Source organism: Lactuca virosa, chromosome 9 (assembly GCF_052849685.1).
Source record: "Lactuca virosa cultivar CGN04683 chromosome 9, Lactuca_virosa_CGN04683_v6, whole genome shotgun sequence".
Lineage (NCBI taxonomy): Eukaryota > Viridiplantae > Streptophyta > Magnoliopsida > Asterales > Asteraceae > Lactuca > Lactuca virosa.
In genome coordinates, this window is record NC_136434.1 from 287372327 (window position 1) to 287444415 (window position 72089).

Here is a 72089-nt window from a genome sequence, read left to right on the forward strand (position 1 = left end):
TAGGGCAGTATTCTTCTACCATCATTGTCTTCAAGTCTCCCCAAGATAAGGAGTTGGCAGGAATGATGCCCATCGTTTTCACCTGCTCGTTCCACCATGACAGGGCTAAGTCGAGGAGGGTGCAAGTAGCAAAACGTACTCTGCTATCCTCAGCACAGTAACTGATTTGGAATACAGATTCCATTTTCTCGAACCACCTCGTTAAACCAATGTCTCCTTCATTGCCGTAAAAGTTCTTAGGCTTACAGTTCATGAAATATTTGTAAGAACAGGCCCTTCGGTTTTCATTTTAGTTTATGTTTGTACTACTCCCTGGTCTTGTTCCCGTTCCATCGATTTCTATGATGGGGGTTTCATGGTTTGTGCTCCTAGCATTTGTTGGAGCTATAAGGCTGTCTGAGATTAGTTGCTCCAATTCAGCCACTATTTGCGGAAGTCCCATCATCAGAGGTGGAGGTGGTGGAGCATCATTGATTTGATTTTCAGTTACTGGGGTTATCGAGATTTAAGGTTTTATTAGTATTTGTTTTTAAGGAAAGTTTTAACCTAGATTTTTACAAAATTTTTAACAAATCAACTATTTCGCTTAGGTTAGGTAGTGCATAAATCTGACCATAATAAAACTTAGGCGCGCAACTAGGTTTAGTTGTGGTACGACGCATGTACTAAGGAACCTAGTTGAATATTTGATTTTTAATTCCTTGTATTTTTCTTATCTTGTATTAGTGTTTTCTCATCGAGGAACCGAGTTTTTATATAACTCGATATATTGTATTTGTGTGTGTATTATAAATTACCCTTTGTTTATTTTGGGAGGTGTAATTAATAATACTTACTCTTTGTAGATTTATTGGAGTAAATCTAGGGATACACCTAAGGACCTAACTATTAAGTGTTATAGATCGATAGGGATAGACCTAAGGAGTTTACGTTTAAGAATGACTAGACCAATAAGAGTAAGCCCTTAGACTATAGTTGTGCTCTCCTAAGGAAAGTACTATTCACTATAGTCGTTTAGCTCTGATACCAATATGTCACACCCCGACCGGTGGCGGAATCACCGGAGTTGCGACGTGAAACATTGGTTCATAGTTAACAACATATATCGAATATTACAGGATTCAAATAACATTACATTCTTCCAAAGTATGAAAAAGAAGAAATACATTGTTTAGTAAATCCCAAACGACGACTAATACATAATTCAAGTTCTATAAAGCATATAACAAGTGGACCGATTACTCGGTCAATAGTTTATTTAAGGAGAAATATTATCCTTACCCTGTAGGCGTTCTTCCAACTTTTAAGTTCCTGAAGATACATACGTTTTAAAAATACGTCAACAAAAATGTTGGTGAACTTTATAGGTTTAGACTTCAATGGTTTATAATCAAAAATACATTTGTGACCTTTTAAGATTATAAATATGTATTTAATCCGCACTTGTAATCCCATACAAGTAAAATAGTTTGGTTCATTGTTCATAACCAAAAAATCATGAGTCGAGAGTATCCTATTGAAAATATTATAAATACGAATTATATAAAATAATGTTATCAACACTTATCCATTTTGTTCAAAAGTTCCTTTTTAACGATAAAACTTCTAGATTAAAATTTATGGGTTCTAGTATGAGCCTATAACCAAACTATGGACGTGCAAGCCTCTGTAAAGCAATACGGTGAGCAGATGTACTGTAACCATCACAACGCTTCATCGACGTTGAGAAATATATAAGTGACTGAACGATTACGCCCGTTTTGACTCGTCAGACGATGGTTGTAGCTAGCAACCGCAGGCGGGGCTGTGAACCCGTATAGATCTATACCAATGTTCCACGTTCCTTTCGGATTAACGGTTATAGCACAAAGGGCTTTATACTAAGTTTTTGAGTTCTTAGCGATGAAGTGTTTCTCATACAGAATATCCTTAAATTGTTAAGTCTAGGATTTTTGTCGTCATTTGTATTCCGAGCCTTAACAATATTTGCATTTCTTTGTCGTCACATTCGGATATATAGTTGTATATACACTATTATACCTATATTTTTAAGAGTATGTAAATATGTATGTATATATCATTGAAGGCATTGAAATATTACTTCAATTCTTTGTTTTCTTGAAACGTTAATAGCCTTTTCATAAGTTTTCTTTTTATATAAAATATCATTTTTATATAAAAATTATCATATTTTATAAAAACTAGTTATTTTATAAAATGTTACAAGGTCTTTTTATAAACTCCATTTTTATATAAAATAGCAATTTTATATAAAAATAATCATATTTCATAAAAACTACTTATTTTTATAAAATGTTATAAGATCCTTTTATAAACTCCATTTTTATATAAAATATCAAATTTATATAAAAATAATCATATTTTAAAAAAAAATACTTATTTTATAAAATGTTTCAAGATCCTTTTATAAACTCTATAAAACATCAATTTTACATAAAAATAATCATATTTTATAAAAACTAGTTATTTTATAAAATATTACAAGGTCTTTTTATAAACTCTATTTTTATATAAAATAACAATTTTATATAAAAATAACCATGTTTTATAACATAAATCCAATGGAACACTTATGTAACTATAAGTCTAGTTATCTCATATAATATTTACACTTTAGACCTTTTTTGTAAATAAATTAACAGAGTAGGTCCTAAGTCTATAATTTATTGGTTTATTTTATTAATGACCATTCTAACACTAATGGTTAGTTTTGATTATCAACCAAAAATACTTGCATGGACTTATGTCACGAAGATAATACCAATACATATATTTATATCTACGAATAATAACTTTATACGAATTTTTTATTACGTCATAATATAATATGAAAATTTGTTTATAATGCATGTAACCATTTCATAGATTCATTTGCATGTTAGTTCAATATAACTAAAGTGTCATGTGCTAACCCATTATAAATAATGTTAAATATGTATCATATAATGATAATAAAATTTCATATTTAGCATGCAAGACATGTATGTATCTCCCCCCAAATGTTTATAAAACATAAAGAAAATGGGGCCATAAAGACTCACTTTTGTTGCGTGATCTAAGCTCGAGATTAGTTTGTTTTTGGAAAGCTTCTCGTGACAGTCCACAAACCGATAACAAAGAAGGAAGTTGAGGCTCCTACCTCTTCTTTGTTTGCTAGAAATCGTAAGTTGAACACTTCCAAGAGAGATATTTTGGGGTTGAGTTTGAAACAAAAATTATGCAGGGAGTGAAGGAGTTTTTACGTGAGTTATGGCTGCAACAATTGAGCGAAAACCTTGGCTATTTATTTACTTTTGGAGTGTATGGGTTTGTTTCCCTCATGTGGTGTAAAAGAGTGTGCATGGGGGGTAATGATTGTACTATGTAAGGAAGGTGACGTTGGACACTACTCTTCCTTAATGGGTGTCATATTTGAGGACAAAACCCATTTTTTATATCTTCTGATTATTAGAATAGTGTTGTCATAATTCAACTATGCTTCCATGTATGATTTGACTATAGAGGGAGATGGAAACGTGTGGAATGAATAGAGGGCTGTGCACAATTCAATATTCTCATAATTGCCTTTCCTATCATTTGGATCATTTCCTTCAATTGTGGAAAGTTGTCTCGAGTCTTTTATGGAGAATAGTTATATATAGGATTAATATTATATGTATGGCACCATGTATGTTAATGAAGATAAATCATTCTAAACAAATGAAGGTGATTTAATTAAGCAAGTGGTTAGTAGCGTCACATTAGTGTTGTTTAACCCACTCAAAATTAATCCTCACTTCACGTGTCATATTACCATATTCGTTAATTTTCTAATCGTTAGACAAGATTTTTAGTAAGTTGGGATAAGTGATTATAAATTTTAGCGTCATATATATACTTTTCCATTCCATCATATTATTCCTTAGTTCATAATATAACAATTTATTGCGGTGGTTTGGTCGACATTTTTTGACCTAAAATTACCAATTGTTACATCAAGGGACCTAGATGATTCATAAAGTTGCAGACTTTATCTCATCCTATCCTTCAAAACTTCATTTATAAACCAAAACTTGCTAAGAAGACTAGATCTACAAGAAATGAATCATCAAGTTGGAAACTTGAGGACTTACAAATGGCCCAAAGAGAAATTCCAATGATAAACAAGAGTGACTTGTTGGATCCTTGCACCAACACCTTCTTCTTCTTCCTGCAAAGTGCACCAAAGACACCAAAATGAGCTTTAAACTTGCAAGGGGGATAGGGTTGCTCAAGAACACTATAGGAGGTGATGGAGGTTGAGGGTGAGGGAAACCCTAGCCACCACTTCCTTAAAATAGGTCCTTCAGCCCATAAATTTTCTATTTCTCGTCAGCCATCACCACGTCGTGGCAATCATGTTGCCACGTCGTGGCACCTTTAATGAAAACATGCATTTCCTAAAGAATGTCACACCGTGGACACCAAAAATCCTCAAAATTCAAAGTAAAATACATATCTTAAACGGGTGTTACATTAGATCTACATTATCTCAGATCTACACCTGTTTGACTGAAAACATTTGTCATCGTCACCACCTATTCGTTGGACTCACAAATCGGGAGACAAAGGTTTTCAACGGAGGTCATCGTCTCATGGTTTCAAACGTCGTTGCCTTCATCATCTTAGGGTTCCAATCTTCCGATCTGAGGGTTGACGATTCAACGTAGTCAACTGGTGGTGGTTCAAGAGGTGTTGGCGGTGATATGTGAAGGTACCCGACTTTAAAGGGGAGAGAGAGAGAGATAGATAGATAGATAGAGATAGAGAGAGAGATGTGTATGAGAGAGAAAGAGATGGATAGAAACGGTGGTTTCCGGTGGCAATAGATGGTGGCCGAAGGTGGCAGGTGGTTGGCGGCCGGAAGTAACTGTAGTTGAAGGTGGTTTATGGCCAAAGGGGTTGGAACTTGGAACCAATTTAAGGGGATGTTTTCTTTTCTGAAAATTATAATTAATAAAAAATAATAGATAAGTTCTAAACATTTGAAATATAAATGAAGAAAGAAAAAAAAAAATGCAAGATAATCATTTTATGTCTGCAAGGGACGTAACTTGCACCTTTTATGGATTTAAGGGACGGTATATAATTTACCAAAAAATTTATATCAATTTTGATGATTTAGCTAAATTTTTACTATTTGTTGAAAAGACAAACATAATTTTATTTTATTTAATAATTTTTTTACCAGAAAATTTGTATCAATTTTGATGATTTAGCTGATTTTTTACTATTTGTTGAAAAGACAAACATAATTTTATTTTAATTATTAATTTTTTTTTTTGAAATATACATTTGTGTCACCTAGTTTTATTCGTTAGGTTTTATTTGGAACTACCAACCCCGGAAGCGGGTACCCACCAATATAAACAAATACTAAATTGCGCCGCAGGTCCACTATTCTACACCGTCTTCCTCCACAACTCCGTCAACAATAACTCCAAGCCGCCCCTCCCTCCCAAACTGGTTTCTCTTCCGCATAAAATTTGGGATCTATAATCGCATCCATGTCCGACGCTGCACGATTAGTAGCAATTTCACCTCTTCAATCACTAAAATCACCATATCTTCCATCTACTCGTGTTGTATTTTCAAGTTGCGGATCGAGATTCGTTTCAGATTTATGTGATAGTTTGAAGAGACAAGGTAATGTAGATGGAGGACGTGTGAAAGCGATAACTAATTCGAGTCAACAAGGATCGATTCAAGGCCTTGATACTTCTTCCCCTGTTTCAATCGAGCTGAAACCTATCTTAAATGAAACCCAATTCGATCGCATGATTGCTGAGGCTGAACAGCTCGAAGAATCTGTCGTGATTTTATGGTATGTTTATTGCTTTGAATCGAGTTTATTTCTCTTCACTGTTCCTGTAATTGCATGAACTATTTTTTTCTTTATGATTCTGACAATCTGTACCAAATAAAATGCCAACATTTGTTTTCTGTTTCGAACTACCCAAATGAATTCAAGTTTGATAAAGTTACTTCCACCATCAATGATCATTACAAATCCAATTTCATCAACCCTTCTTAATCTCTGGAACCATTTCATTGTATTTCCAAAGATTTCTGTTCATTAACCATATTGATTGTTGAAGAAGCTTTAAGTTGAATGATTTGTAGGATGGCAAAATGGTGTAGAAAATGCATATACTTGAAACCAAAATTGGAAAAACTAGCAGCTGATTATCACCCAAGGTAAAGTACACACCTTTTTACTCAAGTATTTCTTTCTCTGAAATTTTGGCCTCATATTTCTGATATTTATGTCTTTTTGTGAAAAAAAACAGAGTAAAATTTTACTGTATTGATGTCAACAATGTCCCTTATAAGCTTGTGGTTCGTGCTGGAGTCATGGTAAGTCTAATAAAATTACCATCTTTTAGTCTCACTTAAAAATATGGAACGGGATATAAAAAGACGTAAATACCCTTATCATTAGAAATAATAAACCATAATAAACCTGACACCTGACTTGTTTGATTTCATGATGGGGCTCCTCAAAATATGTAGAAAATGCCAACAATACAGGTACATAGAATAATTTGGTATTAAATTTATAAAATTTGTGTAAAGTTAATAGATTTTTGGTATGATATTTACAGCTTTGGAAGGATAGCAAGAAACATGGAGAGGTGATTGGAGGTCACAAAGCGTATTTGGTTGTTAGTGAGGTTCGTGATATGATAGAGGGCGAGGACGAATCCTAATTTTTTTTTCTTGTTTTTTTTAATTGTTGTAGACATGTAGAATAGAAAGAAGACAATTTGTTATTTGTGGTTCTTTATATTTGTATAGGCATAGTGAATAATCAATAAAAGCGATTTTTGTCAAAAAAAAAAAAAAATCATGTTTTATCAACCAAGGTATACACCATCAATTCTAGATACAAGGATACCAGCTGACCTCCCTCTAAAAGTTTGAGGGTTTGAGTCTGTCTGGAACATAAATGGATTTAAAGAGTAGTTTAAGATTAGATTTATGAGTATATGTTTACTTTTCTAAAAAAATGATGAAAGGATAAAATTGTTATTTTATTTAAATTACGACGGTTTGTTTTACAATAAAAGATACATGCACTTTCCTAAAGCACTTTCTTGACATGTGGTTTAGGAAGTTTTCTTTATGTAACTCCATAGACCAAACAAACATAAACTATTCAACTACAGAAAAGATACATTGTATTCAACATCACTTGTATACAAAGGCACAATGGCCATTTTACTTTCATCAAATGGTTCTTTCAATCGAAAAAGGAACATTTTGTGTTCATAAAACATGTGCTACAAGTAGACATGATTTAAAAAATCATTTATCTTATATACGTCTTATGTTGTCACTTCATAAGCCACAGAAAGTATGTTTAATTAACAACCAAAGATTCATAAGAAAAAGTAAAAGACAACATACATTATTGAAATATTTTTTCAATACACCAGTTTTTTATTTAAACTACTTTTATTCAAAAATCAAGTATCTACATTATGCAACTCCAAAACCACGCAAACATATGCTTAACTAACAACTCGATATCACTTATGGTCTATAAGGTAGGAGGGAGTTGTTCCCTCCCAACCCACTGAACCCACTGTCACATCAATTTTTGTCTCTTCTTTTTCTTCATCATTCCCAACCCACAACACACGGAAATCATATCTTTCTCAACTCATTCAACCCACTCAATTAAAAAAAACAACAACTGAAGTACAAGTTTTAAAACACATGGTACAAGAGAAAATGAGAGAGAGAAAGTAGAGAGAGATGATGAAATGGGTTAGTGAAACCAATTAAAAAACCTGTTGAAGCGGGAATGGTACCGCCGGTAACTCTATTGCTAATTAAGATTTTACCTTTGATTGTTTTCTATTTTTTTTAATTGAATGGGTTGAGTGGGTTCAAAAAGATAGGGTTTCCGTGTATTGTGGGTTGGGAAAGATGAAGAAAAATAAAAGAGAAAAAGTGATGTGGCAATGGGTTCGGTGGTTGGGAGGGAATGACTCATTCCTCCCTTTTGAACCCACTCAACTCATTCAATTAAAAAAAATATAAAAGAATCAAGGTAAAATCTTAATTAGCAATAGAGTTACCGCCGGTAACACTCCCGCTTCAGCGGGTTGTTTAATTGGTTCCACTAACCCACTTCATCATCTCTCTCTACTTTCTCTCTCTCATTTTCTCTTGTACCATGTGTTTTAAAACTTGTACCTTAGTTGTTTTGTATTTTTTTTAATTGAGTGGGTTGAGTGGGTTGAGAAAGATAGGATTTCCGTATTTTTTTTAATTGAGTCATTCCCTCCCAACCCACCGAACATACTGTCACATCACTTTTTGTCTCTTCTTTTTCTTCATCCTTCCCAACCCACAACACACGAAAATCCTATCTTTCTCAACCCACTCAATTAAAAAAAATGTACAAAACAATCAAAATAAAATCTTAAATAGCAATAGAGTTACCGTCGGTACCACTCCCTCTTCAGGGGATTGTTTAATTTGGTTTCACGAACCCACTTCATCCTCTCTCTCTACTTTTTCTCTCTCATTTTTTCTTATATCATGTGTTTTAAGACTTGTACCTTAGTTGTTTTGTATTTTTTTTATCAGAGTGGGTTGAGAAATATAGAATTTTCCTATGTTGTGGGTTGGGAAAGATGAAGAAAAATGAAAGAAAAAAGCTGATGTGGCAGTGGGTTCAGTGGGTTGGGAGGGAATGACTCCCTCCTCCCTAACAATAAAATAGTAAATTACAAGAATGATCGTGTGGTATAAGTGAATCTGCAAATTAAGGTCAAATTTTGATGTTGTTGGATATTTGCATCTACGTTTGGTGTTTGTTTCAGGATTGGTCCTCGGATTAACTCTTGAGTTCATGATCTTAAGTTTGGATAATAAAGCTTTGAAGTGTGGAATTAAAATACAGAATATGATAACAATAATAATCAAAGAATAAGAAGACAATATTAAGAACAATGTTATTTCTTATAATTTGCAAAAAAAATTATAAATAAGTGTGAACTAACATAAGTTTCATGAATTTAGATAATTGACTTGTATTTCCACTAACCAAAGAATAAATAATGATATTATACTTAACCCTAAACATTTATCTATGACTTATGAAGACGAATATTTATTTAGTGATGCATGTGGTATTGGGCTTTGGTCACCACTGATCACGAAGGGTTCCGAGATTTCAGAGGCCTTGTTCAATTTTACAAAAAAAAAATGAGGCCTTAAAACTTAAAAAATCTGAAAAAGTTAAGCAAAAATAAGGGAAAATGACATAAAAGTCCTTAAGTTTTCATAAAAATATCGGTTTTACCTTTGGACGTACTTTAGGTCCAGTAAAACCGGATATTTTGTTTAATTTGTTCATTTATTATAATTATTTTAATAATAATAATAATAATAACTAGGTGGGAAACCCCCGCGTTGCGGGGTCGGATGCGACAACTTTTTCCGTTGTGTGTTCTTTGTAAATGTTAGCCGGCCACCTTTTGTAGTAGTGAACCTGCATCTTTTTTGACAAGAATGGTCCCTTATTGTCGTTTAGTTGTTTTGGTTTTGTTTTTCTACCTGGATTGTATTTGTTTAACTACTTTGAAAATAAAGAATGTAATTAAGTACATAAATAAATAAACAAATGTGAATATTCTGTGGTAAAGCTCTTTTCTTTGTAACAGAATCGATCATTTATATTGTTAATGTATAATATCATAACTAATTGATATAACCAAAGAAACAATACTGGACACTTGACATAATTAGAATTTATAGTATAAAGTCCATTCAATACTTGTCTATTGATGTTTCTTTCAGCTTCAAACAAAAGTCCCGAAACACGATGAAATACCAAATTTAAGACATCCAAAAGAAATTGCAAAAAAAAAGGAAAAAGTAGATGTAAATTCAAACTACGTTGTTATTTAGTGTATGTAACTCGTAAGAATGGGTGATGAGCCTAATGGTAATGAAGTTAGTTATTTGGAAAAAAAAATAAAAAGTAAATACAAAAAACGGAAAAAAAATGAAAGGTGAAAGTACATTACTGTTTACTGCATAACAATATTATGTTACAAATTGACTTTGGAAACCTACTTTGTTACTATGCATTGACTTTGCTCATTTACACAGCATAGTTTTCTATTTAGCATGGTATGACTTTTTCACTCACTCCTTGGTGTTGAAGATATTTTACCGGTTTCCTAATTATATGATCCAAACCTGAAAAAAAAAGAAAAAAAAAAGATCATCAATATAATTAGTAAATTAAATTAAAGTAAGCTCATATTTGACCAAACTAACCTAAAAGCCTCAAATGATTGTAGTAGTAGGCTAGTAAGCCTATAATAACACAAACATGCAAACACATATGCTCCTTATTTTGGAGAATCATAAGAATGTTTGTCCTTCCATGTACAAAATGACTATATCACCCTTTATTTAACTTTTTGATATTATTTTTATTATTTATCATGTAGTTCTATTATTATTGAAATCAGGGTAATTAAATAACAAATATTAAAAAAAGGGGTAATATCATCATTTTACTTAGAAGATAACAAAAAAAAGAACTTACAAAAACTTCAAATGAGGACCAGAATTTCAAAATACAAACTTTTTGGGACCAAAAATGCAAAGAAAGTTTTTTAAGGACCAGAAATGAAAACAAAAAATGGAACGGAAACTGCAAAAGAAAATAAAGACCAAAATTGCAAAAGAAAACCTTTAGAGACGAAATTTGCAAAAAAAAAAAAAAAAAAAAAAAAAAAAAAAGAGCTATAGTAGTAATTTTTTCGTTTTTTTTAATGTTTCATAATGATTTTGGTCCCTTAATCCCTAAAAGACCATTCTGCCCTTGAGACAAAACCGAAAGAAATTCTGCCCTTGGGACAAAACCCGAAGATATAGTGTGTCACTTGGAAAAATGGTCAATTTAAAGCTATTAACAGGCGGGTAGATTTGATTAACGATTCATGGACCAAAATTTCCAAAGCAAGGTTGGTTTCATGCCAACTTTGTTTTACTGTTTTGCTACAAACATAATTACATAATGGAAAATAGATCATCAATATTAATACAAAATAAGTATCATTTATAATCAATCTAATTTTAACAAATAAAAAAGAAAACATCACATACATCAGGTATATACTCTCATTTACAGACAATTTATGGTTACCTGAGCAAAAGGAATGCAGTTGCTCCCAGGTACATGGCCACTTCTTATTCCCTATCTAGACTCAGCTGCAACACTATCAAACTTGAAAACAAATCAAAATTCAAAAAAACACCATTAAAGTTCATAATATAAAATTTAAAATCATTAACTATGACACTTTTTACACCTGGCCTTTGACCGAGTATCTACATGTTGATGTGTTAGGTCTTCTGTGTTCTTTTTAACCTGAAACAATCAATAACAGCAAATACGTCATAAAATGGGCCCAAAAAACAAACTGAAATGAATTTAAAAAAAAAAAAAAAAAAAAAAAACCGCAACGAAATTTAATCCAACAAATCAAAAAAAAACTTTTTTGAAAACAATATAGAATGACAACATCCTTTGGATTGATAGCAAATTGAGCTCCCCTATAAATGAAATATAAAATAAAATAAATAAAATAAAAATATATCTTTTTTAAGGTAAAAAGAAGATTGAGATTTTAAGAAGACATACGCATCCATGTTTGGTTCACGTGAGTTGTAAGAAGATGAGTTTCCCACATAAGTTGATTGCCTAATCCAAAAAACAATTCAGAGAACTTAAACAAAAATTCAAAAATGTGAATTTACTAAAATGCCCTTGAAGGATAAAAAGGATAGATATATCACCTTGTTAGTTCTTCATCTTGCACAACAGGGAATGGAGCAGTTTTTGAGAAAAGCAAACTGTGGTTACTAATTCCAGCTATACCAAGAGACTCAAAAAACTTTGTGTGATCTTTAAGAGATGCATCCCTATAACAAAAGAAATTGTTTTGAAGAAATTTAATAATTCAAATCACATTAAAAAAAAACCTTATTTTGAATGAATTACATAGTACAAACATTTTGTGTTCACAATCATGCTCTTCATGCAACTGTTGTTGAGTTAAAGAAACATCAAAACCCTGTTTTGGGATACTGAAAAGCTCCCTAAAATCCTGAAATAACAAAACACAAATAAAAATATATATATATATATATATATATATATATATATATATATATATATATATATATATCATTTTCCATAATACCGAATTTGCTCTTTGTGTTCAGTAGCACTTCTGAATAAACCCCCTTTGTACATCTGCATCATAAATTTTTATTAAAAAAAATCAAATATGAAAAGAGAAAAATAACTATTGGGTGTAAAAAGACGTAGATGTCCTGGAAGATAAAATCATTTTTTTAACCTGTTTTCTATATATCTTTTCCTCAACTGTACCACAAGTCATCAAACGGTATACAATTTTATCTTTCTTTTGTCCAATTCGATATGCACGATCAGTACTACAAAAAAATATTTTGTTTCAGAATATTTATATTTATATTTTAATAATAAAAAAAGATTTGTTACAAATTAAGTATAAAAAAAAAGCCAACCTTGGATTCCAAACTGGATCAACTACTATGACCCGATCTGCTTTTGTTAAGGTGAGTCCCAAACCACCAACTTGAGAAGTTAAAAGAAATATTGGAGCTCCAATACCCTGTTGAAAATCCTGTTATTATTAATAAATTATTAATAAAAGTCATATTTTTTTCAAACTGAATAAAATAAAATAAAAAAGTCACTAACATCAACAATCTTTAATCTGTCACTGGCTTTGGTAGTACCATCGATCCTCAAGAACTGCACCGGTACTAAAAAGGCATAGAAAAATTAACGCATAAACCCTAAATACAAATTAAGTTCATATGGCCACCAAAAATCGAGAACAGTAACATAACGAACCATCTGAAGTATGAGGGGTCTACAAACGAAAAGATGATGCAGGCAGGTCGGTGGGATTTACCTGTTCGTTACGGCGGATCATCCACGCAAGTTGTGTTTGGTGATGCTAAGGGCAAGAAGGCGCTGCTTACAAAGGCGGCAGTGGATGCTCGAAGGCAGTGAGAGACGAAAATCAACGGTAATCGAAGCGGGATCTGATATGATTTTTTTGTTATCTTAAAGATGCATACAACCGATGCATACCACCGCCTTTGAATCGTCAGGATCCCGAAGGAAACTTTGGAGAAGGATCCGGATATCGAAAAATAAAAAGCTTGAAGTTGTATGTCGGCGGTAGTGGTCGGAGCGGGAGTACATCAAGGATCAGAAAGGAGAAATTGTGGAAAGCTGAGAGAGGGGAAAGCAAAAAAAAAAAAAAAAAATGAACTGTATGTGGGAAGTTAGCGGTGGAGACATCGATATCAGGTGAGCAGGCGGTGGAGAAAAGACGATTGGGATGAAACGGTAAGAGGAAGGCGGTGGGTATCTGGAGCAATGCTATTGGAACTTTAAGCCGGTGCATCGTGGCTGGAGAACACGTCACAAGCTCCACTGCCAACACCTAACTCATGTAGAAGAAGCAGCCGATAGGTGGAATAGAGAGGAAAGATAGAGTGAGCGGTGGTGGTGGTGAAAGCTTTTTCGGGCGTAATTGAGAAGAAGAATCTGGAAGCGGTGGAATAAATGAGACGAAGACGGAGACGTGGGAATGAAACGTATCGGAGCCCATCTTTATCTTTACACTGTTAAAGGGGACTAAATAGCCGATATAACAAATTTTAGTGCCAAAAATCTGAACCACTAAATATGAAAACCTTGAGGACCAGTTTTGCCAAAAGACCAGCATGTTCACTATTCATCTCTACTCATCTTTAATATAATAATAATAATAATAATAATAATGAGTAAATCCGAACATTTTTGAAAACTTAAGGATAAATCCAAATATTTTTGAAAACTCAAGGGTTTTACTTTCTGGAAACCGATTAAAAATGTATAAATGAACAAATTAAACAAAACATACAACCTTACTAGATCTAAATCACGTCCAATGGGTAAAACCGATATATTTGTGAAAACTTAAGGGCTTTTATGTCATTTTCTATTGCAAAATACATAAAATAAAGTTTCATTCAAAATAATACACAAAAAATGCTTCTACTTGCAAAAACCATCATTCGACTTGAAAACAACCATCTACACTCCAAAAAATCTAAAATCAGAAGCCCCTTAATAACTTTTACACATAATAACATCAACTATTAAGCAATCAACATCAAACATATGGAATGCCTTTCATTTCAACACTAGTAGCAATTCCATTTAACTAATAAACATATTGTACGATAAAACTTTCATATTAAGATTACTAGCAATATCATTTAAATCTCAAACATTTAGAACATAAACATTCAAGCGTCAAAATACATAGTTACAAATACTTTCATGTAGAAACCTAGTTTGCTATGTACTCATAAAATCCACATGTACTCACCTTTGAAGTTAGTGACTATTAACTTTCACTTTTCGCCAAAACCTTCTCTTGATGCCTTTAACCCAATTCATAGACACAACCTACTCGTATAACATATTAAAATCTTTAGAACATTTCTTAACACATTAAGAGCTTAATTACTATTTACTATCAAAATGATCATTCATTTAATAACCAAATTTTAAATGTGAACATTCATTATTAAAAATAATTACGCTTCATGTATATCTCTTCTAGTTGGGTTAACTCATTAAAACAAAAGCTCAATTTCCATTTTCCTAACATTTCACCATTTTAGGGTTTGAGCTCTTTAAACCCCAATTAAAGTACTCCACTATGATTAATCATGATAAACTTGGAATTATGACGAAAATACTTCCAATTACACAATATTAAACTGTCAAAGCATATAAATCGAATTCAAGGAATTCTCTTGAAGTCCACCATAAACTCTTGAAGCCATATGAAGACAAGAAGGGATACCTTAGTCTTTTGTGAAGTTTAACTGATGTGTATATAAATGCACTAGTTTTAGTCCTGCTTTTAAGATATAATTTAGACACACAAAGGCAGTGGACCTGTCAATTGGTGGTATAATTTAGTAAGCAGGGTATCGAACACTGGGAACGGCAATTAAGCTAATGACTAGAATTATCTAAAACAAGTAATAAAAGTGAAAGGTTTTCTCTAGTTTTGCAAGACTAGAAACTTAAACAATTAACTAACACGCAAATTAAGTAACTAACAACTAAAGCAAGTAAAAACCAACTAAATTCAATAATAAGAAGACTTCTGTTTAGGTTCGATTCATTTACTCCTATGGTTGATTTTATGGCAAGTGCAATGGATTAATTTATTGGCTACCGATTAAGGTGATTAGGTTCACATTCGCTATTACCAATCCTTAGAAAACAGATCAATTTAAGCAGTGATCAAGTGATTAAACTAATAAATTTCCTAGTTTATTTATTCGGGTTAAATAAGACTTGTAGTTAGCTAATCCAATTACTAATTCAATTAACCTCCTGTTGATGGTTTGTCATACAAGCGCACACATTAATTTACCCATTTTCTAGTTAACCCTAGTTTCACGTTCGCTATTCCTAGGCACATAACAATGTGTTCACATAAATCATATGAGATAAGCAATTAAGAGATGTTCATGCAGCTTAATTACTTGTTAATTAACAGAAAATAGTTGTGGTTAATGCATAAGGTTCTTTAACAAGCTTAATAAAACAAAACTCACCAATATTCAATTAATCCAACCACAAATCAAACCATGGTCATAAATTCATCTACCCTAAACAGAAGATATAAGGTCTAGCTCATGATTACAGCAGAAAGTAACTCAAAAACAAGATCTAGTAGTTCACACATGGTTCAAACAAGAGATAAAGTAAAGAGTAAACTTAGATTGCCTTTAATCTCCTTAAAATCGAAGGTTAGGGTCTTCTCCACGAATTCCAGAGCTCCAGTTGCACCTTTTGTCGCAAATTAATCCCCAAGGGTTCCAGAGAGAGGTTTTGTCTCGACAATTGGCTTCTATTTATAGACTTCAGAAAACAGGGGCTACTCGCCGAGTAGATAACCGACTCGCCGAGTCCCCTATTAAAAATCTGTGTACGGCAAGGACTTGTATTTGCTTCGCGAACATCCGTGTGGACTCGTCGACTAGACATCCAACTCGCCGAGTCCTTCAGGATTTTGATTATTTTTTCTTCTTTCTTTAATTCCCGAGTTCCCGATTGCATTTCCCGCTTCCTTTTGCTTCCGAGCACATCTTTTGGACTGAAAATACAATTTAAACATAAATAAGTACCTTTTTTCCATAAATTGCAATAAATTAGCCAAAAAGTAATAAAATTCTAATCGAAATATATAGCTAAATATACACATAGCAAAATACCCTACACTTGACTTTTGCTTGCCCCCAAGCAAAACTGAATTTTAAACATACTAGCATCACATAAAACAATCCCAATCCAACTCATCCATTATGCCAAGACCGCAACGCATGCATTTGTGTCTAAAATTTTTCCTAAGGACCCCCTCAGTTCTAAATACTAACAATCCTCATAAACACTCGCCCACTTCTTTTGAACAATGCTCATCTTATGCATCCCTCCGAATCCATCCGCAGAAAACTTTCTAACTTCAAGGTATTTTTGGTTGAGCAACTCAAGCATACATAATCTAGACAATTACAACTTGTGATACCACTATGGAGCTCTTTAGAATTCTTCATTTCTTTGATAATTTGATCTTGATTTCTTTAAATTCACCACCTTTTTGATTGATTTTTGGTATCTTCAACTTTTTGAATCTTTGGAACTTTGATCTTTTGATCTTCACTTTGATTGCTCCAAAATTCTTACAACTTTTCTTGTAATTCTCTCTCTCTTTTTTTTCACATGTAACTCACTTTTTTTTTCACTCAAAACCTACATGCTTAAGCAGGGGCGCTCAACTTCAACCTTTATTGGTTAAAGATATTAATTTTCCTGGATACAATTCAGGTACACGATGCTAAACATATTGCATCCCTCAAACTAAGCGAGGTTGTGTTTTTGTCCCATGATTTCACTAGAATAAAGGAGGCCACAAATGCATTATAACGTATATAGGCTCAACTAAACATTTGGGTCTTCGTGCAATCATCAAACATAATACTAACATGGAGTCCTAATTGCTTTACCAAAATTTTCTAAATTAATCCTAGAAATTTTAATGCAAAAATTTCAAAATTATACCTAAATTAGGATTCTAATGTAACTAATATGATCAACCCCCTACCTCACACTTAATTTATGCAATGCCCTCATTGCATATTATGCATGATAAAGAAAATGACAAAGTAAAGAGGGAATTGGAACAAACTCCCCTGGGATAGTAGTCACGAGGTTGATGTTCTTCATTTGAAGCTCTATCTTCAATTGAATTTAGACATGGGAACAACTCATTCATGCCTTGGGTATCATTCGTTTTGTGTGGTATAGCTCCAATTATGCAGGAAAAGTCTCGGAAAATGCTCGGTAAATGATCCTCAAAGAATACAACCAATGGCCGTGTCAAATGTCATCAAATCATCAGCTTGATAGTAGAAGAATGAGCAACTCGTCGAGTAAGTATGGGAACTCGCCGAGTTGTAGTGTAATTGGCAGAAAAGTCGTGGATTTTAACTTGGACTCTTCGAGTCCATAAAGTGCACTCGGCGAGTAGACCGCTGAGTGAAAAAAATGTATTCTGCCCAGGTCCATTTCTGATGTATGTGGGGAATATTGAACTAATATTTTCCCTCATTTTGCTTCAGTAAATAATCACTTAATAACTCCTCTCTCAATCGGACTCATCACGTGACTCAAAACTTCGTTTTCTCTCTTGCCTAGACTCGATTTTTCACTTGGTTAGCCTTGACTCTAGACCCTTGCATGCATCCCTTAACCTCAACTGAAAAGATCAAAATCAAAACAAAAATGATAGGAAAGGAAAACAATAAAAATTCCTACTTAATCCTAACTACTAAGAGTTTAAACATCACAAAAAAAAACAAAAAAAAATTGTCGTAAACCAAACCAAACAAATAAAAATCAAAAGATATCAATCTTCATCTTCATCTCCTCCAACTCCGCTTCCTCCGGCTTGATTTTAGTGTTGACTAATCCGCTCATCCCAGCTTTGCACATAAGGGTACCCCGGTCCATCTCTTGGCGAAAGATTCATTTGATCGAACAAGTGAACGAATGACTCATTTTGATAGTTCATGCTTCGCCCGAGGTTATCTTGGTACCTACGGATTTCCATATTGTACCAATCCATTGGGATTTCGTCATCGACCGGGATTACCGGTGGTTCCTATCGTACATGTTCTCTTCGTGGCCTCACCCTCTGTCCCGGCTCCTCGGGTACCAAAACCTCATCCTCATTCGGAATACCAATGTGTCCCCCACCATAGTCTTCTATGATTCTTGCCCTCCTATATAGTGTGATGCTAAAAGGTGGTGTGGGTACCATTGTTAAAAAGTTTTCGTCCCCCCTTTCCAAGATACCATACGACCTCGCCAACCGGGTCACAAACATTCCACCGTTGATTTTGGACGTGATTATGTCTTTAACCGCCCCTTCCCCCAAGTATTTTGACAAACAGTAAGGGATGTTGCAAAACACATCCGGTGTAATAATACTCCACAAGTAAAAGACATCAAGGGTTGGAACCTTGTCATCATCCTTGCAGATGTTTATGGAGCATGCGATAAGACGATGGATCAAACGGTGGATTGGTGAGCGGATACTTCCCTGCTGGGCAGAAGATGGAATATACACCCGGTTGGCAATAGTATTCCACCAAGTGGAAGCAACTACGCCCTCGGGTAAATCTTTGTGGCAGTGCTCTAGAAAAGTACCAAACTCGTCAGTGGTGACCAAAGATTGATCATAAATGTCCATCCTCCATGATAGCTCGGCAATGCTGCATTGTCGCACCTCCCCACCACGGCAGAAAGTGAGGGCATTGGGGTTATAAATGTCATCACCCCCTCGAAAAACTATGGTAGAGAAAAACTCCCAGCAAAGCTCTTGATATACTAGCTCTTGGATACGAAAGAGCCGGTTCCACCCTTCACAAATAATAGACACTCCTTCTCGTTCAAAATTCTTGATTACATATGGAGTTAACTCTTCTTCTGGTCCCGCTTGCCCCATCCAACTCCAATCAATCTCATTAGGTACATAACTCTCCTTCTTTTTCATCGTTTCCAACTTGTTCTTAGCGCGGGCCAATGATGATTTTGAAGTAATTTGTGGTAAGTTTAACCATGGGATGTCCCCATGACTGCTTCCTCTTGAACTCTGACCTCGTCTAGACATTTCCTGCAACATAACACAAGACAAAACAACACCACAAACACACAGAAACGTTAAATATCAAAAATCTGGTCTCCTGCAACACGGACTCGTCGAGTCCACGAACCGACTCGGCGAGTAGCATGAACAGTTCATCGCGAATGAACAGTGCGAGTCTAAGTTCTGATTCTGAGCAAATCATCCATCAAAACTCCAAATTAGGTCCAGGGGTTTGTTCAGGGATGTCTAACAAGCATTAATTCATATGAAATTTTAACTATAACATCCTAATTTATCCAAAATCGAAACCCTAGAAATCCAAGTCAAGTTCAAAATCGGGATTTCCACAAATTAGGGTCGTAATTCTACCAAAGATGGGAACTTTAACAAGATTATAAGTGAAAAATGTTACCTTTTGATGGGAATTGAAAGAAATCACAAGAAATTGGAGATGAAAGCTTGAGAGGGAACTTGCTCGCGGCTGTGGCTGATGAATGAGAATGTGTTTTTACTATTAGGGTTAAAACCCTAATTTACAGAATGTAAAAATTATTTTTTTCGGGTTAAAACGTGGACTCGCCGAGTAGGGGTACCTACTCGCCGAGTAGATACGCGAATCTGCAAAAATATCGCGATTTTTCAAATGGACTCGCCGAGTAGATAAATGGTCTCGGCGAGTTTTTCAATCTGTTTGAAAATTTTTTTGAGTTCTTTAATTTTATGCCGTCATACCCCACACTTGAGCTTTGCTTGCCCTCAAGCAATCATTTTAAACAAAGAAGAAGATTGAAAAAGACAAATCCTAAAAAAAAAAGAAAAATAAAATGAAAAAGAAAGGTAAAAAGAAAGCAAACTCTAAAATCGGGTTGCCTCCCGGAAGCGCTTCTTTTTGAGGAGTCATTAGCTGGACTCTTTCCCGCGCTACGTTTCAGTGGTTTCTTCCAAATCTAGCCCTTCTTCAAGTCCTTCGTCTTTTTGCATTCCTTCTTCATATTTCTTCACCCGATGCCCAGTAACCTTGAAAGGGGTTCCATCTTTCGATATAAGCTCGATAGCTCCATGTATGAAAACTTGTTTAACCACAAAAGGCCCATCCCACCTTGTTTTTAGCTTGCCCGAGAAAAGCTTTAACCTTGAATTGAAGAGTAGCACCTTTTGTGCTTCATGAAAATCCTTATTACCCTTTAGTCTCATATCATGCCATTTCTTAGTATTCTCTTTGTATATCAATGAATTTGTGTATGCTTCATTTCTAAGTTCTTCAAGAGCATTCATTTGCATTAACCGGTTGGTACGAAGTTCAGCTAACTCAAAATTACACATCTTTAAAGCCCAAAATGCTTTATGCTCTATTTCAACCGGCAAGTAACAATTTTTTCCATAAACTAACCTATATGGTGTAGTACCAATAGGTGTTTTAAAAGCTGTTCGAAAAGCCCAAAGTGCATCATCAAGCTTATTCGACCACTCCTTTTTATTTCCTCCAACCGATCTCTCCAAATTTCGTTTTAATGCCCGATTTGTCACTTCAGCTTGTCCACTTGTTTGTGGATGATAGGATGTCGAAAACCTATGGTGTACACCATATCTTTTTAACACCTTAGCTAATTGATCATTTGCAAAGTGAGTGCCCCAGTCACTAATAAGAGCTTTAGGAACTCCAAACCTTGAAAATAACTTTTTAAGAAAACGCACCACCACTCGAGCATCATTAGTAGGTAACGCTTGTGCTTCCACCCATTTAGATACGTAGTCGACTGCCACTAGGATATATTTATTCCATTTTGACATTGGGAAAGGTCCCATAAAGTCAATCCCCCAAATATCAAATATCTCACAAACTTGAATACTATCTTGTAGCATCTCGTTTCGGGATGTTATGTTCCCCGTTCGTTGGCATGAATCACATTCTTTGACATATTGAGTAACATCTTTAAAAATTGTAGGCCAATAAAAACCAATATCAAAAATCTTTTTAGCCATATATTGTGCTCCATGATGTCCTCCAGTGGGCCCGCTATGACAATGTTCCAAGATTTCCCGACTCTCTTTCCCGAACACACATCTTCGTATCATCCCGTCCCCGCAGCTTCGAAAAAGGTACGGCTCGTCCCAAAAGTAATACTTGATTTCTTAAAATAATTTCTTCTTTTGTTGTCGGGTTAAGTCTTTTGGAATGTATTCAGTTGCTAAGTAATTAGCTATATCCGCAAACCATGGTACCTCTCTTGCTATCACCAAAAGATATTTTTCGGGAAAATCATCTCCAATCTCGTTTTCCTCTAATTCTTCCAAATGCGGGTTCTCTAATCTTGATAAATGATCGGCAGCCACGTTCTCCATTCCCTTTTTATCTCTTATTTCAATATCAAATTCTTGTAGAAGTAAGACCCAACGTATCAATCTTGGTTTTGCATCTTGTTTAGCAAATAGATAGTTTAGGGCAGAATGGTCGGTGAAAACAATTCCCTCCCAACCCACCGAACATACTGTCACATCACTTTTTGTCTCTTCTTTTTCTTCATCCTTCCCAACCCACAACACACGAAAATCCTATCTTTCTCAACCCACTCAATTAAAAAAAATGTACAAAACAATCAAAATAAAATCTTAAATAGCAATAGAGTTACCGTCGGTACCACTCCCTCTTCAGGGGATTGTTTAATTTGGTTTCACGAACCCACTTCATCCTCTCTCTCTACTTTTTCTCTCTCATTTTTTCTTATATCATGTGTTTTAAGACTTGTACCTTAGTTGTTTTGTATTTTTTTTATCAGAGTGGGTTGAGAAATATAGAATTTTCCTATGTTGTGGGTTGGGAAAGATGAAGAAAAATGAAAGAAAAAAGCTGATGTGGCAGTGGGTTCAGTGGGTTGGGAGGGAATGACTCCCTCCTCCCTAACAATAAAATAGTAAATTACAAGAATGATCGTGTGGTATAAGTGAATCTGCAAATTAAGGTCAAATTTTGATGTTGTTGGATATTTGCATCTACGTTTGGTGTTTGTTTCAGGATTGGTCCTCGGATTAACTCTTGAGTTCATGATCTTAAGTTTGGATAATAAAGCTTTGAAGTGTGGAATTAAAATACAGAATATGATAACAATAATAATCAAAGAATAAGAAGACAATATTAAGAACAATGTTATTTCTTATAATTTGCAAAAAAAATTATAAATAAGTGTGAACTAACATAAGTTTCATGAATTTAGATAATTGACTTGTATTTCCACTAACCAAAGAATAAATAATGATATTATACTTAACCCTAAACATTTATCTATGACTTATGAAGACGAATATTTATTTAGTGATGCATGTGGTATTGGGCTTTGGTCACCACTGATCACGAAGGGTTCCGAGATTTCAGAGGCCTTGTTCAATTTTACAAAAAAAAAATGAGGCCTTAAAACTTAAAAAATCTGAAAAAGTTAAGCAAAAATAAGGGAAAATGACATAAAAGTCCTTAAGTTTTCATAAAAATATCGGTTTTACCTTTGGACGTACTTTAGGTCCAGTAAAACCGGATATTTTGTTTAATTTGTTCATTTATTATAATTATTTTAATAATAATAATAATAATAACTAGGTGGGAAACCCCCGCGTTGCGGGGTCGGATGCGACAACTTTTTCCGTTGTGTGTTCTTTGTAAATGTTAGCCGGCCACCTTTTGTAGTAGTGAACCTGCATCTTTTTTGACAAGAATGGTCCCTTATTGTCGTTTAGTTGTTTTGGTTTTGTTTTTCTACCTGGATTGTATTTGTTTAACTACTTTGAAAATAAAGAATGTAATTAAGTACATAAATAAATAAACAAATGTGAATATTCTGTGGTAAAGCTCTTTTCTTTGTAACAGAATCGATCATTTATATTGTTAATGTATAATATCATAACTAATTGATATAACCAAAGAAACAATACTGGACACTTGACATAATTAGAATTTATAGTATAAAGTCCATTCAATACTTGTCTATTGATGTTTCTTTCAGCTTCAAACAAAAGTCCCGAAACACGATGAAATACCAAATTTAAGACATCCAAAAGAAATTGCAAAAAAAAAGGAAAAAGTAGATGTAAATTCAAACTACGTTGTTATTTAGTGTATGTAACTCGTAAGAATGGGTGATGAGCCTAATGGTAATGAAGTTAGTTATTTGGAAAAAAAAATAAAAAGTAAATACAAAAAACGGAAAAAAAATGAAAGGTGAAAGTACATTACTGTTTACTGCATAACAATATTATGTTACAAATTGACTTTGGAAACCTACTTTGTTACTATGCATTGACTTTGCTCATTTACACAGCATAGTTTTCTATTTAGCATGGTATGACTTTTTCACTCACTCCTTGGTGTTGAAGATATTTTACCGGTTTCCTAATTATATGATCCAAACCTGAAAAAAAAAGAAAAAAAAAAGATCATCAATATAATTAGTAAATTAAATTAAAGTAAGCTCATATTTGACCAAACTAACCTAAAAGCCTCAAATGATTGTAGTAGTAGGCTAGTAAGCCTATAATAACACAAACATGCAAACACATATGCTCCTTATTTTGGAGAATCATAAGAATGTTTGTCCTTCCATGTACAAAATGACTATATCACCCTTTATTTAACTTTTTGATATTATTTTTATTATTTATCATGTAGTTCTATTATTATTGAAATCAGGGTAATTAAATAACAAATATTAAAAAAAGGGGTAATATCATCATTTTACTTAGAAGATAACAAAAAAAAGAACTTACAAAAACTTCAAATGAGGACCAGAATTTCAAAATACAAACTTTTTGGGACCAAAAATGCAAAGAAAGTTTTTTAAGGACCAGAAATGAAAACAAAAAATGGAACGGAAACTGCAAAAGAAAATAAAGACCAAAATTGCAAAAGAAAACCTTTAGAGACGAAATTTGCAAAAAAAAAAAAAAAAAAAAAAAAAAAAAAAAGAGCTATAGTAGTAATTTTTTCGTTTTTTTTAATGTTTCATAATGATTTTGGTCCCTTAATCCCTAAAAGACCATTCTGCCCTTGAGACAAAACCGAAAGAAATTCTGCCCTTGGGACAAAACCCGAAGATATAGTGTGTCACTTGGAAAAATGGTCAATTTAAAGCTATTAACAGGCGGGTAGATTTGATTAACGATTCATGGACCAAAATTTCCAAAGCAAGGTTGGTTTCATGCCAACTTTGTTTTACTGTTTTGCTACAAACATAATTACATAATGGAAAATAGATCATCAATATTAATACAAAATAAGTATCATTTATAATCAATCTAATTTTAACAAATAAAAAAGAAAACATCACATACATCAGGTATATACTCTCATTTACAGACAATTTATGGTTACCTGAGCAAAAGGAATGCAGTTGCTCCCAGGTACATGGCCACTTCTTATTCCCTATCTAGACTCAGCTGCAACACTATCAAACTTGAAAACAAATCAAAATTCAAAAAAACACCATTAAAGTTCATAATATAAAATTTAAAATCATTAACTATGACACTTTTTACACCTGGCCTTTGACCGAGTATCTACATGTTGATGTGTTAGGTCTTCTGTGTTCTTTTTAACCTGAAACAATCAATAACAGCAAATACGTCATAAAATGGGCCCAAAAAACAAACTGAAATGAATTTAAAAAAAAAAAAAAAAAAAAAAAACCGCAACGAAATTTAATCCAACAAATCAAAAAAAAACTTTTTTGAAAACAATATAGAATGACAACATCCTTTGGATTGATAGCAAATTGAGCTCCCCTATAAATGAAATATAAAATAAAATAAATAAAATAAAAATATATCTTTTTTAAGGTAAAAAGAAGATTGAGATTTTAAGAAGACATACGCATCCATGTTTGGTTCACGTGAGTTGTAAGAAGATGAGTTTCCCACATAAGTTGATTGCCTAATCCAAAAAACAATTCAGAGAACTTAAACAAAAATTCAAAAATGTGAATTTACTAAAATGCCCTTGAAGGATAAAAAGGATAGATATATCACCTTGTTAGTTCTTCATCTTGCACAACAGGGAATGGAGCAGTTTTTGAGAAAAGCAAACTGTGGTTACTAATTCCAGCTATACCAAGAGACTCAAAAAACTTTGTGTGATCTTTAAGAGATGCATCCCTATAACAAAAGAAATTGTTTTGAAGAAATTTAATAATTCAAATCACATTAAAAAAAAACCTTATTTTGAATGAATTACATAGTACAAACATTTTGTGTTCACAATCATGCTCTTCATGCAACTGTTGTTGAGTTAAAGAAACATCAAAACCCTGTTTTGGGATACTGAAAAGCTCCCTAAAATCCTGAAATAACAAAACACAAATAAAATATATATATATATATATATATATATATATATATATATATATATATATATATATATATATATATCATTTTCCATAATACCGAATTTGCTCTTTGTGTTCAGTAGCACTTCTGAATAAACCCCCTTTGTACATCTGCATCATAAATTTTTATTAAAAAAAATCAAATATGAAAAGAGAAAAATAACTATTGGGTGTAAAAAGACGTAGATGTCCTGGAAGATAAAATCATTTTTTTAACCTGTTTTCTATATATCTTTTCCTCAACTGTACCACAAGTCATCAAACGGTATACAATTTTATCTTTCTTTTGTCCAATTCGATATGCACGATCAGTACTACAAAAAAATATTTTGTTTCAGAATATTTATATTTATATTTTAATAATAAAAAAAGATTTGTTACAAATTAAGTATAAAAAAAAAGCCAACCTTGGATTCCAAACTGGATCAACTACTATGACCCGATCTGCTTTTGTTAAGGTGAGTCCCAAACCACCAACTTGAGAAGTTAAAAGAAATATTGGAGCTCCAATACCCTGTTGAAAATCCTGTTATTATTAATAAATTATTAATAAAAGTCATATTTTTTTCAAACTGAATAAAATAAAATAAAAAAGTCACTAACATCAACAATCTTTAATCTGTCACTGGCTTTGGTAGTACCATCGATCCTCAAGAACTGCACCGGTACTAAAAAGGCATAGAAAAATTAACGCATAAACCCTAAATACAAATTAAGTTCATATGGCCACCAAAAATCGAGAACAGTAACATAACGAACCATCTGAAGTATGAGGGGTCTACAAACGAAAAGATGATGCAGGCAGGTCGGTGGGATTTACCTGTTCGTTACGGCGGATCATCCACGCAAGTTGTGTTTGGTGATGCTAAGGGCAAGAAGGCGCTGCTTACAAAGGCGGCAGTGGATGCTCGAAGGCAGTGAGAGACGAAAATCAACGGTAATCGAAGCGGGATCTGATATGATTTTTTTGTTATCTTAAAGATGCATACAACCGATGCATACCACCGCCTTTGAATCGTCAGGATCCCGAAGGAAACTTTGGAGAAGGATCCGGATATCGAAAAATAAAAAGCTTGAAGTTGTATGTCGGCGGTAGTGGTCGGAGCGGGAGTACATCAAGGATCAGAAAGGAGAAATTGTGGAAAGCTGAGAGAGGGGAAAGCAAAAAAAAAAAAAAAAAATGAACTGTATGTGGGAAGTTAGCGGTGGAGACATCGATATCAGGTGAGCAGGCGGTGGAGAAAAGACGATTGGGATGAAACGGTAAGAGGAAGGCGGTGGGTATCTGGAGCAATGCTATTGGAACTTTAAGCCGGTGCATCGTGGCTGGAGAACACGTCACAAGCTCCACTGCCAACACCTAACTCATGTAGAAGAAGCAGCCGATAGGTGGAATAGAGAGGAAAGATAGAGTGAGCGGTGGTGGTGGTGAAAGCTTTTTCGGGCGTAATTGAGAAGAAGAATCTGGAAGCGGTGGAATAAATGAGACGAAGACGGAGACGTGGGAATGAAACGTATCGGAGCCCATCTTTATCTTTACACTGTTAAAGGGGACTAAATAGCCGATATAACAAATTTTAGTGCCAAAAATCTGAACCACTAAATATGAAAACCTTGAGGACCAGTTTTGCCAAAAGACCAGCATGTTCACTATTCATCTCTACTCATCTTTAATATAATAATAATAATAATAATAATAATGAGTAAATCCGAACATTTTTGAAAACTTAAGGATAAATCCAAATATTTTTGAAAACTCAAGGGTTTTACTTTCTGGAAACCGATTAAAAATGTATAAATGAACAAATTAAACAAAACATACAACCTTACTAGATCTAAATCACGTCCAATGGGTAAAACCGATATATTTGTGAAAACTTAAGGGCTTTTATGTCATTTTCTATTGCAAAATACATAAAATAAAGTTTCATTCAAAATAATACACAAAAAATGCTTCTACTTGCAAAAACCATCATTCGACTTGAAAACAACCATCTACACTCCAAAAAATCTAAAATCAGAAGCCCCTTAATAACTTTTACACATAATAACATCAACTATTAAGCAATCAACATCAAACATATGGAATGCCTTTCATTTCAACACTAGTAGCAATTCCATTTAACTAATAAACATATTGTACGATAAAACTTTCATATTAAGATTACTAGCAATATCATTTAAATCTCAAACATTTAGAACATAAACATTCAAGCGTCAAAATACATAGTTACAAATACTTTCATGTAGAAACCTAGTTTGCTATGTACTCATAAAATCCACATGTACTCACCTTTGAAGTTAGTGACTATTAACTTTCACTTTTCGCCAAAACCTTCTCTTGATGCCTTTAACCCAATTCATAGACACAACCTACTCGTATAACATATTAAAATCTTTAGAACATTTCTTAACACATTAAGAGCTTAATTACTATTTACTATCAAAATGATCATTCATTTAATAACCAAATTTTAAATGTGAACATTCATTATTAAAAATAATTACGCTTCATGTATATCTCTTCTAGTTGGGTTAACTCATTAAAACAAAAGCTCAATTTCCATTTTCCTAACATTTCACCATTTTAGGGTTTGAGCTCTTTAAACCCCAATTAAAGTACTCCACTATGATTAATCATGATAAACTTGGAATTATGACGAAAATACTTCCAATTACACAATATTAAACTGTCAAAGCATATAAATCGAATTCAAGGAATTCTCTTGAAGTCCACCATAAACTCTTGAAGCCATATGAAGACAAGAAGGGATACCTTAGTCTTTTGTGAAGTTTAACTGATGTGTATATAAATGCACTAGTTTTAGTCCTGCTTTTAAGATATAATTTAGACACACAAAGGCAGTGGACCTGTCAATTGGTGGTATAATTTAGTAAGCAGGGTATCGAACACTGGGAACGGCAATTAAGCTAATGACTAGAATTATCTAAAACAAGTAATAAAAGTGAAAGGTTTTCTCTAGTTTTGCAAGACTAGAAACTTAAACAATTAACTAACACGCAAATTAAGTAACTAACAACTAAAGCAAGTAAAAACCAACTAAATTCAATAATAAGAAGACTTCTGTTTAGGTTCGATTCATTTACTCCTATGGTTGATTTTATGGCAAGTGCAATGGATTAATTTATTGGCTACCGATTAAGGTGATTAGGTTCACATTCGCTATTACCAATCCTTAGAAAACAGATCAATTTAAGCAGTGATCAAGTGATTAAACTAATAAATTTCCTAGTTTATTTATTCGGGTTAAATAAGACTTGTAGTTAGCTAATCCAATTACTAATTCAATTAACCTCCTGTTGATGGTTTGTCATACAAGCGCACACATTAATTTACCCATTTTCTAGTTAACCCTAGTTTCACGTTCGCTATTCCTAGGCACATAACAATGTGTTCACATAAATCATATGAGATAAGCAATTAAGAGATGTTCATGCAGCTTAATTACTTGTTAATTAACAGAAAATAGTTGTGGTTAATGCATAAGGTTCTTTAACAAGCTTAATAAAACAAAACTCACCAATATTCAATTAATCCAACCACAAATCAAACCATGGTCATAAATTCATCTACCCTAAACAGAAGATATAAGGTCTAGCTCATGATTACAGCAGAAAGTAACTCAAAAACAAGATCTAGTAGTTCACACATGGTTCAAACAAGAGATAAAGTAAAGAGTAAACTTAGATTGCCTTTAATCTCCTTAAAATCGAAGGTTAGGGTCTTCTCCACGAATTCCAGAGCTCCAGTTGCACCTTTTGTCGCAAATTAATCCCCAAGGGTTCCAGAGAGAGGTTTTGTCTCGACAATTGGCTTCTATTTATAGACTTCAGAAAACAGGGGCTACTCGCCGAGTAGATAACCGACTCGCCGAGTCCCCTATTAAAAATCTGTGTACGGCAAGGACTTGTATTTGCTTCGCGAACATCCGTGTGGACTCGTCGACTAGACATCCAACTCGCCGAGTCCTTCAGGATTTTGATTATTTTTTCTTCTTTCTTTAATTCCCGAGTTCCCGATTGCATTTCCCGCTTCCTTTTGCTTCCGAGCACATCTTTTGGACTGAAAATACAATTTAAACATAAATAAGTACCTTTTTTCCATAAATTGCAATAAATTAGCCAAAAAGTAATAAAATTCTAATCGAAATATATAGCTAAATATACACATAGCAAAATACCCTACACTTGACTTTTGCTTGCCCCCAAGCAAAACTGAATTTTAAACATACTAGCATCACATAAAACAATCCCAATCCAACTCATCCATTATGCCAAGACCGCAACGCATGCATTTGTGTCTAAAATTTTTCCTAAGGACCCCCTCAGTTCTAAATACTAACAATCCTCATAAACACTCGCCCACTTCTTTTGAACAATGCTCATCTTATGCATCCCTCCGAATCCATCCGCAGAAAACTTTCTAACTTCAAGGTATTTTTGGTTGAGCAACTCAAGCATACATAATCTAGACAATTACAACTTGTGATACCACTATGGAGCTCTTTAGAATTCTTCATTTCTTTGATAATTTGATCTTGATTTCTTTAAATTCACCACCTTTTTGATTGATTTTTGGTATCTTCAACTTTTTGAATCTTTGGAACTTTGATCTTTTGATCTTCACTTTGATTGCTCCAAAATTCTTACAACTTTTCTTGTAATTCTCTCTCTCTTTTTTTTCACATGTAACTCACTTTTTTTTTCACTCAAAACCTACATGCTTAAGCAGGGGCGCTCAACTTCAACCTTTATTGGTTAAAGATATTAATTTTCCTGGATACAATTCAGGTACACGATGCTAAACATATTGCATCCCTCAAACTAAGCGAGGTTGTGTTTTTGTCCCATGATTTCACTAGAATAAAGGAGGCCACAAATGCATTATAACGTATATAGGCTCAACTAAACATTTGGGTCTTCGTGCAATCATCAAACATAATACTAACATGGAGTCCTAATTGCTTTACCAAAATTTTCTAAATTAATCCTAGAAATTTTAATGCAAAAATTTCAAAATTATACCTAAATTAGGATTCTAATGTAACTAATATGATCAACCCCCTACCTCACACTTAATTTATGCAATGCCCTCATTGCATATTATGCATGATAAAGAAAATGACAAAGTAAAGAGGGAATTGGAACAAACTCCCCTGGGATAGTAGTCACGAGGTTGATGTTCTTCATTTGAAGCTCTATCTTCAATTGAATTTAGACATGGGAACAACTCATTCATGCCTTGGGTATCATTCGTTTTGTGTGGTATAGCTCCAATTATGCAGGAAAAGTCTCGGAAAATGCTCGGTAAATGATCCTCAAAGAATACAACCAATGGCCGTGTCAAATGTCATCAAATCATCAGCTTGATAGTAGAAGAATGAGCAACTCGTCGAGTAAGTATGGGAACTCGCCGAGTTGTAGTGTAATTGGCAGAAAAGTCGTGGATTTTAACTTGGACTCTTCGAGTCCATAAAGTGCACTCGGCGAGTAGACCGCTGAGTGAAAAAAATGTATTCTGCCCAGGTCCATTTCTGATGTATGTGGGGAATATTGAACTAATATTTTCCCTCATTTTGCTTCAGTAAATAATCACTTAATAACTCCTCTCTCAATCGGACTCATCACGTGACTCAAAACTTCGTTTTCTCTCTTGCCTAGACTCGATTTTTCACTTGGTTAGCCTTGACTCTAGACCCTTGCATGCATCCCTTAACCTCAACTGAAAAGATCAAAATCAAAACAAAAATGATAGGAAAGGAAAACAATAAAAATTCCTACTTAATCCTAACTACTAAGAGTTTAAACATCACAAAAAAAAACAAAAAAAAATTGTCGTAAACCAAACCAAACAAATAAAAATCAAAAGATATCAATCTTCATCTTCATCTCCTCCAACTCCGCTTCCTCCGGCTTGATTTTAGTGTTGACTAATCCGCTCATCCCAGCTTTGCACATAAGGGTACCCCGGTCCATCTCTTGGCGAAAGATTCATTTGATCGAACAAGTGAACGAATGACTCATTTTGATAGTTCATGCTTCGCCCGAGGTTATCTTGGTACCTACGGATTTCCATATTGTACCAATCCATTGGGATTTCGTCATCGACCGGGATTACCGGTGGTTCCTATCGTACATGTTCTCTTCGTGGCCTCACCCTCTGTCCCGGCTCCTCGGGTACCAAAACCTCATCCTCATTCGGAATACCAATGTGTCCCCCACCATAGTCTTCTATGATTCTTGCCCTCCTATATAGTGTGATGCTAAAAGGTGGTGTGGGTACCATTGTTAAAAAGTTTTCGTCCCCCCTTTCCAAGATACCATACGACCTCGCCAACCGGGTCACAAACATTCCACCGTTGATTTTGGACGTGATTATGTCTTTAACCGCCCCTTCCCCCAAGTATTTTGACAAACAGTAAGGGATGTTGCAAAACACATCCGGTGTAATAATACTCCACAAGTAAAAGACATCAAGGGTTGGAACCTTGTCATCATCCTTGCAGATGTTTATGGAGCATGCGATAAGACGATGGATCAAACGGTGGATTGGTGAGCGGATACTTCCCTGCTGGGCAGAAGATGGAATATACACCCGGTTGGCAATAGTATTCCACCAAGTGGAAGCAACTACGCCCTCGGGTAAATCTTTGTGGCAGTGCTCTAGAAAAGTACCAAACTCGTCAGTGGTGACCAAAGATTGATCATAAATGTCCATCCTCCATGATAGCTCGGCAATGCTGCATTGTCGCACCTCCCCACCACGGCAGAAAGTGAGGGCATTGGGGTTATAAATGTCATCACCCCCTCGAAAAACTATGGTAGAGAAAAACTCCCAGCAAAGCTCTTGATATACTAGCTCTTGGATACGAAAGAGCCGGTTCCACCCTTCACAAATAATAGACACTCCTTCTCGTTCAAAATTCTTGATTACATATGGAGTTAACTCTTCTTCTGGTCCCGCTTGCCCCATCCAACTCCAATCAATCTCATTAGGTACATAACTCTCCTTCTTTTTCATCGTTTCCAACTTGTTCTTAGCGCGGGCCAATGATGATTTTGAAGTAATTTGTGGTAAGTTTAACCATGGGATGTCCCCATGACTGCTTCCTCTTGAACTCTGACCTCGTCTAGACATTTCCTGCAACATAACACAAGACAAAACAACACCACAAACACACAGAAACGTTAAATATCAAAAATCTGGTCTCCTGCAACACGGACTCGTCGAGTCCACGAACCGACTCGGCGAGTAGCATGAACAGTTCATCGCGAATGAACAGTGCGAGTCTAAGTTCTGATTCTGAGCAAATCATCCATCAAAACTCCAAATTAGGTCCAGGGGTTTGTTCAGGGATGTCTAACAAGCATTAATTCATATGAAATTTTAACTATAACATCCTAATTTATCCAAAATCGAAACCCTAGAAATCCAAGTCAAGTTCAAAATCGGGATTTCCACAAATTAGGGTCGTAATTCTACCAAAGATGGGAACTTTAACAAGATTATAAGTGAAAAATGTTACCTTTTGATGGGAATTGAAAGAAATCACAAGAAATTGGAGATGAAAGCTTGAGAGGGAACTTGCTCGCGGCTGTGGCTGATGAATGAGAATGTGTTTTTACTATTAGGGTTAAAACCCTAATTTACAGAATGTAAAAATTATTTTTTTCGGGTTAAAACGTGGACTCGCCGAGTAGGGGTACCTACTCGCCGAGTAGATACGCGAATCTGCAAAAATATCGCGATTTTTCAAATGGACTCGCCGAGTAGATAAATGGTCTCGGCGAGTTTTTCAATCTGTTTGAAAATTTTTTTGAGTTCTTTAATTTTATGCCGTCATACCCCACACTTGAGCTTTGCTTGCCCTCAAGCAATCATTTTAAACAAAGAAGAAGATTGAAAAAGACAAATCCTAAAAAAAAAAGAAAAATAAAATGAAAAAGAAAGGTAAAAAGAAAGCAAACTCTAAAATCGGGTTGCCTCCCGGAAGCGCTTCTTTTTGAGGAGTCATTAGCTGGACTCTTTCCCGCGCTACGTTTCAGTGGTTTCTTCCAAATCTAGCCCTTCTTCAAGTCCTTCGTCTTTTTGCATTCCTTCTTCATATTTCTTCACCCGATGCCCAGTAACCTTGAAAGGGGTTCCATCTTTCGATATAAGCTCGATAGCTCCATGTATGAAAACTTGTTTAACCACAAAAGGCCCATCCCACCTTGTTTTTAGCTTGCCCGAGAAAAGCTTTAACCTTGAATTGAAGAGTAGCACCTTTTGTGCTTCATGAAAATCCTTATTACCCTTTAGTCTCATATCATGCCATTTCTTAGTATTCTCTTTGTATATCAATGAATTTGTGTATGCTTCATTTCTAAGTTCTTCAAGAGCATTCATTTGCATTAACCGGTTGGTACGAAGTTCAGCTAACTCAAAATTACACATCTTTAAAGCCCAAAATGCTTTATGCTCTATTTCAACCGGCAAGTAACAATTTTTTCCATAAACTAACCTATATGGTGTAGTACCAATAGGTGTTTTAAAAGCTGTTCGAAAAGCCCAAAGTGCATCATCAAGCTTATTCGACCACTCCTTTTTATTTCCTCCAACCGATCTCTCCAAATTTCGTTTTAATGCCCGATTTGTCACTTCAGCTTGTCCACTTGTTTGTGGATGATAGGATGTCGAAAACCTATGGTGTACACCATATCTTTTTAACACCTTAGCTAATTGATCATTTGCAAAGTGAGTGCCCCAGTCACTAATAAGAGCTTTAGGAACTCCAAACCTTGAAAATAACTTTTTAAGAAAACGCACCACCACTCGAGCATCATTAGTAGGTAACGCTTGTGCTTCCACCCATTTAGATACGTAGTCGACTGCCACTAGGATATATTTATTCCATTTTGACATTGGGAAAGGTCCCATAAAGTCAATCCCCCAAATATCAAATATCTCACAAACTTGAATACTATCTTGTAGCATCTCGTTTCGGGATGTTATGTTCCCCGTTCGTTGGCATGAATCACATTCTTTGACATATTGAGTAACATCTTTAAAAATTGTAGGCCAATAAAAACCAATATCAAAAATCTTTTTAGCCATATATTGTGCTCCATGATGTCCTCCAGTGGGCCCGCTATGACAATGTTCCAAGATTTCCCGACTCTCTTTCCCGAACACACATCTTCGTATCATCCCGTCCCCGCAGCTTCGAAAAAGGTACGGCTCGTCCCAAAAGTAATACTTGATTTCTTAAAATAATTTCTTCTTTTGTTGTCGGGTTAAGTCTTTTGGAATGTATTCAGTTGCTAAGTAATTAGCTATATCCGCAAACCATGGTACCTCTCTTGCTATCACCAAAAGATATTTTTCGGGAAAATCATCTCCAATCTCGTTTTCCTCTAATTCTTCCAAATGCGGGTTCTCTAATCTTGATAAATGATCGGCAGCCACGTTCTCCATTCCCTTTTTATCTCTTATTTCAATATCAAATTCTTGTAGAAGTAAGACCCAACGTATCAATCTTGGTTTTGCATCTTGTTTAGCAAATAGATAGTTTAGGGCAGAATGGTCGGTGAAAACAATTGTCTTGGACAAGACTAAATATGGTCGGAATTTATCAAAAGCATATAACACTGCTAGCAACTCTTTCTCGGTAGTAGTATATTTTTCTTGAGTCGGGTTCAAAGTTTTACTTGCATAATATATAGGCTTAAAATGTTTGTCAATTCTTTGTCCCAAAACGGCTCCTATCGCATAGTCACTAGCATCACACATTAAATCGAAAGGAAGATTCCAATTTGGGGCTATCATTATAGGAGTAGTGGTAAACCTTTCTTTTAATAACTAAAATGCTTCATGACATTCTTTAGAGAAATTGAATGGGGCTTCCTTCAAAAGAAGTTGAGTCAAAGGCCTAATGATCTTTGAGAAGTCTTTAATGAAGCGACGATAAAATCCCGCATGGCCAAGAAAGCTCCTTACCCCTTTTACATTTGTTGGAGGTGGTAACTTAGCTATTGTGTCAACTTTTGCTCTATCTACCTCGATCCCCAACCTTAACACCTTGTGTCCTAAGACAATCCCTTCCTTTACCATGAAGTGGCACTTTTCTCAATTTAGTACTAGGTTTGTCTTCTCGCATCGTGCTAACATTAGATCTAAGTTGGATAAGCAATCTTCAAAAGAGGATCTGAAAACCGAGAAGTCATCCATGAAAACCTCCATAAATTTCTCGATCATGTCATGGAAGATAGCCACCATTCACGTTTGGAATGTAGCAGGTGCATTGCATAACCCAAAAGGCATGCGTATGTATGCAAAGGTCCCACTTGGGCATGTAAAATTGGTCTTTTCTTGGTCTTGTGGGTCAATTGGAATTTGAAAATACCCTGAGAAACCATCGAGAAAACAATAGTATAGATGATCGGAAAGCCTTTCTAGCATTTGATCAATAAATGGTAACGGGAAGTGATCCTTGCATGTAGCATCATTAAGCTTTCTGTAGCCGATGCAAACGCGCCACCCGGTTACTGTTCTTGCTGGAATTAACTTGTTATCGTCATTGGTAACCACCGTCATTCCTCCTTTCTTCGGTAAATGATCCCAGCATCTAATAGTTTAACCACCTCCTTTTTCACTACTTCTTGCATATTTGGGTTAAGTCTTCTTTGGCGTTGAACTACAGGTTTAGCTCCATCTTCTAGGTTAATCTTATGAGAACAATAGGCTGGACTTATCCCTTTGATATCGGTTATCATCCATGCTATGGCTCCTTGTCTTTTCTTTAGTACTCCCACAAGGCTTTCTTTCTCATGTTTAGCTAGATCAGAAGCTATAATTACTGGTTTTTGTTGGCCATCTTCAAGAAATGCATATTCCAGGTGATCAGGTAGAATTTTTATTTTAGATTTCGTGTTCTGTAAGCTGAACACGTCGAGTCCAGTGAGGGGACTCGTCGAGTCGCAGGCGAAATTCGCGACTGGTCGAGTTTTTTCGAATGGACTCGTCGAGTCGGTGGATGCTACTCGGCGAGTCGGGCTTTCAGAACTTCTGATTAATTCATTATATTTAGCTTCCTCGAGTAATCTCTCTATCTCCATCAGGTCTCTTTCATCATCAAATTCATCTTCAAAGGTAACGGTGGACTTGTTTGGCTTGTCTTCTTTCCATCCTTCCATTAATTCTTCCAACATATCAACCGAGAATGCCGTGTCATCACTATACCTTGCATTCTTCATTGCTTGATCAACTCCAAATGTAACTGAATTGTCTCCCACCCGGTGGGTAAGTTTAGAATCTCACATGTCTACTATAGCACTCGCGGTTTTGAGGAAGGGTCTTCCAAGTATGATCGGGACTTGAGAGTCCGCTTCCATGTCAAGTACTATGAAGTCCGCGGGAAACACAAACTTATCAACTTTCACCAATAGATCTTCGCATATTCCCCTTGGAAATGTGACCGTTTTATTTGCTAAGTGAATTGCCATTAGAATTGGCCTTGGCTCTGGAAGATTTAATTTCTTGAAGAATGAATATGGCATGAGGTTAACACTTGCCCCCGAATCAGCCAATGCATGTATAGTTGCCAAATTTCCAAATTGACAAGGTAATGTCAAACTTCCCGGATCACCCTTTTTCTTAGGTAATTTGTTCAACATGGAAGTTGAACAATTTTCATTTAGGACCACTTTCTTCACCTCTTCCATCTTCTTTCTATTTGTAAGAAGCTCCTTTAGGAATTTGGCATATTTAGGCATTTGTGCAACCGCCTCGATGAATGGCATATTAATTTGAAGGGCCTTAATGTGTTCCAGGACCTTCTGGTAATCAACATCATGCTTTTCTTGTCTGGCTCGAGCTGGAAATGGCAATGGAGGCTGGTACGGTTTAATATGGGGCTTGTTTTTCTGTTCAGGTGGGGGACTCGTCGAGTCCATATCTGAGACTCGGCGAGTCGGATCGGGAATTTGCGATTTTTCAGTTTCTGCTTCTTCCTCTTGCACCAACTTAGGATCTTCTTTCTGAACAGGGGTCAGAGGAGTTATAATCTTCTCACTCCTAGTTGTCACGATGTTTATATGTGCGCCTTTCGGATTGTTTTCGGTATTACTAGGAAGTCCACCCGGTCGTCTCTCATTTATTTGTAATGCAAGTTGGCCCAGCTGTTTTTCAATATTGAGGATGGAAGCTTGTTGATTCCTAAGTAATGTTTCTTGGTCTTTCATCATGATTTGGTGCTCCTTCATTAAGTTTTGTTGCTCCTTAATTGCAGCATCGGTATCGTTGTGCCTTTTCTCGGATGCAGCTGCAAATCTCGTAAGCATATCTTCAAAGTATGACTTCTTTTCTTGCACCGGTTCCTCTTTTTGATAAAAACCTCTTCCTTTTTGCTTATACTTTTCCTACTTTGCCTTCTTGTACTCATCATAAGGTAGCCATTCTTTCTTGGGTTTGCGCCAATCTTCATGATATCTATCACCGCTCGAGTAACACACTTGTACTTTCCGGTTCCCGTTCTCGTCAAGGTCACAGTCTTTAGTAAGGTGGGGCCCTCTACAGTTTTCACATCCCACTCTAATGGCATGGATGGATTGGTCCATCTTAGTCATTCTTCTATCCATGCTTTCCAATTTTGCCATCATTGTCGCCATGTCATCCGAAATAGCATTCACCATCCCTCTAGTTGAGTCATTTCTTGGGTTATGATATTCTCTAGAGTGTTTAGAGAATTCTTCAATTAGCGCTTTTATCACCTTGGGTGGCTTCTTTGTGAGTGGTCCTTGCGAATCAAGGAGCTGCCTAGTTGTTACATTCACTTCATTATAGAAAATGGAGACTTCTTGTTGACTGTTTAGATCATGGTGTGGGCAGTTCCTTAGTAGGCCTTTGTATCTCTCCCGTGCCTCATAAAGTGACTCTCCAGCTTGTTGCTCAAAATTGGCTATGGCCTTCTTCAATTTTGCTATTTTTGAGGGAGGGCAAAATTGATCGATAAATTCATCACGCATTTTAGTCCAAGTAGTAATGGATCCTGGAGGGAGTGATTTCAACCAATCTTTCGCGGCTCCCTTAAATGTGACCGGTAACATACGAAGCAAAACAGTATCACGAGTCACATTAGGAACATTGAAGTAGTCGGCTATGTCGTTGACCTCGTGAAGATGTTTGTATGCGTCTTCGTGATCCTTCCCGAAGAATGGGATTTCCTTTAGTTGAGCAAGTTTGTGGCCCTTAAGTTCAAAGGTGGCAGTTACGGGAATCGCGGGTTGCACGAGTCCTGGGTCGGTATCGTCACGCATCCTTTTTTTCCATTCACCCATGGGAACTTCATCGATGTTAGCCATGGTGTTAGCTAGTTCGCCTTCTATGTCGCTTCCTTCTATGTCAGATTTGCTTCCTTCCCTTTCGATTTTGTACTCGGTGTCTTCCTTCGTGTTGCTGGATTCTCCAACTTTCTGGCCCTTTTTCTTGCTAAAAGTTGATTTGAGGCTCTTAAAGGGTGACTTCTTTGGTGTTGAAGATGATTCTACGGTTTTGTTCTTGTCCTTCCTAAGAGCTGATTCCAGGTTTGCGAGTGGTGGGATCAAGGGTGTGCCTGATCCTCGGGTCATAAAATACCTGAAAGAAAACAAGAAACACGCATAAAAAGAATAAAAAATGAAACTGAAAAATTGCCTTGGACTCGTCGAGTAGCTTCGACTGCACTCGGCGAGTTCAAGGTTATTACAGAAAAAATTTGACAAAAACCTAAAAACAGAAAAACTTAATACTTAAACCTAATAACTAAATTACTAAAGCAGTAACTTTGTGCAAGATAGATCTCACACAAAGGATCGATAACACTAGCAATTAGAATTAAATTTTAAACCGTTCCCCGGCAACGGCGCCAAAAACTTGATGTGTATATAAATGCACTAGTTTTAATCCTACTTTTAACATATAATTTAGACACACAAAGGCAGTGGACCTGTCAAGTGGTGGTATAGTTTAGTAAGCAGGGTATCGAACACGGGGAGCGGTAATTAAGCTAATGACTACAATTATCTAAAACAAGTAATAAAAGTGAAAGGTTTTCTCTAGTTTTGCAAGACTAGAAACTTAAATAATTAACTAACATGCAAATTAAGTAACTAACAGCTAAAGCAAGTAAAAACCAACTAAATTCAATAATAAGAAGACTTCTGTTTAGGTTCGATTCATTTACTCCTATGGTTGATTTTATGGCAAGTGCAATGGATTAATTGTTATTGGCTACCGATTAAGGTGATTAGGTTCACATTCACTATTACCAATCCTTAGAAAACAGATCAATTTAAGCAGTGATAAAGTGATTAAACTAATAAATTTCCTAGTTTATTTATTCGGGTTAAATAAGACTTGTAGTTAGCTAATCCACTTACTAATTCAGTTAACCTCTTGTTGATGGTTTGTCACACAAGCTCACACATTAATTTACCCATTTCTAGTTAACCCTAGTTTCACGTTCGCTATTCCTAGGCACATAACAATGTGTTCACATAAATCATATGAGATAAGCAATTAAGAGATGTTCATGCAGCTTAATTACTTGTTAATTAACAGAAAATAGTTGTAGTTAATGCATAAGGTTCGTTAACAAGCTTAATAAAACAAAACTCACCAATATTCAATTAATCCAACCACAAATCAAACCATATTCATAAATTCATCTACCCTAACCAGAAGATATAAGGTCTAGCTCATGATTACAGCAGAAAGTTACTCAAAAACAAGATCTAGTAGTTCACACATGGTTCAAACAAGAGATAAAGTAAAAAGTAAACTTAGATTGCCTTTAATCTCCTTAAAATCGAAGGTTAGGGTCTTCTCCACGAATTCCAGAGCTCCAGTTGCACCTTTAGTCGCAAATTAATCCCCAAGGGTTCCAGAGAGAGGTTTTGTCTCGACAATTGGCTTCTATTTATAGACTTCAGAAAACAGGGGCTACTCGCCGAGTAGATAACCGACTCGCCGAGTCCCCGATTAAAAATCCTTGTACGGCAAGGACTTGTATTTGCTTCGCGAACATTCGTGTGGACTCGTCGAGTAGACATCCAACTCGCCGAGTCCTTCAGGATTTTGACTCTTTTTTCTTTTTTCTTCAATTCTTGTGCATTTCCCGCTTCCTTTTGCTTCCGAGCACATCTTTTCTACTGAAAATACAATTTAAACATAATTAAGTACCTTTTGTCCATAAATTGCAATAAATTAGCCAAAAAATAATAAAATTCTAATTGAAATATATAGCTAAATATACACATATCATTAACCTTTGAATTCCCTTTAGGTTAGCTCGTCTAATTGATTCAACACTTCAGACCTGAGTTTGGGGACTTTTTGAATGAGAGAATAAGAAAGATAAGAGCTAAATGACAAAGTTAACAAACTAATATATGTTTTGAACCAACGTATAGATGTGCTACGTCTAGCTTCTTAATGTAACATTCCAATTTTCAAGACCAAAATTTTTGTTTTTAATCAAGTAACTTATAAAACAATTTACTGAAAAACATCATCGATTCATACCATTTCATAAAACACAGTCACGTATCTCAAACCATATCATAAAACAGTAATAATGTCAGAGTACAATCCCAAGAATCTCATAATGCGGAAATCTTGTGTGTAAGTGTGATGCGCTGCTACTATGCCGACTCCTTCCCCTTCGAAGAAGTGGTACCTGAAAACAAAACTGAAACTGTAAGCACAAATCTTAGTGAGTTACCCCATCATACCACATACCATACAACATACATACTTTCGGGAAATTCTAGGGTGCCCGACCTACCCTGCCACGCATTTCTGGGGTGCCTGACCTACCCATGCCAAGTAGTTCTAGGGTGCTTGACCTACCCTGCCAGGCAATTCTAGGGTACCCGACCTACCCTCAGGTCCTTACGACCGTGTCACAGGGACTATTCCCCCTACTGCTACTATCACATATCATCATATCATGCTAGCACAGAAAACATATCGGGTAGTAGCAACCTAGATAATTATCACAAAGACAATCATCTAACATACAACTCCTACTAGTGGGCTGACATTGTGGCCGTAGACCCACCGCTACTGGAAGGTAACTCACCTTAATGTCGTGAAGTATCTGAACTGTCCTCGATGCTGGAATCAACTCCTCTCAAACTCCTACACATAACATCCTTCCTTACTTACCATTTCATACTCTTAACCCTTTCAAGGGTCAACTCAAGTCAAGTCAAAGTCAAGGTCAACACCCTGGTCAAAGTCAACTTTTGGTCAAAGTAAACACTTGGTTGACTCAACTCGCCGAGTTGGTCCACCAACTCGTCGATTTCCATAATCGACTGACATCCTGGAACTTCGCTCCTACTCGTCGAGTCTTTCAAGAACTCGTCAAGTTCTCCTTCATACAGAATCGGGACGTTTTGCCAATGACTCGCCGAGTTCACCCTTGAACTCGTCGAGTCCTTCTTCATGCAAGTTGGAATGTTAGTCCTTGACTCGCCGAGTCTTTCCTTGACTCGTCGAGTTCTTCTTCATATACGTTGGGACATTTCCTTGAACTCGCCGAGTTCGTCCTTGAACTCGTCGAGTTCTTCGATCTTTAAGTCCATATTCAAGTCCATCTTGTTGAGTCCTCTTCTATACTCAACCAGATCGATCGGAAATAGAAAAGGTTGGGGAACCATAACCCGACTCGCCGAGTCCTATGAGCGACTCACCAAGTCCCCCAAAGTCCAAGTCTACCAAGTCGATTTCAATCGGGCTTAATGCATCCATAACATAGATCTGACCTCCTAGGGTCGATATAACACGTAAATTCACGAACTTTACGTCCATTCATGGTTCTTCAAGCTTAAAAGGCCCAAAAATGAAGTCTACAAGATGCATGGGGCTCTCATGGCCATAAAGTTGGCACCTTTATGCCATGAGAACCCTCCAAGGTTCAAGATCTGAAGTCATCACTCTGCTATACACTCTACACCCGAATGTGACTTAGAAATGCCCCAAAATGACAAGATTCAAGCCCTAAAGAAGATCTAATAAATGGGAAGTCAAGGTTGAAGCTTTTTACCTCAAACAAGCTGGAAATGCAACCAAGACTCTGGATCTTCTGCCATCTTCTTGAACCTCTAAGTCTTTCCTTCCTTCTCCAAGCTTCAATTCACAAAAATGGCACAAAAATAGCTCAAGAACACTCACAACTGATTAGGGTTTCGAGAATGGGGTCTGAGGGTGATGGAGGCTGGGGTGCAGGCCACTTAATGTGTTTAAATAGGGTGCAAACCCTCAAATTTAGGGTTTCATCCAGACAGGTCTACCCGTCGAGTCGGGGCTTCCGACTTGGCGAGTAAACTCTTCCACCCGCGTCCCAAAACTCACATCTGCTCGACGAGTTGGGCCTCCAACTAGTCGAGTCCCAGAGTAAAAATGCAAAAACTTAAATTAAAATACGTACCGGGAACTGGGCATTACAAATCTCCCCCACTTATTCTAGACTTCGTCCTAGAAGTCTGCTGTTGCATCCGTGAAAATCTTGGGGTAGTGCTCCCTCATCTGGTCCTCCGGCTCCCAAGTCCATTCTGACCCCTTGCGGTACTGCCACCGCACCTTTACCAACTCCACCCTCTTGTTCCTCAGAGCCTTCAACTTCCTGTCAAGGATAGCTACGGGTCGCTCAATATAGTTCAGGCTGTCATCAACCTGAATATCCTCAAGGGGTATTACTGCTAAATCTTCCAGTAAGCACTTCTGCAACTGAGAAACATGGAAAGTGTTGTGGATCTAGCTAAGCTCTGCTGGAAGGTCCGACTGGTAAGCAACTCGACCCACCCGGGCCGAAAACCTAAATGGACCGATGTACCTGGGGCCCAGTTTGCCCTGCTTCCTGAACCGGATGACACCTTTCCAAGGTGACACCTTCAGGAGGACCATGTCGCCCACCTGGAACTCCAAATTTGAACGCCTCTTATCGGCGTAGCTCTTCTGCCGACTCTGATCAGTCTGAAGCCTGCTCCGAACCTGCTGGATCTTCTCAGTAGTCTTGAGTACCACCTCAGTACTCCCCATGACTCTCTGATCTACCTCGCCCCAACATATTGGGGTCCTACACTTCCTCCCGTAGAGCATCTCAAAGGGAGGTCGGTCTATGCTGGCATGGTAACTGTTGTTATACGAAAATTCCGCTAACGGAAGATACGTATCCCAACTGCCACCGAAATCCAAAAAACATGCACGAAGCATGTTCTCGAAAGTTTGTATCCTCCTCTCACTCTGCCCATCCTTCTGGGGGTGGAAAACGGTGTTGAAATGAAGATGAGTACCCATCTCGTCGTGAAACTTCTTCCAGAATCTGGAAGTGAACTGCACGTCTCTGTCTGAAATCAAGGAGACTGGCACTCCGTGTCGAGCTACTACCTCTCGGATGTAGATATCGGCCAGCTTCTCGACCGAGATGCTCTCCTGGATCGGTATAAAATGGGAACTCTTGGTCAATCGATCCACGATGATCCAAATCGAATCCACTCCCCGTGCGGTCCTGGGAAGCCTTGTGATGAAATCCATAGTAATATCTTCCCATTTCCACATAGGGATATCTAACGGTTGTGTCTTGCCGTGAGGTCTCTGGTGCTCTGCCTTGAGCTTCCTACAGGTTAGGCATCTCTCGACGTACCAGGCTACATCCCGCTTCATGCGGGGCCACCAGTAATCAGGACGAAGGTCTCTGTACATCTTCGTCGCCCCGTGATGAATGGAAAATCGGGATATGTGCGCCTCCTCCATCAGAACCTGGCGCACACCCTACGGTGTAGTGTCAACAACCCTCGGCTATCATAGTCGAAGGAGGAAACCTGACCCACAATACGCTCGCTCTTTCGATGTTCCTCCTTCATAGCCTCCTGCTGAGCCTCTCGGATCTGCTCCAGAAGCGGAGTCACTACTGTAATCTGCATGCAGATATCTCTGATCGGGGCCGCCTTGCGACTAAGAACATCGACCACCACATTGGCCTTTCCCTGGTGGTAGAGGATCTCACAGTCGTAATCCTTCACCACGAGCCACCGATGTTGTCTCATGTTTAGATTCGGTTGATCCATGAGATACCTCAGACTCTTCTGATCCGTGTAAATGGTATAACGGACCCTACAGAGGTAATGTCGTCAAATCTTAAGGGCGAAGACGACCGCCCCCAACTCCAAATGATGCGTCGGGTAGTTCGCCACGTGAGGCTTCAGCTGCCTCGAGGCGTAGGCGATGACGTGCCCTCTCTGCATCAGTACCGCGCCCAAACACGATGGACGCATCGCAATATACTACGAAATCCTCAATGCCCTCTGGCAAGGCGAGGATCGGCGCCTCGCATAGTCTCAGCTTTAATGTCTTGAACGCTGCCTGCTGCTTAGGCCCCCAATGAAATACAACGACTTTCTTCGTCAGCCGGGTCAAGGGTACGACTATCTTGGAGAAATCCTGAATGAATCTCCGGTAATAGCCTGCCAATCCCAGGAAACTACGAATCTCAAATGGAGACTTCGGAACCTCCCATCTCATCACGGCCTCCACTTTGGCCGGGTCAACCAAAATACCTTTCTGGTTGACAAGGTGCCCAAGAAAATGCACCTCACGCAACCAGAACTCACATTTGGAGAACTTGGCGTACAAGCTCTCCCTCCTCAAGGTATCCAACACCTCTCGCAAGTGCTCCTCGTGCTGCTCCTCTGTGTTGGAGTAAACCAAGATGTCATCGATGAAAACTATCATAGACCGATCCAACATCGGTCTGCATACGCGGTTCATGAGGTCCATGAACGCGGCAGGAGCATTGGTGTGCCCGCAAGGGCATCACCACGAACTTGTCCAATTTAAAGATAATTGTCATAATTTCAAGATTTGTATTAGTTTATATGATTAGACTAATTTCTTGAAGATTGATGATATGAATTATCTTGTTCTTATGAGTTTAACTAGATCATGTATGTATTATTTGATTATTGTGTTAATTAAAATAATGATCTAAATGTTTTTAATGAAATCCATAACTTGTCCTCAAGTTATGGAAAATGAAAGGTCTCATTTTTAAGAGTCATTTTAAATGGTTTAAAGTCTTCCATAACTTGTCCTCAAGTTATGGAACATGAAAAGTTTTAAAAACCACATTAAACTCATAAGTTATGGAAACCAAAAGTTTTGACAAGTTTCAAAACTTGCCCTCAAGTTTTGGAATTTGTAAAGTCTCACTTTTGAATACTTTAATTCCAAACCCTAGAGTTTTAAAAGTTAAAATTCAACCCTTATACTATTATATTATTATAAGTTTTATAATTATACATACATATATATATATATATATATATATGTATATATATATATATATATATATATATATATATATATATATATATATATATGTATAAGACAAGTCAGTCTTACCGTTAGTAGGCCTCATTCACGAAGTCAGTCTATAAGGGGGGTATAAGGTTACTGCCTATAAAATGGCAGTTTAATGGGTGTCCACTCTCACCTACCGCTTCCTTGACTGGTGGAGGGTCGTTATCCGAACGGGTAGGATAGGACATTAATTCTCATTAAAAGTATAATGAAAATACCAAGTAACTAAACACTTATAAATTCCCAATCTTAGTTACTTAGGAAAAATGTGAATTTGGTGCTAACCCTCGAAATTGCACTTTGCACCTTGTTAAGTCGTTAGTGGAGCGTGTGTGGTTAACCGGCACACTAATCTAGGACTGACAGTGTGTGGAAAAGGGTAGCTTGATGTTAATCATAGATCAATGAAGCGTGTGTGGTTAACTGGCACATTGATGAGGTGATCTGTAACATTAAGAGTACCAAGCACATTTGCATGGTTATTCACACCTTGTTTGTGATCCTCGGCATCCCAATCACAAACTTGAAGGGAACAATCGAGATTTAAACATGCCATTGAAAAGATCAATGAATCTCAAAGGATCTAGGAATTTCAATTCATTTAAAACTTAATGTTCTATTTCGTTTTTTATGGTGGAAGTTGGTAAATCGTCATTTACCTACCTTCAAATATTTTTCAATTGGATTACGACATCCCTCTTCCGAATTGTAAAATATTGTGTTGGGTCCTAGCCTTAGTATTTCGTTTTGGGTGTTATATTAAGGACTTAAATCAACTAACTTGAATTTCTCCCTCATAGATGTCTAGTTCTGACAACTATGGTCTTCCTTATCTTTTTGGAAAAAGCTTTCTTCATAAAGATGATATTCCACAAGACGATCAAGGTAAAAGATTAATCCCTTCTTCGTGCAGTAGTGGAACTTCACTTCCTCCACCTCCTCCAATAATTCTCCCTAACCCACAAGTTCAAGGTCACTCAAGCCCTATTGGCTAGCAAACAACAAGATGGAAGGTATGTGTGTGCACATGTGTTGGAGATGAAGTCACACATTGAAAGGCTGGGAGAGTTGGGTGTCGAAGTCTCAAGGAAGTTGGCTGTTGACTGGGTTCTTCAATCACTTACTGAGTCATATAGCGGGTTCATTGAGGACTACTATATGACAGACCACGACATGAGCCTTATCAATCTTACCTATTTGCTTGTTGCTGCTGAATCAGCAATGATTTGGTGCACCGGTAAAGCAAATTTGATTGGAAGGTCTACTCCCCAAACTTCCATGGACATTGACAATGGTAACATTGGAAGTCAAGAAAGGCTTTCTCTTCCCAATGGAAAGGGATCGGCCATGGTAAAGTCAATTGACCAAATGGTAAAGAGAAAGGCTAAGTCTGAGATAGTCCAGTATACTATTCCAAAAAGGTCCATATGTTCCTATTGCCAAGAGAAGGGAAATTGGTTGCAAAGGTACTCTATTTACCTGAAAGGATGGTAATGTCAAAAAGTTTGACTCTACTTTAGGTAAGTCCAATATCAAACTCTATTAAGTTCCTATTTAGAGATTCTTAATACATGATGTAATGTAATTACATTTTGATGTTTTGGAGAATCGAAGAAAAGATAGGAAACTTAAAGGAAGAATAAGTTGATTCTGATCGCGAAGAGATGGATTTTGATCGCATGGTTTGGTGATCAGAATTTTGAGCTGTTGCTTAAGAGTTGTGATAGATTGCTTAGGAATAGATAACAACATAGTTTTCATATGTATTTGCATTGTAAGGATAAGTTTTCCGCAATTTTTTATAAATAAAGAAAATTTTTGAAACTTATTTTATTTTATGTTTCCTTACAATGGCATTTGTGAAAATTGTTGCTTATATGTTTCCATTGATAGCAATATTGGAAAACAGATTTGATTCTTTCGTTTGTGGTAGTGTCATAATTTACCAAATAAGGAAAGATTCTCATCACCCAAGTTTCAGTTGGATAGAAACTTGAAATCATGCAAGTTGTGTTGTGTGATGAATGAGAACCTTCATCTTTGGGAAATTAAGACTAATTCCTTGTTCACATGTATATGTGAGTCAAGTGAAGGACTAGGGGATCGGGTACACTTGGTTGTGCGCTGGTCAGGTCCACCACAAAGAACGATAAGACTATTCGTCATGATTTACTAAAAGTTTAGTAAATATGGTTATGCTTACAAGTTTAAGTATAATTCTGAACATTGGAAAAGTTTCAATGTATGGCAGGACGAATAAGAAAAATCAAATTAGGCAGAAAGATAAAAGTTTCTCCAATCTGAAAGGATGGGAGAGTACTTGAGTATCATGTTTTATGATCATCTTAGTGATTATGAAACCGTATCACAGTTGATCCGCTAAGCACATCTTAGTGCATTTGTATGACTAATAAGAGGAATCGTGAATTGTTGAAATGGTTAAATCAAAAGATGAATCATACTTCATTTCAAAATCAAGTCTTAGAGTCATACTCCAAGATTGTAAATTGAGTGACATATCTTAAGGAAGGTTTATAACACTCATCAAATGTAGAGTAAAATGTTTCTACTCTTGTACATTTGAAATTTGTAAGTTGTGATGTTTTGGATAAAACAAAGACCAACTAAGGCCAATTGTGTGAAGTGTTTGTCTTGATAAGAGACCGCACTAACTCTTGAATATTTGTTTGTCAAGTAATGTTACTTTACAAAGTGAATCTTATATGTCAATAGGTCAGTGGGAGTCTTAAGGATCTTGAAAAGCTTCAAGAACTAATCAAGAATAAACCTATTGTTAATCACTAGCACACGACTTGAGGTTTGTAACCTATCGTGTTGACATATTCTTGTTTTTGTGCCTATTCTAGTTAAAGTTGAGTATACATGTGAGTTCTATGAGTTCTCAGTTGTTTGCATAACAACCTAGGAAGCAATGGTAGGCCCTTGTGCTGCCAGGTGGCAAGAAATTAAGATTGAACAAGTTCAGTCCATATGAGTTTGGATTTGTCACTCACCTTATCTTGTGATTATGATTATGACAAATTCACATGGATAGGAACACATACACCTAAAAATCTAAGTGTCATAAGGTTTATCTCCAATTCATGAAAATGATTGTGAGGAAACGCTTTTACTAAGTAGATTTTAAAGAGATAGCAATTGTGATATTTGCATTCCCAAATTCGATTATGATTACGACATCCCTCTTCATAATTCGAATGTGAGAAATGGCAAAAGGTATAAACATTTCAGACTTATGGCTGTAAGTTCTAAAATTGTTTAGACACACATGCGAGCTATCTAAGGAAAGGTGTATGAGTTTGAGAAGCCTTGATAAAGTCTTATCGAAGCATCTCGTATCAGAAATCTGAACTTTGGTAAGAAAGTCAATAAGTATTGATTTCTAGAAGTCCAACTAATTATTGGGTACATGTCAAAGCTAGTGGGAGCATAAGTGGTATGCTATTAAAGAAGTAATTGTTATGCTAGTGGGAGCATAATCATTATGGTAAGTGTTGCAAGTTAGCAATGTTAATTATAGAAAACAAAAGTTTGAATTTGCAAAGTTGCAGAGTTTGAAAAGTTGTTTTGCTATAATTAAGGGAGAGGAATTTATACTTCATTTCAAATCTAAAAGCTTAGATTGAGTTTTTTAATCAAATTTAGTCAAGGATATATATGAATGCTATGCTGGAATGATTCAACATAAGGAAATTCTATATATATATATATATATATATATATATATATATATATATATATATATATATATATATATATATATATATATATATGGACATGTTAATTGCGTTCTCAATACCTACTTCCAATACTTCATTTCAAATCTAAAAGCTTAGATTGAGTTTTTTAATCTAATTTAGTCAAGGATATATATGAATGCTATGTTAGAATGGTTCAACATAAGGAAATTCTATATATATATATATATATATATATATATATATATATATATATATATATATATATATATGGAAATGTTAATTGCGTTCTCAAATTCGATTATGATTACGACATCCCTCTTCATAGTTCGAATTGTGAGAACATGGCAAATAAAAATATTATAGCAAAAGACTGATCAAGTATCATGTCTTTATGTAAGACATTATGAATCGGGTCCCATATGCTTCGGGTATAGGATCAATTGCATATGCTATAATATTCTCGTGTTCTAATTTTTCCAAATGCCTAGGGCATTAAGAGGGAAAAAGGACTAGAACGAGATATGACTAAAATGGTTAAACAATTTTCAAGGACAATCTGAGGTTTACCAAAGATTGGTTGCTTATGGACAGTTGGAAGTATATTGTAAATTTTGGAAGGACCATTGATATATTCTGAAAAGAGGTTACTCTTGTTTAGAAGTGATAGTCAAAATGGGAATATGGAAATGTTTCCATAAGTGGAAGTTATTCTTTAAATCTGTGTAAGATTAGAAAACTTAATGCAAGAAGGATGTTCAAAGGAATGTACTTTGAATGTGAGACTTCGTTTCCATGGAATTGCTCACCATTGGAATACTTTGTAATGTCTGTTGCCAAGTCTCTGTGACTTTTGTGCATAGTCATTATGTAACATCCCGTTTATTTAATAAATAAATAAACGAATTAATGAAAGAATTGTAGCCCTACAATTTATAATTTTATAGCAATGTGTTGGTCTTGAGGAGTTAACTGTCATAATTTTTAGAAGGCGGGGATTAAAGTGTAAAATCCGGATTTAATTTGTAAGTATTATTGAAGGCAGGGGTTAAAATGGTAATTTCTGGATTTGTTTCGCAAAGATTCTCAAGGTGGAGGGTTGTTTGGTAAATATTGGACCTAATTTGAAGAGAATTTGGAATGCTGGGGGGGATGAGTGGTAAATTAAGTAGTTAGGTTGTGAAGAATTGTCATTGAGGGGCTGGAAGTGTAATATGTGCAAAAGTGTGCATATTAGCGGGTATTAAGCCTGTCACCTTCACCACAACCCTAACCCTAATCGTTGAAGCAGCCGCCACCCTCCTTGTGTCTCCCTTCGCCTACGCCGCCGCATCCTCACTTGCGAAGCCGGAAAGCCACCGAAGCCAGCCGCCGGAGCGACTGCCAACAGCGGCGAGAGCATTGTTGTTGACGCTACCTTAGTGGTCGGAACCGAGGGTCCGGGATGTTGCTGTCGTCCTATGGAAAACACGCCACCCTCGTACCGTTGTGACCACTCCTCCTCCTCCTTCTTTTCTGTACTGTTTCAGTCTAGCCGACGTTCGCCAAGGTCCAAGCGGTCGTGAACGACGTTGTTTCTCTGGATTCCGATTATGCTGCCATCATAAAAGTATTGTTGCCGCCACCACTCCCATCCCACGACCGTCGCTGTTACCGCCTTGAGCCACCAGGTGGGTGGCTGGAGTGTTGTATGCAGTCTGAAGTATATGTATGTGTGTGTTTGTCAACCTAGAAAGTCGAGTACGACCACCACCACCACCGTGAGGTGGTGGCTGCCGCCACGCGCCACCGCCGACCGCCACAGGGTGGCTGCATGTGTGTGTTTATTGTGTTTAGTGTGTTTAATTTGGAATTAAAGCCTTGTAAAATGTAATAAGAAAGTGGATGAATGAAAAGAAAACTAAAACCACCACTGTAGGGTGGTGGCTGCCGCCTCCTGCCGCCACCGGTCGCCGTGTCGGGTGGCGGTGTGCTTTGCCTTGCTGTGTTGATTCAGTTGGGATGCTTGAAACCCTAATGGGCCTAGTGGAATCATAATGGGCCTAATGAGCCCTAATTGGTCAAAGGACCTAGCTATTGGGCCTATTGGGCTAAGATGGGTTGGAAACCCTAATTAGGGTTTGGAAAACCCTAATGCCATGAAACCCTAATTTGGGACTTATCGGGACCGCATCGGAATTATTTAATGAACTTAAAATATTAATTAATAACCAATTACAATTAACCTAAGGCCAGGTGAGACTTAATGGATTAAGTCCTTAATGGGTTAAGTAGGGATATTTAACCCTAATCATCATTTCATGTGAAAACCCTAGTTTCGCTTGGGTTTATTGTTGGGCCTTTCTATTGGGCTTTGGTAATTGGGTTATTAATGGGCTATCCAAGAGTAATCATATCGACTAAAATATGTAGATGGGCTTTAGGGTAAGGCCCATATGAGGGGTTGGGCCTAATTTGGAAAATTGGGTCATAGATGGGCCATAATTGGGCCTTTATGATTATATGATATTGGGCCATTAGAATGTTGAATATTGGACTGGACCAAATGGTTGGGCCTTATGGTAAGACCTTATAAAGGTTTGGGCCCAATTTGGAAAATTGGGCCATGTGTTGGGCTTTGACCCATAGTTGACTTTTGGGCCTTTGGATTGGGCCTTGGGCTTGAATCAAACCAAGATAGGGGTAAAGCAGTCTTTTACCCCAACATGGACTTATGGACATGTGTTGGAACCCAATTATTAATTGGGTGATGATTGATATTGACAGATCAAGAATCTGTCATCCAGCAGCTAGGATTGTGTCTACGGGACTTCAGCAGTGTGAGGTGAGTTACCTTCCAGTAGCGGTGGGTCTACGGCCACAATGCCAGCCCACTAGTAGGAGTTGTATGTTAGATGATTGTCTTTGTGATATTCATCAAGGTTTGCTGCTACCTGTTATGTTTTATGTGCTAGCATGATATGATGTTATGTGATAGTGGTAGTAGTAGGGGGTGAAATAGTCCCCGGTTATCGGTCGATAGGACCGAAGGGGTAGATTAGTACCCAACTATGCTAGACAGATTATGATATATGTGATGATATTATGTGGTAGTAGTAGGGAGTGAAATAGTCCCCAGTTACCGGTCGACAGGACCGAAGGGGTAGGCCAGCACCCAGATATGCTAGGCAGTATGTGATTTTTGTATATATGCTAGGGTTTTATGTGGTAGTGGTAGGGGGTGAAATAGTCCCCGGTTACCGGTTGAAAGATATTGAAGGGGAGGCAAGCTCCCGGTTACCGGTTGAAAGATACCGAAGGGGTAGGTCGGGTACCCAGATATGTCTGACATGGGGTAGGTCGGGCACCTCAGTATGCCTGACAGTGGGGTAGGTTGAGCACCCCGGTATGCTCAGCAGGGTAGGTCGGGCACCCAGATATGCCTGGAAATATGTGATTGTATGGTATGTGGTATGATGGGGGAACTCACTAAGCTTCGTGCTTACGGTTTACAGTTTTGGTTTTAGGTACTTCGCCAAAGTCCATGCGGTCGTGAACGACGGTGTTTCTCTGGATTCCGATTATGCTGTCATCATAGAAGTATTGCAGCCGCCGCCACTGCCATCCCAAGACCGTCGTTGTTACCGCCTTGAGCCACCAGGTGGGTGGCTGGAGTGTTGTATGCAGTCTGAAGTATATGTATGTGTTTGTTTGTCAAGCTAGAAAGTCGAGTACGACCACCACCACGCGCCACCGCCGGCCGCCACAGGGTGGCTGCATGTGTGTGTGTTTATTGTGTTTAGTGTGTTTAATTTGGAATTAAAGCCTTGTAAAATGTAATGAGAAAGTGGATTAATGAAAAGAAAACTAAAACCACCACTGTAGGGTGGTGGCTGCCGCCTCCTGCCGCCACCGGTCGCCGTGTCGGGTGGCGGTGTGCTTTGCCTTGCTGTGTTGATTCAGTTGGGATGCTTGAAACCCTAATGGGCCTAGTGGAATCATAATGGGCCTAATGAGCCGTAATTGGTCAAAGGACCTAGCTATTGGGCCTATTGGGCTAAGATGGGTTGGAAACCCTAATTAGGGTTTGGAAAACCCTAATGCCATGAAACCCTAATTTGGGACTTATCGGGACCGCATCGGAATTATTTAATGAACTTAAAATATTAATTAATAACCAATTACAATTAACCTAAGGCCAGGTGAGACTTAATGGATTAAGTCCTTAATGGGTTAAGTAGGGATATTTAACCCTAATCATCATTTCATGTGAAAACCCTAGTTTCGCTTGGGTTTATTGTTGGGCCTTTCTATTGGGCTTTGGTAATTGGGTTATTAATGGGCTATCCAAGAGTAATCATATCGACTAAAATATGTAGATGGGCTTTAGGGTAAGGCCCATATGAGGGGTCGGGCCTAATTTGGAAAATTGGGTCATAGATGGGCCATAATTGGGCCTTTATGATTATATGATATTGGGCCATTAGAATGTTGAATATTGGACTGGACCAAATGGTTGGGCCTTATGGTAAGACCTTATAAAGGTTTGGGCCCAATTTGGAAAATTGGGCCATGTGTTGGGCTTTGACCCATAGTTGACTTTTGGGCCTTTGGATTGGGCCTTGGGCTTGAATCAAACCAAAATAGGGGTAAAGCAGTCTTTTACCCCAACTTGGACTTATGGACATGTGTTGGAACCTAATTATTAATTGGGTGATGATTGATATTGACAGATCAAGAATCTGTCATCCAACAGCTGGGATTGTGTGTACGGGACTTCAGCAGTGTGAGGTGAGTTACCTTCCAGTAGCGGTGGGTCTATGGCCACAATGCTAGCCCACTAGTAGGAGTTGTATGTTAGATGATTGTCTTTGTGATATTCATCTAGGTTTGCTGCTACCTGTTATGTTTTATGTGCTAGCATGATATGATGTTATGTGATAGTGGTAGTAGTAGGGGGTGAAATAGTCCCCGGTTATCGGTCGATAGGACCGAAGGGGTAGATTAGTACCCAGCTATGCTAGACAGATTATCATATATGTGATGATATTATGTGGTAGTAGTAAGGAGTGAAATAGTCCCCAGTTACCGGTCGACATGACCGAAGGGGTAGGCCAACACCCAGATATGCTAGGCAGTATGTGATTTATGTATATATGCTAGGGTTTTATGTGGTAGTGGTAGGGGGTGAAATAGTCCCCGGTTACCGGTTGAAAGATATTGAAGGGGAGGCAAGCTCCCGGTTACCGGTTGAAAGATACCGAAGGGGTAGGTCGGGTACCCAGATATGTCTGACATGGGGTAGGTCGGGCACCTCAGTATGCCTGACAGTGGGGTAGGTTGAGCACCCCGGTATGCTCAGCAGGGTAGGTCGGGCACCCAGATATGCCTGGAAATATGTGATTGTATGGTATGTGGTATGATGGGGGAACTCACTAAGCTTCGTGCTGACGGTTTACAGTTTTGGTTTCAGGTACTTCGCCAAAGTCCATGCGGTCGTGAACGACGGTGTTTCTCTGGATTCCGATTATGCTGTCATCATAGAAGTATTGCAGCCGCCGCCACTGCCATCCCAAGACCGTCGTTGTTACCGCCTTGAGCCACCAGGTGGGTGGCTGGAGTGTTGTATGCAGTCTGAAGTATATGTATGTGTTTGTTTGTCAAGCTAGAAAGTCGAGTACGACCACCACCACGCGCCACCGCCGGCCGCCACAGGGTGGCTGCATGTGTGTGTGTTTATTGTGTTTAGTGTGTTTAATTTGGAATTAAAGCCTTGTAAAATGTAATGAGAAAGTGGATTAATGAAAAGAAAACTAAAACCACCACTGTAGGGTGGTGGCTGCCGCCTCCTGCCGCCACCGGTCGCCGTGTCGGGTGGCAGTGTGCTTTGCCTTGCTGTGTTGATTCAGTTGGGATGCTTGAAACCCTAATGGGCCTAGTGGAATCATAATGGGCCTAATGAGCCCTAATTGGTCAAAGGACCTAGCTATTGGGCCTATTGGGCTAAGATGGGTTGGAAACCCTAATTAGGGTTTGGAAAACCCTAATGCCATGAAACCCTAATTTGGGACTTATCGGGACCGCATCGGAATTATTTAATGAACTTAAAATATTAATTAATAACCAATTACAATTAACCTAAGGCCAGGTGAGACTTAATGGATTAAGTCCTTAATGGGTTAAGTAGGGATATTTAACCCTAATCATCATTTCATGTGAAAACCCTAGTTTCGCTTGGGTTTATTGTTGGGCCTTTCTATTGGGCTTTGGTAATTGGGTTATTAATGGGCTATCCAAGAGTAATCATATCGACTAAAATATGTAGATGGGCTTTAGGGTAAGGCCCATATGAGGGGTTGGGCCTAATTTGGAAAATTGGGTCATAGATGGGCCATAATTGGGCCTTTATGATTATATGATATTGGGCCATTAGAATGTTGAATATTGGACTGGACCAAATGGTTGGGCCTTATGGTAAGACCTTATAAAGGTTTGGGCCCAATTTGGAAAATTGGGCCATGTGTTGGGCTTTGACCCATAGTTGACTTTTGGGCCTTTGGATTGGGCCTTGGGCTTGAATCAAACCAAGATAGGGGTAAAGCAGTCTTTTACCCCAACATGGACTTATGGACATGTGTTGGAACCCAATTATTAATTGGGTGATGATTGATATTGACAGATCAAGAATCTGTCATCCAGCAGCTAGGATTGTGTCTACGGGACTTCAGCAGTGTGAGGTGAGTTACCTTCCAGTAGCGGTGGGTCTACGGCCACAATGCCAGCCCACTAGTAGGAGTTGTATGTTAGATGATTGTCTTTGTGATATTCATCAAGGTTTGCTGCTACCTGTTATGTTTTATGTGCTAGCATGATATGATGTTATGTGATAGTGGTAGTAGTAGGGGGTGAAATAGTCCCCGGTTATCGGTCGATAGGACCGAAGGGGTAGATTAGTACCCAACTATGCTAGACAGATTATGATATATGTGATGATATTATGTGGTAGTAGTAGGGAGTGAAATAGTCCCCAGTTACCGGTCGACAGGACCGAAGGGGTAGGCCAGCACCCAGATATGCTAGGCAGTATGTGATTTTTGTATATATGCTAGGGTTTTATGTGGTAGTGGTAGGGGGTGAAATAGTCCCCGGTTACCGGTTGAAAGATATTGAAGGGGAGGCAAGCTCCCGGTTACCGGTTGAAAGATACCGAAGGGGTAGGTCGGGTACCCAGATATGTCTGACATGGGGTAGGTCGGGCACCTCAGTATGCCTGACAGTGGGGTAGGTTGAGCACCCCGGTATGCTCAGCAGGGTAGGTCGGGCACCCAGATATGCCTGGAAATATGTGATTGTATGGTATGTGGTATGATGGGGGAACTCACTAAGCTTCGTGCTTACGGTTTACAGTTTTGGTTTCAGGTACTTCGCCAAAGTCCATGCGGTCGTGAACGACGGTGTTTCTCTGGATTCCGATTATGCTGTCATCATAGAAGTATTGCAGCCGCCGCCACTGCCATCCCAAGACCGTCGTTGTTACCGCCTTGAGCCACCAGGTGGGTGGCTGGAGTGTTGTATGCAGTCTGAAGTATATGTATGTGTTTGTTTGTCAAGCTAGAAAGTCGAGTACGACCACCACCACGCGCCACCGCCGGCCGCCACAGGGTGGCTGCATGTGTGTGTGTTTATTGTGTTTAGTGTGTTTAATTTGGAATTAAAGCCTTGTAAAATGTAATGAGAAAGTGGATTAATGAAAAGAAAACTAAAACCACCACTGTAGGGTGGTGGCTGCCGCCTCCTGCCGCCACCGGTCGCTGTGTCGGGTGGCGGTGTGCTTTGCCTTGCTGTGTTGATTCAGTTGGGATGCTTGAAACCCTAATGGGCCTAGTGGAATCATAATGGGCCTAATGAGCCCTAATTGGTCAAAGGACCTAGCTATTGGGCCTATTGGGCTAAGATGGGTTGGAAACCCTAATTAGGGTTTGGAAAACCCTAATGCCATGAAACCCTAATTTGGGACTTATCGGGACCGCATCGGAATTATTTAATGAACTTAAAATATTAATTAATAACCAATTACAATTAACCTAAGGCCAGGTGAGACTTAATGGATTAAGTCCTTAATGGGTTAAGTAGGGATATTTAACCCTAATCATCATTTCATGTGAAAACCCTAGTTTCGCTTGGGTTTATTGTTGGGCCTTTCTATTGGGCTTTGGTAATTGGGTTATTAATGGGCTATCCAAGAGTAATCATATCGACTAAAATATGTAGATGGGCTTTAGGGTAAGGCCCATATGAGGGGTCGGGCCTAATTTGGAAAATTGGGTCATAGATGGGCCATAATTGGGCCTTTATGATTATATGATATTGGGCCATTAGAATGTTGAATATTGGACTGGACCAAATGGTTGGGCCTTATGGTAAGACCTTATAAAGGTTTGGGCCCAATTTGGAAAATTGGGCCATGTGTTGGGCTTTGACCCATAGTTGACTTTTGGGCCTTTGGATTGGGCCTTGGGCTTGAATCAAACCAAAATAGGGGTAAAGCAGTCTTTTACCCCAACTTGGAATTATGGACATGTGTTGGAACCTAATTATTAATTGGGTGATGATTGATATTGACAGATCAAGAATCTGTCATCCAACAGCTGGGATTGTGTGTACGGGACTTCAGCAGTGTGAGGTGAGTTACCTTCCAGTAGCGGTGGGTCTATGGCCACAATGCGAGCCCACTAGTAGGAGTTGTATGTTAGATGATTGTCTTTGTGATATTCATCTAGGTTTGCTGCTACCTGTTATGTTTTATGTGCTAGCATGATATGATGTTATGTGATAGTGGTAGTAGTAGGGGGTGAAATAGTCCCCGGTTATCGGTCGATAGGACCGAAGGGGTAGATTAGTACCCAGCTATGCTAGACAGATTATCATATATGTGATGATATTATGTGGTAGTAGTAAGGAGTGAAATAGTCCCCAGTTACCGGTCGACATGACCGAAGGGGTAGGCCAACACCCAGATATGCTAGGCAGTATGTGATTTATGTATATATGCTAGGGTTTTATGTGGTAGTGGTAGGGGTGAAATAGTCCCCGGTTACCGGTTGAAAGATATTGAAGGGGAGGCAAGCTCCCGGTTACCGGTCGAAACATACCGAAGGGGTAGGTCGGGCACCCAGATATGTCTGACATGGAGTAGGTCGGGCACCCCAGTATGCCTGACAGTGGGGTAGGTTGAGCACCCCGGTATGCTCAGCAGGGTAGGTTGGGCACCCAGATATGCCTGGAAATATGTGATTGTATGGTATGTGGTATGATGGGGGAACTCACTAAGCTTCGTGCTGACGGTTTACAGTTTTGGTTTCAGGTACTTCGCCAAAGTCCATGCGGTCGTGAACGACGGTGTTTCTCTGGATTCCGATTATGCTGTCATCATAGAAGTATTGCAGCCGCCGCCACTGCCATCCCAAGACCGTCGTTGTTACCGCCTTGAGCCACCAGGTGGGTGGCTGGAGTGTTGTATGCAGTCTGAAGTATATGTATGTGTTTGTTTGTCAAGCTAGAAAGTCGAGTACGACCACCACCACGCGCCACCGCCGGCCGCCACAGGGTGGCTGCATGTGTGTGTGTTTATTGTGTTTAGTGTGTTTAATTTGGAATTAAAGCCTTGTAAAATGTAATAAGAAAGTGGATTAATGAAAAGAAAACTAAAACCACCACTGTAGGGTGGTGGCTGCCGCCTCCTGCCGCCACCGGTCGCCGTGTCGGGTGGCGGTGTGCTTTGCCTTGTTGTGTTGATTCAGTTTGGATGCTTGAAACCCTAATGGGCCTAGTGGAATCATAATGGGCCTAATGAGCCGTAATTGGTCAAAGGACCTAGCTATTGGGCCTATTGGGCTAAGATGGGTTGGAAACCTTAATTAGGGTTTGGAAAACCCTAATGCCATGAAACCCTAATTTGGGACTTATCGGGACCGCATCAGAATTATTTAATGAACTTAAAATATTAATTAATAACCAATTACAATTAACCTAAGGCCAGGTGAGACTTAATGGATTAAGTCCTTAATGGATTAAGTAGGGATATTTAACCCTAATCATCATTTCATGTGAAAACCCTAGTTTCGCTTGGGTTTATTGTTGGGCCTTTCTATTGGGCTTTGGTAATTGGGTTATTAATGGGCTATCCAAGAGTAATCATATCGACTAAAATATGTAGATGGGCTTTAGGGTAAGGCCCATATGAGGGGTTGGGCCTAATTTGGAAAATTGGGTCATAGATGGGCCATAATTGGGCCTTTATGATTATATGATATTGGGCCATTAGAATGTTGAATATTGGACTGGACCAAATGGTTGGGCCTTATGGTAAGACCTTATAAAGGTTTGGGCCCAATTTGGAAAATTGGGCCATGTGTTGGGCTTTGACCCATAGTTGACTTTTGGGCCTTGGGCTTGAATCAAACCAAAATAGGGGTAAAGCAGTCTTTTACCCCAACTTGGACTTATGGACATGTGTTGGAACCCAATTATTAATTGGGTGATGATTGATATTGACAGATCAAGAATCTGTCATCCAACAGCTGGGATTGTGTCTACGGGACTTCAGCAGTGTGAGGTGAGTTACCTTCCAGTAGCGGTGGGTCTACGGCCACAATGCTAGCCCACTAGTAGGAGTTGTATGTTAGATGATTGTCTTTGTGATATTCATCTAGGTTTGCTGCTACCTGTTATGTTTTATGTGCTAGCATGATATGATGTTATGTGATAGTGGTAGTAGTAGGGGGTGAAATAGTCCCCGGTTATCGGTCGATAGGACCGAAGGGGTAGATTAGTACCCAGCTATGCTAGACAGATTATCATATATGTGATGATATTATGTGGTAGTAGTAAGGAGTGAAATAGTCCCCAGTTACCGGTCGACAGGACCGAAGGGGTAGGCCAACACCCAGATATGCTAGGCAGTATGTGATTTATGTATATATGCTAGGGTTTTATGTGGTAGTGGTAGGGGTGAAATAGTCCCCGGTTACCGGTTGAAAGATATTGAAGGGGAGGCAAGCTCCCGGCTACCGGTCGAAACATACCGAAGGGGTAGGTCGGGCACCCAGATATGTCTGACATGGGGTAGGTCGGGCACCCCAGTATGCCTGACAGTGGGGTAGGTTGAGCACCCCGATATGCTCAGCAGGGTAGGTCGGGCACCCAGATATGCCTGGAAATATGTGATTGTATGGTATGTGGTATGATGGGGGAACTCACTAAGCTTCGTGCTGACGGTTTACAGTTTTGGTTTCAGGTACTTCGCCAAAGTCCATGCGGTCGTGAACGACGGTGTTTCTCTGGATTCCGATTATGTTGTCATCATAGAAGTATTGCAGCCGCCGCCACTGCCATCCCAAGACCGTCGTTGTTACCGCCTTGAGCCACCAGGTGGGTGGCTGGAGTGTTGTATGCAGTCTGAAGTATATGTATGTGTTTGTTTGTCAAGCTAGAAAGTCGAGTACGACCACCACCACGCGCCACCGCCGGCCGCCACAGGGTGGCTGCATGTGTGTGTGTTTATTGTGTTTAGTGTGTTTAATTTGGAATTAAAGCCTTGTAAAATGTAATGAGAAAGTGGATTAATGAAAAGAAAACTAAAACCACCACTGTAGGGTGGTGGCTGCCGCCTCCTGCCGCCACCGGTCGCCGTGTCGGGTGGCGGTGTGCTTTGCCTTGTTGTGTTGATTCAGTTGGGATGCTTGAAACCCTAATGGGCCTAGTGGAATCATAATGGGCCTAATGAGCCGTAATTGGTCAAAGGACCTAGCTATTGGGCCTATTGGGCTAAGATGGGTTGGAAACCCTAATTAGGGTTTGGAAAACCCTGATGCCATGAAACCCTAATTTGGGACTTATCGGGACCGCATCGGAATTATTTAATGAACTTAAAATATTAATTAATAACCAATTACAATTAAACTAAGGCCAGGTGAGACTTAATGGATTAAGTCCTTAATGGGTTAAGTAGGGACATTTAACCCTAATCATCATTTCATGTGAAAACCCTAGTTTCGCTTGGGTTTATTGTTGGGCCTTTCTACTGGGCTTTGGTAATTGGGTTATTAATGGGCCATCCAAGAGTAATCATATCGACTAAAATATGTAGATGGGCTTTAGGGTAAGGCCCATATGAGGGGTTGGGCCTAATTTGGATAATTGGGTCATAGATGGGCCATAATTGGGCCTTTATGATTATATGATATTAGGCCATTAGAATGTGAATATTGGACTGGACCAAATGGTTGGGCCTTATGGTAAGAACTTATAAAGGTTTGGGCCCAATTTGGAAAATTGGGCCATGTGTTTGGCTTTGACCCATAGTTGACTTTTGGGCCTTTGGATTGGGCCTTGGGCTTGAATCAAACCAAGATAGGGGTAAAGCAGTCTTTTACCCCAACTTGGACTTATGGACATGTGTTGGAACCCAATTATTAATTGGGTGATGATTGATATTGACAGATCAAGAATCTGTCATCCAACAGCTGGGATTGTGTCTACGGGACTTCAGAAGTGTGAGGTGAGTTACCTTCCAGTAGCGGTGGGTCTACGGCCACAATGCCAGCCCACTAGTAGGAGTTGTATGTTAGATGATTGTCTTTGTGATATTCATCTAGGTTTGCTGCTACCTGTTATGTTTTACGTGCTAGCATGATATGATGTTATGTGATAGTGGTAGTAGTAGGGGGTGAAATAGTCCCCGGTTATCGGTCGATAGGACCGAAGGGGTAGATTAGTACCCAGCTATGCTAGACAGATTATGATATATGTGATGATATTATGTGGTAGTAGTAGGGAGTGAAATAGTCCCCAGTTACCGGTCGACAGGACCGAAGGGGTAGGCCAGCACCCAGATATGCTAGGTAGTATGTGATTTATGTATATATGCTAGGGTTTTATGTGGTAATGGTAGGGGTGAAATAGTCCCCGGTTACCGGTTGAAAGATACTGAAGGGGAGGCAAGCTCCCGGTTACCGGTTGAAACATACCGAAGGGGTAGGTCGGGCACCCAGATATGTCTGACATGAGGTAGGTCGGGCACCCCAGTATGCCTGATAGTGGGGTAGGTTGAGCACCCCGGTATGCTCAGCAGGGTAGGTCGGGCACCCAGATATGCCTGGAAATATGTGATTGTATGGTATGTGGTATGATGGGGGAACTCACTAAGCTTCGTGCTAACGGTTTACAGTTTTGGTTTCAGGTACTTCGCCAAGGTCCATGCGGTCGTGAACGACGGTGTTTCTCTGGATTCCGATTATGCTGCCATCATAGAAGTATTGCTGCCGCCGCCACTGCCATCCCAAGACCGTCGCTGTTACCGTCTTGATCCACCAGGTGGGTGGCTGGAGTGTTGTATGCAGTCTGAAGTATATGTATGTGTTTGTTTGTCAAGCTAGAAAGTCGAGTACGACCACCACCACGCGCCACCGCCGGCCGCCACAGGGTGGCTGCATGTGTGTGTGTTTATTGTGTTTAGTGTGTTTAATTTGGAATTAAAGCCTTGTAAAATGTAATGAGAAAGTGGATTAATGAAAAGAAAACTAAAACCACCACTGTAGGGTGGTGGCTGCCGCCTCCTGCCGCCACCGGTCGCCGTGTCGGGTGGCGGTGTGCTTTGCCTTGTTGTGTTGATTCAGTTGGGATGCTTGAAACCCTAATGGGCCTAGTGGAATCATAATGGGCCTAATGAGCCGTAATTGGTCAAAGGACCTAGCTATTGGGCCTATTGGGCTAAGATGGGTTGGAAACCCTAATTAGGGTTTGGAAAACCCTGATGCCATGAAACCCTAATTTGGGACTTATCGGGACCGCATCGGAATTATTTAATGAACTTAAAATATTAATTAATAACCAATTACAATTAAACTAAGGCCAGGTGAGACTTAATGGATTAAGTCCTTAATGGGTTAAGTAGAGACATTTAACCCTAATCATCATTTCATGTGAAAACCCTAGTTTCGCTTGGGTTTATTGTTGGGCCTTTCTATTGGGCTTTGGTAATTGGGTTATTAATGGGCCATCCAAGAGTAATCATATCGACTAAAATATGTAGATGGGCTTTAGGGTAAGGCCCATATGAGGGGTTGGGCCTAATTTGGATAATTGGGTCATAGATGGGCCATAATTGGGCCTTTATGATTATATGATATTAGGCCATTAGAATGTTGAATATTGGACTGGACCAAATGGTTGGGCCTTATGGTAAGACCTTATAAAGGTTTGGGCCCAATTTGGAAAATTGGGCCATGTGTTGGGCTTTGACCCATAGTTGACTTTTGGGCCTTTGGATTGGGCCTTGGGCTTGAATCAAACCAAGATAGGGGTAAAGCAGTCTTTTACCCCAACATGGACTTATGGACATGTGTTGGAACCCAATTATTAATTGGGTGATGATTGATATTGACAGATCAAGAATCTGTCATCCAACAGCTGGGATTGTGTCTACGGGACTTCAGCAGTGTGAGGTGAGTTACCTTCCAGTAGCGGTGGGTCTACGGCCACAATGCCAGCCCACTAGTAGGAGTTGTATGTTAGATGATTGTCTTTGTGATATTCATCTAGGTTTGCTGCTACCTGTTATGATTTATGTGCTAGCATGATATGATGTTATGTGATAGTGGTAGTAGTAGGGGGTGAAATAGTCCCCGGTTATCGGTCGATAGGACCGAAGGGGTAGATTTGTACCCAGCTATGCTAGACAGATTATCATATATGTGATGATATTATGTGGTAGTAGTAAGGAGTGAAATAGTCCCCAGTTACCGGTCGACAGGACCGAAGGGGTAGGCCAACACCCAGATATGCTAGGCAGTATGTGATTTATGTATATATGCTAGGGTTTTATGTGGTAGTGGTAGGGGGTGAAATAGTCCCCGGTTACCGGTTGAAAGATATTGAAGGGGAGGCAAGCTCCCGGTTACCGGTTGAAAGATACCGAAGGGGTAGGTCGGGCACCCAGATATGTCTGACATGGGGTAGGTCGGGCACCTCAGTATGCCTGACAGTGGGGTAGTTTGAGCACCCCGGTATGCTCAGCAGGGTAGGTCGGGCACCCAGATATGCCTGGAAATATGTGATTGTATGGTATGTGGTATGATGGGGGAACTCACTAAGCTTCGTGCTTACGGTTTACAGTTTTGGTTTCAGGTACTTCGCCAAAGTCCATGCGGTCGTGAACGACGGTGTTTCTCTGGATTCCGATTATGCTGTCATCATAGAAGTATTGCAGCCGCCGCCACTGCCATCCCAAGACCGTCGTTGTTACCGCCTTGAGCCACCAGGTGGGTGGCTGGAGTGTTGTATGCAGTCTGAAGTATATGTATGTGTTTGTTTGTCAAGCTAGAAAGTCGAGTACGACCACCACCACGCGCCACCGCCGGCCGCCACAGGGTGGCTGCATGTGTGTGTGTTTATTGTGTTTAGTGTGTTTAATTTGGAATTAAAGCCTTGTGAAATGTAATAAGAAAGTGGATTAATGAAAAGAAAACTAAAACCACCACTGTAGGGTGGTGGCTGCCGCCTCCTGCCGCCACCGGTCGCCGTGTCGGGTGGCGGTGTGCTTTGCCTTGTTGTGTTGATTCAGTTGGGATGCTTGAAACCCTAATGGGCCTAGTGGAATCATAATGGGCCTAATGAGCCGTAATTGGTCAAAGGACCTAGCTATTGGGCCTATTGGGCTAAGATGGGTTGGAAACCTTAATTAGGGTTTGGAAAACCCTAATGCCATGAAACCCTAATTTGGGACTTATCAGGACCGAAGGGGTAGGCCAGCACCCAGATATGCTAGGCAGTATGTGATTTATGTATATATGCTAGGGTTTTATGTGGTAATGGTAGGGGTGAAATAGTCCCCGGTTACCGGTTGAAAGATACTGAAGGGGAGGCAAGCTCCCGGTTACCGGTTGAAACATACCGAAGGGGTAGGTCGGGCACCCAGATATGTCTGACATGGGGTAGGTCGGGCACCCCAGTATGCCTGATAGTGGGGTAGGTTGAGCACCCCGGTATGCTCAGCAGGGTAGGTCGGGCACCCAGATATGCCTGGAAATATGTGATTGTATGGTATGTGGTATGATGGGGGAACTCACTAAGCTTCTTGCTGACGGTTTACAGTTTTGGTTTCAGGTACTTCGCCAAGGTCCATGCGGTCGTGAACGACGGTGTTTCTCTGGATTCCGATTATGCTGCCATCATAGAAGTATTGCTGCCGCCGCCACTGCCATCCCAAGACCGTCGCTGTTACCGCCTTCAGCCACCAGGTGGGTGGCTGGAGTGTTGTATGCAGTCTGAAGTATATGTATGTGTTTGTTTGTCAAGCTAGAAAGTCGAGTACGACCACCACCACGCGCCATCGCCGGCCGTCACAGGGTGGCTGCATGTGTGTGTGTTTATTGTGTTTAGTGTGTTTAATTTGGAATTAAAGCAGTGTAAAATGTAATAAGAAAGTGGATTAATGAAAAGAAAACTAAAACCACCACTGTAGGGTGGTGGCTGCTGCCTCCTGCCGCCACCGGTCGTCGTGTCGGGTGGCGGTGTGCTTTGCCTTGTTGTGTTGATTCAGTTGGGATGCTTGAAACCCTAATGGGCCTAGTGGAATCATAATGGGCCTAATGAGCCCTAATTGGTCAAAGGACCTAGCTATTGGGCCTATTGGGCTAAGATGGGTTGGAAACCCTAATTAGGGTTTGGAAAACCCTGATGCCATGAAACCCTAATTTGGGACTTATCGGGACCGCATCGGAATTATTTAATGAACTTAAAATATTAATTTATAACCAATTACAATTAAAATAAGGCCAGGTGAGACTTAATGGGTTAAGTAGGGACATTTAACCCTAATCATCATTTCATGTGAAAACCCTAGTTTCGCTTGGGTTTATTGTTGGGCCTTTCTATTGGGCTTTGGTAATTGGGTTATTAATGGGCTATCCAAGAGTAATCATATCGACTAAAATATGTAGATGGGCTTTAGGGTAAGGCCCATATGAGAGGTTGGGCCTAATTTGGAAAATTGGGTCATAGATGGGCCATAATTGGGCCTTTATGATTATATGATATTGAGCCATTAGAATGTTGAATATTGGACTGGACCAAATGGTTGGGCCTTATGGTAAGACCTTATAAAGGTTTGGGCCCAATTTGTAAAATTGGGCCATGTGTTGGGCTTTGACCCATAGTTGACTTTTGGGCCTTTGGATTGGGCCTTGGGCTTGAATCAAACCAAGATAGGGGTAAAGCAGTCTTTTACCCCAACATGGACTTATGGACATGTGTTGGAACCCAATTATTAATTGGGTGATGATTGATATTGACAGATCAAGAATATGTCATCCAGCAGCTGGGATTGTGTCTACGGGACTTCAGCAGTGTGAGGTGAGTTACCTTCCAGTAGCGGTGGGTCTACGGCCACAATGCCAGCCCACTAGTAGGAGTTGTATGTTAGATGATTGTCTTTGTGATATTCATCTAGGTTTGCTGCTACCTGTTATGTTTTATGTGCTAGCATGATATGATGTTATGTGATATTGGTAGTAGTAGGGGGTGAAATAGTCCCCGGTTATCAGTCGATAGGACCGAAGGGGTAGATTAGTACCCAGCTATGCTAGACAGATTATGATATATGTGATGATATTATGTGGTAGTAGTAGGGAGTGAAATAGTCCCCAGTTACCGGTCGACAGGACCGAAGGGGTAGGCCAGCACCCAGATATGCTAGGCAGTATGTGATTTATGTATATATGCTAGGGTTTTATGTGGTAGTGGTAGGGGGTGAAATAATCCCCGGTTACCGGTTGAAAGATACTGAAGGAGAGGCAAGCTCCCGGTTACCGGTTGAAAGATACTGAAGGGGTAGGTCGGGCACCCAGATATGTCTGACATGGGGTAGGTCGGGCACCCCAGTATGCCTGATAGTGGGGTAGGTTGAGCACCCCGGTATGCTCAGCAGGGTAGGTCGGGCACCCAGATATGCCTGGAAATATGTGATTGTATGGTATGTGGTGTGATGGGGGAACTCACTAAGCTTCGTGCTTACGGTTTACAGTTTTGGTTTCAGGTACTTCGTTTTCAAAGGAAAGGAGTCGGCTCGATCGCAGCGCATCACACTATGTTTTCCGCACATGATATCTTTGGGATTACACTCTGATATTATTTTATGATAACATGTTTTGATTGTTGACGTACTGGTTTGACATGATATGTTATTATGGATGTTTTCTTACACTGTTGGTTTTATAATAACTTAATTAAAACGAAATTTTTGGCCTGTATTTTTGGGATGTTACACATTACAAGAGGATCATTGCATATTGTTGGATTAGGTGTCTAAGCCCATAACTATTATTGGTATGTATTCGACCCGAGAGTAGCATGGTCCATTTGGGTTGCATATCATCAGGACAATTTGTTAGGATGGACTTTTGAGAGAAGGTTATTTATGGTTTATTAATATATTATAAGTAATAATATATTAATATGAAATCATATGTTTTAATTAGTAGTGATGAAGAATTAATTTGGAATTAATTTAGTGGTCGAAAGAGACTAATTAAATCTATGGGGACTAATTATGATAATTAGTTATATTTATATGTGTTGGGCTTATGATCCATGTTGGACCAAGTTTATGTATGGATACATAAAGAGTTGGGCCACATGAACCATGGATCATAAAACCCATGGGTATGGATTTGGGTTATATCCATGACCCTAGAAATCCCACATATAAATAGATACTTCATTGCCCAAAATCGCCACTTGTATCTTTTTAGGGTTCATGGTGTCTTTTGTGTGCATGGAATTCTCTCTCAAGTTCATCCTTTGTCCATGGTGTATTGTGATTCCATTTGAGGCTTCCACACTATTGGGGCTAAGCTCTTTAAGGCCAAATACACCAAGAATTCAAGCTCCATCAAAAGGTATGTCATGCTAACTAGTATATTATAATTTTATGTTAAATGCATGCTAGTTGTAAGATTAATACCTTGGGAACCATTTGCATGTATAATTAGTGAAAACATAGATCCAAAGTATTTAGGGTTGTATGTGCACCATAGAATGTTGTAGTATACCAAAACCCAACAGTGGTATCAGAGCCATGGGTTGTTTTCAATTATACTTGATGCAAGTTGCTGAAAAAAAAAACTGAAAAAAATCGAATTTTTTGCTGTCGGGACAGCAGACTCGACGAGTCCATGAACAAATTCATCCAACTCGTTGAGTTGGTTCATGCACTCGACGAGTTGGACCCCCTGACAGCTTATCTTCGAGTTTTTTGGCCTGTTTTGGATTAGAATCATTACCGCAAAGTGTTTTGTTCATAAAATTTGTTTTTTGATACTATGGTAATGTTTATTCTCATCCAAATAAAGGATAATAATCAAAGTTTCAAGTTTTTTACATGTTTATATGATGCTTGAAAAATGTTGATTATGAATGTTCATGTTTATGAGTTTGTTTAGATTAATAGGAAAAATTATGAGATAGTTGTTTTCAATCCAAATTAATCTTGAAGTTGTTCATAATATGTGTTTTTGTAACTTGTCCTCAAGTTACATGAAAAGTCACATTTATGAATTTTAAAACCCATAAAAATTCCATAAGTTATGAAAAAATGAAGAGTCACATTTTTAATGCTTTTAAAGTCTTTCATAACTTGTCTACAAGTTATGGAACTTGAAGGGTTTTTCCCATTAAACCACTTTAAAATTCATAAGTTATGGAAACCATAAGTTTTTTGAATTGTTCAAAACTTGTCCTCAAGTTTTGGAATTTGTAAAGTCAAACCCCATATACACTTTAATTCCAAACCCAAGAATTTTAAAAGTTAAAGTTCAAACATTATGGACTTCATTAAATTAATTAAAGTGTCTAATTAAAAGAGTTAATAATTCCATAAAGACATGGTTTAAGTTTAATTAAATTAAGAGTATAGTTTAATTAATAGATTAAACCAACAATTATTTTAAATGTTTAAAATACACCCTTATACTATTATAATATTAATAGTTAATACTTATATATATATATATATATATATATATATATATATATATATATATATATATATATATATATATATATATATATATATATATATATATAAGAACAAAGTCAGTCTTACCGTTAGTAGGCCTCATTCACGAAGCCGGTCTATAAGGGGGGTATAAGGTTACTGCCTATAAAATGGTAGTTTAATGGGTGTCCACTCTCACCCACCGCTTCCTTGACCGGTGGAGGGTCGTTAGCCGAACGGGTAGGACAAGGACTATAATTCTCCCTTCATTAAAAGTATTAATGATAAATACAAAGTAACTAAACCTTTTATAAATACTCAATCTTAGTTACTTAGGAAAAAGTGAATAAGGTGCTAATCCATGAAATTACACTTTGCACTTTGTTTAAGTCGGTTAGTGGAGTGTGTGTGGTTAACCGGCACACTAACTCGTATTTAACAAGGTAGGCAAAGGGTAACCTAATGTTTATCATAGTATCGATGGAGCGTGTGTGGTTAACCGGCACGTCGATTGAGGGGTAAACATTTAAGGGTACCAAGTAATTTGCATGGTTACTTCACACCTTGTTTTGTGATCCTCGGCATCCCAGTCACAAAACGTGAAGGGCACACTCGATATTGAAACATGCCATTGAACAGTTCAATGAATCTCAAAGATCTAGGAGTTTCAAAAACAAATTAAAACCTAATAATATATATTTCGTTTTCATGGTGGAAATTGGTGAATCGTCATTCGCCTACCTTCAAATATTTTATAGCTTGGATTACGGCATCCCTCTTCCAAGTTATAAAAGTATTGTGTTGGGTCCTAGACTTAATATTTCATATTGGGTGTTATATTAAGGACTTTAAATCAACTATCTTGAGTATCTCCCAAAAGATGTCTGGTTTAGACATTTATGATCTTCCCAAATCTCTTGAAACAAGCTTTCCTAAATGAAGATGATGTCCCATGGAAATCATACTTCTTTCACCTCCTCCAATTATTCTCCCTAACCCACAAGTTCCTGAAAAGTTTAAGGTCACTCAAGCCCTATTGGCAAGCAAAGGTCTATGTGTGATCACATCTTGGAGATGTAGTCACATATTGACAAGCCGGGAGAGTTGGGTGTCAAAGTCTTGAGAAAGTTGGTGGCTCAACTACTTTCTAAGTCACATAGTGAGTTCTTTTGGAACACCTATGAAACAGACTATGACAAGACCCTTAATGATCTTATCTATTTGCTAAGATCAACTTCCTAAAAACTTTATGGACATTGACAATGATGACACTGGGAATCCAAAAAAGCATTCTCTTCCCAAAGGAAATGGATCGGCCATAGTCAACTCGGTTGACCAAATGGTAAAGAGAAAAGCTAAGTCTGAGATAGTCCCATTACCAAAGGGTCCATATGTTTATATTGCCAAAGAAAGGGGCATTGGTTGCGAAGCTGCCAAATTTACCTAAGCATGTTAAAGTCAATAAGTTTGACTCTACTTCAGGTAAAGTCCACTATCTAACTCTGCTAAGTTTCTATTCTGAGATTCTTGATACATGATGTGACTGGGTCACATGTTGATGTTTTAAGAATCAAAGAAAAGTGAAGAAACTTAAAGAAAGAATATGCTGAATTTGATCGCGTAGATGGATTTCTATCGCATAGTTTGAAGATCGGATTCTTGAGCTACTTCTTAGGAGTTATGATATTTTGCTTAGGAATATATAACAACAAGTTTTCATATGGATTGTAAGGATAAGTTTTTCCGCAAAGTTTTTAAAATAAAAGGTAAATCTTTTGATTTTATTTATTTTAAAATATCCTTACAATGGCATTTGTGAAAATCTGTGTTGCTTATAAGATTCCATTAAGAGCAAGAGTGGAAATATGAATTTTATTCTTTCATTTGTGGTAGTGTCTAAATTTACCAAATAAGGAAAGATTCTCATCACCCAAGTTTCAGTTGGATAGAAACTTGGAATCATGCAAGTTGTATAGCATGATGAATGAGAACTTTCGAGCATTGGAAAAGTTAAGACTAACTACTTGTTCACATGGGTGTGTGAGTCAAGTGAAGGACTAAGGGATCGGGTACACATTCTTGTGCACTGGTCAGAGTCCACCACAAAAGATCGATAAGACTATTCGTCATAATTTACTATAGCTCAGTAAATATGGTTATACTTACAAGCTTAAGTGTAATTCTGAGACATTGGAAAAGGTTCCAATGTATGGC

At 38.2% G+C, this 72089-nt stretch overlaps 3 protein-coding genes and 1 non-coding gene across 14 annotated transcripts; 2 read left to right on the forward strand and 2 right to left on the reverse strand.

Moving 5' to 3' along the window:
- The first annotated feature begins 5381 nt into the window (after nucleotides 1-5381).
- WCRKC2 (WCRKC thioredoxin 2) lies at nucleotides 5382-6812 on the forward strand. The gene is made up of 5 exons (XM_079072217.1): nucleotides 5382-5863; nucleotides 6163-6237; nucleotides 6330-6396; nucleotides 6553-6570; nucleotides 6645-6812. The coding sequence occupies exons 1-5, from the start codon at nucleotides 5547-5549 to the stop codon at nucleotides 6747-6749; spliced, it is 582 nt and encodes a 193-aa protein (XP_078928343.1). The 5' UTR covers nucleotides 5382-5546; the 3' UTR covers nucleotides 6750-6812.
- A 3243-nt stretch (nucleotides 6813-10055) lies between these two features.
- Nucleotides 10056-13763, reverse strand: LOC145137067 (protein CHROMATIN REMODELING 24-like). 6 transcript variants are annotated; one of them, XM_079071212.1, is made up of 11 exons: nucleotides 13041-13763; nucleotides 12824-12877; nucleotides 12628-12746; nucleotides 12438-12534; nucleotides 12279-12331; nucleotides 12088-12182; nucleotides 11872-11997; nucleotides 11717-11776; nucleotides 11385-11443; nucleotides 11219-11299; nucleotides 10056-10260 (listed from the first exon to the last, which is right to left on the reverse strand). In XM_079071212.1, exons 1-6 carry the CDS (start codon nucleotides 13059-13061, stop codon nucleotides 12131-12133), a joined length of 396 nt encoding a protein of 131 aa, XP_078927338.1. In that variant the 5' UTR covers nucleotides 13062-13763; the 3' UTR covers nucleotides 10056-10260; nucleotides 11219-11299; nucleotides 11385-11443; nucleotides 11717-11776; nucleotides 11872-11997; nucleotides 12088-12130. The 6 variants fall into 6 exon arrangements, with proteins under 6 accessions (XP_078927338.1, XP_078927336.1, XP_078927337.1 ...); XM_079071210.1 differs by having other exon boundaries at nucleotides 11219-11443; XM_079071211.1 differs by having other exon boundaries at nucleotides 11219-11443; nucleotides 12077-12182.
- Nucleotides 13764-23547: 9784 nt separating this feature from the next.
- LOC145137044 (protein CHROMATIN REMODELING 24-like) lies at nucleotides 23548-27263 on the reverse strand. Of its 6 annotated transcripts, XM_079071187.1 has the most exons (11): nucleotides 26541-27263; nucleotides 26324-26377; nucleotides 26128-26246; nucleotides 25938-26034; nucleotides 25779-25831; nucleotides 25581-25675; nucleotides 25365-25490; nucleotides 25210-25269; nucleotides 24878-24936; nucleotides 24712-24792; nucleotides 23548-23752 (listed from the first exon to the last, which is right to left on the reverse strand). In XM_079071187.1, the coding sequence occupies exons 1-6, from the start codon at nucleotides 26559-26561 to the stop codon at nucleotides 25624-25626; spliced, it is 396 nt and encodes a 131-aa protein (XP_078927313.1). In that variant the 5' UTR covers nucleotides 26562-27263; the 3' UTR covers nucleotides 23548-23752; nucleotides 24712-24792; nucleotides 24878-24936; nucleotides 25210-25269; nucleotides 25365-25490; nucleotides 25581-25623. The 6 variants fall into 6 exon arrangements, with proteins under 6 accessions (XP_078927313.1, XP_078927311.1, XP_078927312.1 ...); XM_079071185.1 differs by having other exon boundaries at nucleotides 24712-24936; XM_079071186.1 differs by having other exon boundaries at nucleotides 24712-24936; nucleotides 25570-25675.
- An 11328-nt stretch (nucleotides 27264-38591) lies between these two features.
- On the forward strand, nucleotides 38592-38698 carry LOC145141787 (small nucleolar RNA R71). Its single transcript, XR_013722982.1, has one exon. It is a non-coding gene; the product is annotated as a small nucleolar RNA R71 (small nucleolar RNA).
- Nucleotides 38699-72089: the final 33391 nt, after the last annotated feature.

Excerpts from the sequence above, each read along its gene's own strand:
- LOC145137067 (XM_079071213.1), bottom strand. The coding sequence starts at position 13,061 with ATGATCCGCCGTAACGAACAG. Across the intron at positions 12,878-13,040 it reads TGATCCGCCGTAACGAACAG|TTCTTGAGGATCGATGGTAC; the intron begins GTAAATCCCACC and ends GTACCGGTGCAG. Across the intron at positions 12,747-12,823 it reads ACAGATTAAAGATTGTTGAT|GATTTTCAACAGGGTATTGG; the intron begins GTTAGTGACTTT and ends TAATAATAACAG.
- LOC145137044 (XM_079071188.1), bottom strand. The coding sequence starts at position 26,561 with ATGATCCGCCGTAACGAACAG. Across the intron at positions 26,247-26,323 it reads ACAGATTAAAGATTGTTGAT|GATTTTCAACAGGGTATTGG; the intron begins GTTAGTGACTTT and ends TAATAATAACAG. Across the intron at positions 25,676-25,778 it reads GAACACAAAGAGCAAATTCG|GATTTTAGGGAGCTTTTCAG; the intron begins GTATTATGGAAA and ends TTGTTATTTCAG.
- WCRKC2 (XM_079072217.1), top strand. The coding sequence starts at position 5,547 with ATGTCCGACGCTGCACGATTAGTAGCAATTTCACCTCTTCAATCACTA. Across the intron at positions 5,864-6,162 it reads GAATCTGTCGTGATTTTATG|GATGGCAAAATGGTGTAGAA; the intron begins GTATGTTTATTG and ends AATGATTTGTAG. Across the intron at positions 6,238-6,329 it reads GCAGCTGATTATCACCCAAG|AGTAAAATTTTACTGTATTG; the intron begins GTAAAGTACACA and ends GAAAAAAAACAG.